Here is a 72,089-nt window from a genome sequence, read left to right as displayed (position 1 = left end):
CTGATGAATGGGTGTAGGATTTATATGCAATGTATATTTGTAAAAATGTGCTTCATTTTTAAAGGTTTTAGCCATCACCTAAGGGTCTAAAATTTCAAAAGCTTGTAGGGGCCATGTGTTGAGCCACAATAAGAGAGGATTTTTATTCAAAGGGGTGTCTGCTGTAGGTGAAGGTGATCTACACTGAGCCCCGAGTTTAGTGCATTAGCTACTGGGCCATCAACTAAAATTCAAAAGAAGCAGAATGTGGATGTATGGGAATAACAGCTCTGAGCACAGAAATGACACACAAGTTTCCCCCCTTCCCCCTTAGAAGAAGCCCTGAGAATAGAACATAGACCACCTGTGTTTTGGACACTTGGCCATTTTCCCTCTTTCACTGTTATTAATAATTATTACTACTAATTTATTCAGTTCTTAAAATGTGTTTGGTGTGGAACATTTATATAACAAGGCAAAGTTCCTGCCTGAAATCTCAATCTAATTTAGATGCAAACAATACATCTAAGATACTGTCTGCTGATGCTAGTAGAGACGGGGTAACATTTTTTTAAAGCACCTAAGCATTTCAAGAGCCTAGGGATGGAAATTTCTGAAATGCTTAAATGAGTTAGGCAGGTAGCAAAGTCCTGCTGATTTTCAATTTTTAAAAGCCTCTAGGTGATTTCGAAAAAGCCTTTTTCGAAAAAGAGCGTCTAGACTACAACCAGTACTTTTGAAAGAGCAAGCTGCTTTTTCAAAAGAGGGCACCCAGGCAGTCTGAATGCTCTCTTTCGAAAAAGCACAGTTTGCATTACATAGCGCCTTTTTTTGAAAGAGCACTTTCGAAAAAAGGCATTATTCCTTGTAAAATGAGGCTTTCCGTGGTCAAAAAAACCTGTCCCCTTCTTTTGATTTGCTTTCAAAAGAAGGCAGCAGCAATCTAAACGCTGGGGAAGTTTTTTTGAAAAAAGGCCACTTTTTTCAAAAAAAACCCTGTAATCTAGACACACCCATAGGGTACAAGTCCCATTGAAAGTCCACCCAGTTACAGAACATCTTTGTGGTCAACTGTGATGCTAGGGAAGGCATCACTGGTGAGTATGCAATTCCAATTAATACTTTGGGGGTCGTATGTGCTTGTACTCTATGTTTAGTTTGGTTTTTTTAAACAGAAGGATGAGTAACAGTGGCTGCTTCCCAGTGGTCGTACCAGCTTGGTAGAGGATGCCCCATGAAAAATACTGATCATGTGTAGAGGGGTGGCCCAGGAATCCTCAATAGAGACCTACAGGAAAGTTTCTTGGAGGTAGTCTGCAATTCTTTGCCAAAAGAGGGCTGCCTTATTTCTAGAGCCCTGTGTGGATACAAAAGTTGTATCTGCATCTATAGCTATAAAATGAGCTGTGGATGTCCATATCCATATCTTTCATTGCAGATACCTGTGGCTATAAAACGGATATCCACAAATTGGTAGGGTTCTAGAAACAAAATTTGTGTCCACACCTGCATCTATATATACAAAAAATGAGCTGTAGATATACAGTGGATATCCATGGATTTGCAAGGCTCTATTTATTTCTTCCAGCCTGACTTCTCCCCTGTCAGCACAACTCTCATTTTAGTGTCGCTATGAGGCAGGGCAGGGGACACAGTTCCTGGAAAATGGCCTTGAGCATTTGAAAGTTCGGCAGCAACTGCATAATGATGTGATGCCGCCAGTCATTGCTTGTTTCTTGGAACCAAAAATGGTGCTCCACAGTGTTCAGCTGCTACATGGCTACCAGCAGCAACCGAGAATTGTTTCATTCTATGGCTTCCAGCAGGGATGTTTGAAGGACACTAACATGTTATGCATGGCATCTCCTCTCAGGGCTCTGGAAATACTGCAGCGTGAGACACATGATGTTTGTAGTGCTCACAACAACAGTGCATAACTGAGCAGCGTCCATACATCTCAGGTGATGGCATACTTGTGGCTAAGCCAGTGTTTTGAAAAAAGGGAGCAAAATATTATGGATTGCAATTAAGATCAGGGAAAAGAGGGAGAAAACTGCAGTATGGGGCATCGAAGCCATTTTCCCATGGTTAGGGAGCTGCTCCAGCCCAGCTAGCCAGGCCCTACTAGCTGTTCTGCCTGGGCTAAGTGCCAACTAATTGGTTACCCCAGTAAGTATTCCAGTAAAGTTACCCCTTTATATCCCTAACTCTATCTAAATAGGTAGCTTCAAAAACTACCTATTTATCCACAGTGGAATAGTTCCACAGGAGAAATTGAGAGAATGTCCCATAACTCTGTGGTTTGAGCACTCACCTGAGAGGTGACAGAATCCTTTTCAAATCTCTTTCTACTCCTCAGGCAGAATGGGAAATTGGACCTGTGTTTCCTACTATCTGCATGAATGCACTAGTCACTGGGCTAAATGTTGTAAGGTGGGCCCTACCACCAGCCCAGATATTGAATGGGATTTCATCTGGTAGGTGGTTTCTGAACACACCTAATGGATCAAGCCCCACAAACAAAATAGGCAAAAAAAAAATCTTCCTTCTCCGTGTTAATCTTATCTGAAGAGCCCAGTTCCAGAGTAGTGTATTGTTAGCTCCTTATTCACTCCCTGTTGATGGGAGTCTAGATGCCTCACTTGAGTTTGATTGTTCCACTGATTTTCTAGATGCCTAAAAGTGAGGCATTATGTAACACAGTGCTTAAGTTTGTTTGTGTATCTGCACCTCTATGATCATGTTCCCACCCATAGTCTTCTACTGTGCCAGAATAGGTGGATGTTTTTGCTAAGATGCTGAGCAGTGAAACAGTTCATTAGATCTTATCATCATTAGATCTCAGTTTTAAAGTTCTAGTGAGATGAATAATAGCAGGTCACGCTTCTTAGATGAATTGTTTCTATCCATCTTTCAAAGACTCACTCATGCAGCTTTGCACTGGTTCATACTGAGAATGTTTTCTCAGCAGCTCTAAAGCTAGAAAACACCATAACTTTTAAAATGAAAGTCTGATTCTGCCAAAATTGACTGTGCCAACTGCAAAATGCAAGTATCCAATCTAGCCCCTGGGTACATTAGTGGGATCTCCAGGCATAAATAAAATGTAAGAATATTAAATTACAACTCTGAAAGCTCTGCTAATCTTAGTAGTACATCAGAAATCTTACTAACTTGGTGGAATAGTGTTGTGTTTCAGAGCAGACACATACTTTCTAACTAATTGAATTGGCTGCCATACGAGGAGAAAGTAATAAAACTGGAATTTTTCAGCTTAGAAAAGAGGAGACTAAGGGGGGATATGATAGAGATCTATAAAATCATGAGTGGAGTGGAGAAAATAAATAAGAAAAAGTTATTTACTTGCTCCAATAACACAAGAACTAGAGGACCTCCAAATGAAATTAATAAGTAGTAGATATAAAACAAACAAAAGGAAGTATGTCTTCATCATCCACAATCAACCAGGAGAACTTCTTGCCAGAGGATGTTGTGAAGACCAGGACTTTAACAAATTTAAAAAAAAACAACCTAGATAAATTCATGGAGAGCCAGGATGGGTAATAATGGTGTCTCTAGCCTCTGTTTCTCAGAAGCTGGAATGGGTGATAGGAGAGGGATCACTTGATGATTACCTGTTATGTTCATTCCTTTTGGGGCACCTGGCATTGGCCACTGTCAGAAGACAGGATTCTGGAATGGATGGACCTTGGTCTGACTCAGTATGGTGTTTTTTATGTTCTTATGTTCTTAATCCTAATCTAAAAGAAATAATCATTTTTTATGCTATTCTCCCTAACAGTCTGAAATTGAGTGAGTCATTAGTATACTGTGCAGTTTACTCCTCCTTCCATTTATACCACTGATCTGCTCTTCGGTCTAGAATCCACAATGCTCCTGAGTTTATTTTGTGTATTCTCCCAAGACTCCTGAATTCAGTTATCTAAATACGTGCCACATATGCCATCTAGAATTGGAAAGTCACTGATCCATATTTCTCAAATCTGCATTTGCTTCAACCACTGCTGCTAGATCATAGCTTATATTCATGAACACATATTCCCTAAGGCAGACCTGTTCTCTTAGTTGCATCATATTAGTATTTTAATTTGTGTTGCTGTCTGTGAACATCAGCAGAAAAATATCTGCTTTTCAAAATTCACATTGCTCTCCAGGCTAATGGTAGGTCCCATCCTGTACTAAAGAAAATTGTATGGTAAAGTCTGCTATATGCTATGACAGTATAAAATAAGCAGAAGATTTTAGAAAGCCTATATTGTGCCAATATCCCAAAAGGGTAAACAGAATAACCAGGGTAATTATAGGACTGTCAGTCTGACATTGATTATGGGCAAGATAATAGAGTGGCTGACACAGGACTTGATTAAAAAAGAATTAAACGAGTGCAATGTAATTAATGCCTATCACCATAGGTTTATAGAAAGTAGATCCTGTCAAACTAACTTGATATCTTTTTGGGGGTGAGATTACAAGTTTGGTTGATAAAGATAATAGTGCTGATGAAATAGATTTACAGTTCTGTAAAGCATTTGACATTTTGATTGAAGGACAAGAATGATATAAAATTAATATGCACACATTAAATGGATTAAAACTTTAAAAGCTAACTGACTGGTCAGAAAATATAACTATAAATGGAGAATCATCATCAAATGGGTGTGATTCTAAAGGGGTCCCACAGAGATTAGTTCTTAGCCCTATGCTATTCAGTGTTTTATTGCTGACCTGGAGGAAAATATAAATTATACATTGGAGATGTTTTGTTAGAAGAGCCACGAAAGTGATGAAGGTATTAGAAACAGGCTTTACAGGGACAGATTCAAGCAGTGTTTTATTTGTAATGACAGAGGTGCTGAGGCTCAAGCAATTTTTTTTACCTTTATAACTCATGTGGGATACCCAAAGGTATGGGGATTATGAACTGCCAACCCTACAAATACTGGCAAGCCCTGGTACAATTTAGGCACTGCACTCAATGAGCTGAATGTAGTTAGCTAACAAAGAGACTGTTATGGTGACTTGATCACAGTCTGTAAGTACCAACATAGGGAATAAATATTTGTTAATGGCCTCTTCAGTCTAGCAGAGAAAGATATAACATGATGCAGTAGCTCAGAGTTAAAGCTACTGAAATTCAGACTGGAAATTGAGTGCAAACTTTTAAGAATACTATTTAGCCTTTGGAACAATTTACCTAGGGTGGCAATTTTTAAAGCGAGGACAGATGTTTTTTCTAAAGGATATGCTCTGGGAATTATTTCAGATAAGCTGAATGGCCTATATCATGCATATGGGGTAATCACAATGGTGTCTTCTGGCTTTGGAATCTATTAATCGTGTAGATATCAATCAAAATACAGACTTTGTATCAAGTGTGCTTGAAATCTCTTAAATGACATAAAATCATAGAACATAGGGAAGGAATGTCAAGAGGACATCAAGTCCATTACCCTCTACCATGGAGGCCATCCCTAACAGGTGTTTCTCTAACCTGCTTTTAAAAAATCTCCAATGATGAAGATTCTACAGCCTCCCTAGACAATTTATTCCACTGCTTAACCAGTTTCTAACAGATTTTTTTTCTCATGTCCAATCTAAGCATTCCTTGCTGCAATGTAACCCCATTGCTTCTTGCCCTGTCCTAAGAGGTTAAAGAGAACAATTTTTCTACTTCCTCCCTGTAACAATTGAAGATACTTGAAAGCTGTTGACATGTCCCCACTCATTCTTCTCTTTTCCAGACTAAACAAACCCAATTCATTCAATCTTCCCCCCTAGAGCATGTTTTCTAGACCTTTCATCATTTTTGTTGCTCTTCTGTAGATTTTTTTTCCAATGTGTCCACATCTTTCCTGAAATGTGGTGCCAAAAACTGAACACAATACTCCAGTTGAGGCCTAGGCTATGTCTACACTACAGGCTTCCTGCACAAGAAGCTTTTTGTGATAGTGATCTTCTGCAAAAACTTCTTGAGGAAGAGCACGTCCACACAGCAAAAGCACAGCAAAAAAGTGATGCGCTTTTGCGCAAGAGAGCATTTTTTTTATTGCATCTTTCTGTGCAAAATCTCCTGTTCTCCATTCACACACACCTTTTTATGCGAGAGCTTTTGCGCAAAGAGTTATTCCTAGTAGGAGGATGAATACCTACACCAGAAAAACCCCTCTCTTCTTTTGTTTTACTCGCATTTGAGGTGTGAACACTGTGTGAGTTTTTGCTGAGAAACGGCTGTTTTTGCACAAAAACTCTGTAGTGTAGACCTAGCCCTAATCAGCACAGAGTAGAATCAAATAATTTCTTCTTGTGTCTTACATATAACACTCCAGCTAATACATCCCAGAGTAATGTTTACTTTCTTTGCAGGTGTTACACTGTTCATTTCCTTTGTGATCCACTATGACACCCAGATCCCCTCCTGCAGTTCTCCTTTCTAGGCAGTCATTTCCTACTTTGTGTGTATGCAATTGATTGCTCTTTCCTAAGTAGAGTGTTTTGTCCTTATTGAATTTCATCCTGTTTACCTCAGACCATTTTTCCAGCTTGTCCTCATCGTTTTGAATGATAATCCTATCCTCTAAAGCACTTACAACTCCTCCCAGCTTGGTATCATATGCAAACTTTACATGTGTATCTCTATGCCACTATCTAAATCGATGAAGTTATTGAACAGAACTTTTCCCAGAACTTATTGCTGCAGAATCCCATTCATTATGGCCTTCCATCATGACTATGAACCTTTAATAACTACTCTCTGGGAATGGATATCCATCTAGATATGCACCCACCACATGGTAGCTCCAACTAAGTTGTATTTCTCTAGTTGTTTAATAGAAGGTCATAAGAGAGTGTACCAAAAGCCTTCTGTAACAGGGCGAATGCCCTGAACTGGCCCTTTAAGGTCAAAACCCTGTCCTGAGCGAGGGCTACGAGTGAAGCCCCAGCTGAGGCGGTTATTGCTAATTAGGGCCCAGCTGGGGGCTATATGAAGGGCTCCTGGCCATAGCGGGGAGGACTTACCTTTGCTCTGGGTGGAGAGCAGGAGGGACCTGGCAACCTAGGAAGCAGGCGGCTTCCTGGAGATAGAGCAATGCTGGGGAAAGCAAGCAGAGCAGTGGAAGCTCTGGCCAGGCAAGTTCCCAGGCTACAGAGACTGAGGCCAGACCTGATTGCAGGAAGGCTACAGAGAGCCAGCCAGGGTAGGCAAAGGCAGCAGGTCCACACACCGTTGCCAATGAAGAGTGGCCATTATATACTGCAGTCTGTCCTGAGGCAGTGGCTAGATGAAGACTGGCAGCAGGTCACTGAGGCAAGGAGGGTACAGGAGAACTGGGTGTTTCCTGGAGGGGAACTGGGTGTTCCCTGGGAGGGAAGCACCCTAGAGTGCAGAGAATGATAAACACCCCCCCCCCACACCCGACATAAGGGAGTCGATAGACACGGGAGTGGGCAATGCCAGAGGGCAGCATCTTGAAGAGGACACTGCGGTCCAAGAGTGACATGGTTCCAGAATGGAGAGTGAAGTGAGGACACAGGGAGACACCATCCAGAGGGAGGCGGTGCCCAGAGAGCAGACAAGAGCTAATTTCCAGTGCTATGAACAGAAGGCGCCATGGTGCTGCCCTGTGACACCTTACTAAACTTCAAGTATTTACGCTTGTCCCTCTCCCCATCCACCAAGCTGTCAAAGAAAGCAATCAGGCTGATTTGATATGATTTGTTATTGATAAATCCATGCTATTACTTATCACCTTATTATTTTCCAGATGTTTGCAAATGGATTCCATAATTATCTGATACATTATCTCTCCTGGTACAGAAGTTAAGCTGACTGGTCTGTAATTCCTTAAGTTGTCCTTATTTCCCTTTTTATAGATGAGTAATATGTTTTCATTTTTCCAGTCTTCTGGAATCTCTCCCAACTTCCATGACTTTTAGAAATAATAGCTAATGGCTTAAATGTCTTGTCAGTAAACTCCTTAGCTACGTCTAGACTGGCATGATTTTCCGCAAATGCTTTTAACGGAAAAGTTTTCTGTTAAAAGCATTTGCAGAAAAGAGCGTCTAGATTGGCACGGACGCTTTTCCACAAAAGCACTTTTTGCGGAAAAGAGTCCATGCCAATCTAGACGTGCTTTTGCGCAAAAAAGCCCCGATCGCCATTTTCGCGATCGGGGCTTTTTTGCGCAAAACAATACCACATTGTCTACACTGGCCCTCTTGCGCAAAAGCATTTGCGCAAGAGGGCTTTTGCCTGAACAGGAGCAGCATAGCATTTCCGCAAGAAGCACTGATTACAGACAGTAGGAAAGTCAGTGTACTTGCGGAAATTCAAGAGGCCAGTGTAGACAGCTGGCAAGTTTTTCTGGAAAAGTGGCTGCTTTTGTGGAAAAACTTGCCAGTCTAGACTCAGCTCTTGAGTATTCCAGGATTCATTTCATCAGGTCCTGGTGACTTGAAGACATCTGACTTGTCTAAGTAATTTTTAGCTTGTTTTTTTTTTTATTAAGCTTCTGATACTACTCCATTTTCACTGGCATTCAGTCACCACCAACATCCTTGGTGAAACCCGAAACAAAAAAGCCATTAAGAGGCTATGCAATCTCCATAGTTTCTGTGACATTTTCCTTCTCTTTATTAAGTAATGGCTCTACCCTGCCCTTGGTCTTCCTATTGCTTCCAATGTATTTGTAGAATGTTTTCTTGTTAACCTTTTATATCTCCAGCTAGTTTGATCTCGTTTTGTGCCTTGGCCTTTCTCACTCTACCCCTACATATCTATATTGTCTGAATATATTCCTCTTTCATAATTTGACTTAGTTTTCACTTTTTGTAGGACTCTTTATATATAAAGTTTGAAGCTCTCCTAGTTAAGCCCAGGTGGTGTCTTGCCATGCTTCCTATCTTTCCTATGCAGTAGAATATTTTGCTTTTGTGCCTTTAATAATGTTTGAAAAACTGTCACTTGTGTTCAGCTGTTTATAATCTTACACTTGTTTCCTATGTGATCTTGCATACCAACTCCCTGAGTCTGCTAAAATCCGCCTTCTTGAACTCCATTACTTTTATTTTGCTCTTCTCCTTCCTATCATTCTTTAGAATCATGAACTCTCCCATTTCACGATCACTTTCACCCAAACTCCACTTTCAAATTCTCAATGGCTTTCTCCCTATTTGTCAAAATCAAATCTAGAATTATCTCCCCTCTAGTAGCTTTTTCCACCTTCTGAAATAAAATATTGTCTCCAATACATTCCAAGATCTTGTTAGAAAATCCGCGCTCCGCTGTGCTATTTTCCCAAGCGATGGCTGGGTAGTTAAAGTTCCTCGTCACCATCAACTCCCAAACTTGGAGTTATTTTGTTACTTTTAAATACCTCATCCACCATTTCTTCTGGTTAGGTGGCCTGTAGTAGATCCCTACCTTGAGAACACCTCTGTTTCTTATCCCTTTTATCTTTACCCAGAGACTTCTGTCACCAACTTCCATCTCAACCTCAGTCCAAGTGTACCCTGCTGATATCTACTTTACATCCACAGCTCATTTTTGCAAATATGGATATAATTTTTTTATCCATGCAGGGCACTACAGCTGAATACATTTTTAATATATAAGGCAACAGCTCTTCCCTTTTTTCCCTGCCTGCTCTTCCAGAGCAAGCTGTACCTGTCTATACCAAAAATTCCAGTCATGTACATTATCCCACCAAGTCTGTGATGCCAACTATCATTGCTGTGTTTTTTACTAACACTTTGAGATTTTTCTGATTATTCCTTATGCTTCTGACATTAGTATATAGACATCCAAGATACTGTTTATACTGTTTTGATTCCCCCCTGCTGTTCTATCTTGTCTCTCCTTTATCCCTGCTGTTACTGCCCATGCTCTCCCCAAATTCCAAACCTTCTCTGAGGTTCCCATGAATTGACTTACCTGTGGGCTTTGGTCACCTGTCCTCTATGAACTTAGTTTGAAGTCCTGTTCCTCCATTCAGCCAATTGTGCAAAAGGACTGAGGTCATGTCTACACCATAGATAAGATTGAAGCAGCTGCAGTCGATCTTCCAGGGTTTGAATTAGTGGGTCTAATAAAGACACACTAATTTGAACGGAGAGGGTGCTCCCGTTGATACTGGTAGTCCTGCTTCTGCAATGAGTAAGGGAAGTCAAAGGGAGAGTGTGCCCCCTTCAACTTCCTGCAGTTGCCAAAATTCAAGTTAAAATACTTCAGCTTAAGTTATGCAATTAACATAGCTGAAGTTGCATATTCAAACTTATCCCATAGTGTAGACCAGGCCTGAGTGACCCCCGCTGGCTAAAAGAGGTTAATATTTTAGCTGTGCCTCTAAATTCTGTTGGTGTTCCCAAGCCAACAGGAATACAGTTCTTGTGGATATTGATGAACATCACGGCAATCATCTTAGTCAGGGAAGCAGGTTTATTATAGTACTACTTTTCAATTATGCCCTGATTCTCATTAACATTGAGGCCACTTTAAAACACTCTCAAAGTATCTACATTAAGGCTACTTTGAACTGACAAAATTCTCTCCAGTGGCTTTTGTTTAAATGAGAATCAGATCAAGTCAGATCTGAGCTTTTTGAATGGTATCTACCTTTGAACATAAAGTAATTTAAACAGCAGCTATCTGAACTAGTTTTATTCTATTATTCATTATTAAATGTTTATTTTTATGCATGTTCAGTACAAACTTCAAAAGAATATATTGTCAATATGCAAGAAGCTTAATATCCAAAGAGCTGATTCTTTACTGCTTTACTCATGCATTACTCAAGCAAGTTTTCCTACTGGTTTCAATTAACGAATGATACTCAGTGTGAAGAAGAGTTGCAGAGCCAGGAAGTGAACAGATAGACAATAACTGAACATATAAAAAATTCAGAAGGTGAAACAAATGATGGCATTACTTTTAGGTAGGCTTTTAGGATCTTGTTTTTGTTGATGCTCAGTTTTGTTTTAATAGTGGATTGCTAACTACGACTGTTTGGCAGAGTTTTTCGGTAATCAAGAACTTTCAAGTTCTTCAAAAAAATGTTCTGTCCCAAATCTGAACTCTCAAAAAAGAAATTTTAAAAAGGTTTTGCAAACTGACCAGCCACCAAAAAAAAAACCCACCTCAATTAAACAGTTTTGTGTCAATAATTCTGAAATATTTCCTTTCAATTTCACCTTTCTTTAAAAATCTTTGTCTACATGTACTAAAAAATCAGTAGTCATTTCCTCTCAAATCCCTAGAACTTTTTTTTTCATTTTGGCAACGTTGAAACTTTTTTTTTTTTCAAAACTATTTGTGGTGGGAGATTAATCAAAACTGAGCCTGTTTCACAAACTCTTTCATTTCAATTGATAAGATTTTTTAAGCGAAAACAGTTAAAAAATACCAGCCAACTGCACAGCTAAATGTTCTTCTATTACTCTGTATTTCTTCTGTACCAGTAGTTCACTGTACTTCCACTTTTTCTCATTTAAAAAACTCTTCATATAACTTTATGGAAAGCCAGTCTAAGTGCCCCTCATTAAATTCACTAAGAACCTCTCATGTGGCATGTGGACTTAATGTTCCAGGACCATTCCAACAATCTAATTTTTCTTTGTCCATCAAACAAATTAAATATAATTTGCTACGGTTAGCCATCCTTTTTGTTTGTCCTCTTGATGAAGCACCAGTTCACCTAGGATGTAGTTCTGCTACATCAAGCTAATTCTCTACACCATATTGCAAGTATTCTGCTATACAATGACAATAAATGTTACGTAAGGCCAACTTGTCAGTCAGTTGAGATCATAAATATAGTTGAGTGCCATTAAAAACTTTGGCTCAATTATAAATGAAAGAACCACTATATAAAAATGCATAGCATTTCTTGTCTGAGTAATGGCATGCTAGAGCCCCCAAATATCTCACTGAGTAATGCTGTACATTGGTATGAGGCCATAGGACACAAAGATACTTGATCATTTTTATTTTATTTCATTATGAATCTGTAATTGATTCCTGGACTAGAAAAGAAGCATCAAGCACTATCAGAATATTCTGCTAAAATGAATGAAAATTGTAGTTGAGGTAAAATAATTCTTTTAGGCGTGTATGCAGAAAAGATTCCATAACCTTGGCATCTCCGTGGCCAGTAATAATGAGACTGGTTCCAAATTATTTGTTGTGGGATGAAAGTTCACTAAGAATTTTTACCCAAGGATAGGAGGCAAGAGGGACAATCATCTGTTCTATATTAAATGTCAAACCAAAACCATGTTTTCCTTAACACAATCAAAGGTTAAAAGCTGTAGAGCCAAGTGGGAAAGGACATTATAAACTTACTTTGTTGAATCAGCTATTATTGAAAGGGATAATTCATTGATCACTGTACAGAAATAACATCATGAACATAGTTTCATTTCCACATCCTGAGCACCTCCCAGGTTGACTAGTTTGACCATTACACTAAACTAATATATAATGCATTAACTAGATCCAGGTGAAGAAAAGTAGCATCTTTCCATTCACAACCAATGAAAACATAGCATTTCCTATCCATATCTGATCGATTCTGTTCCCTTAATGGAACCTATGGCCATGGACCGTGAGATCTGAACTTTGGAATAAAACCTTTTGGATATCTAAAGAGGTGCACTATGTGCAGACTCTACCAATTGTCAATCATTACAGTAACGATACTACCATCTTGACTCTGAGAGCTGATAGTTTGGATTGATGATAGTCTAATATCACAGGAATCATCAGCTGGGTCTGTAGGGTAAACTGAGGCAGTCCATGGTATTTCGCTAAGAACCCCTACTCAATCCTAAATTTGAGATAGGCCTGTAATGTAACAGCACAGGCAGTTAACATACTAAACTGTTCAAGATAGTCAAGACCAAAGCAGACTGAAGAACTTCAAAAAGGTCTCACCAAACTGAGTGATTGGGCAACAAAATGACAAATGATATTTAATGTGGATAAGTGTAAAGTAATGCACATTGGAAAAAATAACCCCAACTATACATACAATATGATGGGGGCTAATTTAGCTACAACTAATCAGGAACGAGATCTTGGAGTTATCGCGGATAGTTCTCTGAAAATGTCCACACAGTGTGCAGCAGCAGTCAAAAGAGCAAATAGGATGCTAGTAATTATTAAAAAAGAGATAGAAAATAAGATAAATATCTTACTGCCTCTATATAAAACTATAGTACGCACACATCTTGAATACTGCATACAGATGTGGTCTCATCTCAAAAAAGATATTTTGGCATTAGAAAAAGTTCAGAAAAGAGCAACTAAAATGATTAGGGGTTTGGAATGGGTCCCATATGAGGAGAGGCTAAAGAGACTGTGACTTTTCAGTTTAGAAAAGAGGAGACTGAGGGGGGATATGATAGAGGTATATAAAATCATGAGTGGTATGCAGAGGTGAATAAAGAAAAGTTATTTATTGTTCCCATAATATAAGAACTAGAGGACACCAAATGAAATTAATAGGTAGCAGGTTTAAAACTAATAAAAGGAAGTTCTTCACCCAGCGCACAGTCAACCGATGGAACTCCTTGCCAGAGGAGGCTGTGAAGGCTAGAACTGTAGCAGAGTTTAAAAAAGATCTAGATAAATTCCTGGAAGTTAGGTCCATAAAAGGCTATTAGCCAGGCGGTAAGGAATGGTGCCCCTGGCTTCTGTTTGTCAAGGGCTGGAGAAGGATGACAGGAGACAAACTGCTTGATCATTGTCTTCGATCCACCCCCTCTGGGGCACCTGGTTCTGGCCACTGTCAGCAGACAGGCTACTGGGCTAGATGGACCTTTGGTCTGACTCAGTATAGCCATTCTTATGTTCTGGTTGCCCTGGCAACCACATTCCAAGGGGTCTCACCAGATAAGACCGTCTGGTACCAAAGCAACCTTGTTAATGTTAAGTGTGATCTGTTCTTACTGTTTTCCTTTAATCCTAGATAATGGGCCCAGGACCCAAGGATCACGCCAGTTCGAGGCGGCATCATCCTCCTGTAGATGCATCATAACTTATATAAACAAAAGTTGCCATTTAATTGTCTGTTTGTTGATGTTGACTTATTAAGCTTGTTAAGAAAACTACTTTTATTAGCGATAAGGAGTTTGTTTGATGGGTGGAGATGCTATGTAATCTTCCTTAGGTTATTGGCATACATGCTCATTTCATCTTGCTGCTAGAAACTATCGAATTGCTTCCCCTCCGTCAACTCCCTATATAATCTATTGTAATGTTTTGTTTAACAGTGTTAACCAGCTTTGCCTCTGGTAGCACTCCACCAGCAGATGTGTGTAATAAATCCTCTTGCCTGTTTTCACCACATCCAGAGTGTTCAGACTTATTCCCAACAGGGTCAAACTCAGTTGCCATCAGTAGTTGTATGATCTTTTTTAACATGCACGCAATGGCAACCTGCAAGATTCTTCGGCATTAGACACAAAGCTGAGCCCTGCCTTTTGTGTGAGGAAGGGCTGCTCTTGCCAAAATGCCTTCTGTTTGGCTGTTAACTGTTTGGGGCACTTCATCTGTACTTGTTAAACATCTGTGGCAAATCCCAGTTCTGAGAGAGAGGCCAGTATGTAGGCCATCTAAAGAGCAGCTTCTATCTGGCTGCCTTACCCCATATGTGTTGTGTATCAGGGCTTTTGGTCTCAGTAAAATCTGGTTCTGATTATATGACTCCTGCACGTTCTCATTTAATGGAGCCTGCATGAGTTCACTGTGTGGAAAGCCCGTGGATAAAATGCTGACCCCGTTGAAGTCAATGGCAAAACTATAAGTTCATTCATAGCTGCAGTTTCCAACTTTTCAGATACCCTCTGGCCCTGCGCAAATTATTCATACATAAGAAAAAATGACAATATCAGGAAAGGCATTAGTGGTTGTAGCATTGAGTTCAACAGCTGTAACTACCAATATTATGGTCTGGTAGCACTTTATAGACTAAGAAAACATGTAGATGGTATCATGAGCTTTCGTGGGCACAGCCCACTTCTTCAGATGACCAGAATTATGATTAGAGGATACGGAAACTTGAAATAAATAGGAGAAGGGAAAGCAGGGGGAGGGAGAATGAAAGATGTTCTGCCGCCCACTCCCCTACCTCTATGCATAAAGTATCAGGAGAAAGGGTGCTAAACCTGAGTAGATAAAGATCAAAGTCAGTGGATGGATCTGAAGAAGTGGGCTGTGCCCACGAAAGCTCATGATACCATCTACATGTTTTCTTAGTCTATAAAGTGCTACTAGACCATTTGCTTGCTGTTTTTTTTCTGTAACAGACTAACTCGGCTACCCCCTGAAGCTACCAATATTATGTCAAAAATCACATGACCACAGAGTGGTATGTTTGATTTCAGCAAACATAGACTACCAGATGTGTATGTCTGCTCTCTCATTCCATTCCCTCAAGCTGGATCAGTCCAAACACTGATAACTAATGCAACCTTTTACTCATAGGTGATCTTAAATTGGTAAATAAACTTCAAAACAGCCTTCCTGCTCCAACCAACAAACTTACTATGTACAACTGAAAAATAAAGAGTATAGTTTTCAAAATAATTGTTGAAATCCAGGCAAAAAAACCACATGATAAACCAGACTTAACCCTTGAAATGCTGCTGACTTGAAAGTGGTGAGGAGTCCTATGGCACCTTATAGACTAACTGAAATGTTGGAGGATAAGTTTTCGTGGGCAAAGACCCACTTCGTCAGATGCATGTAGTGGAAATTTCCAGAGGCAGGTATAAATATGCAGGCCAGAATCAGGCTAGAGATGACGAGGTGGAGCCAATCAGGGAGGATGAGGCCCACTTCTAGTAGCTGATCTGGAGGTGTGAATTCCAAGAGAGGAGAAGCTGCTTTTGTAGTTAGCTAGCCATTCACAGTCTTTGTTTAATCCTGAGTTGATTGTGTCAAACATGAAGATGAACTGTAGCTCAGCAGTTTCTCTTTGAAGTATGGTCCTGAAGTGTTTTGCTGCAGGATGGCTACCTTTAGATCTGCAACTGTGTGTCCAGGGAGATTGAAGTGTTCCCCTACAGGTTTTTGTATGTTGCCATTCCTAATATCTGATTTGTGTCTATTTATTTTTTTATGTAGGGACTGTCCAGTTTGGCCGATGTATATGGCAGAGAGGCATTGTTGGCACATGATGGCATATATTACATTTGTAGATGTGCAGGAGAATGAACCAGTGATGGTGTGGCTGATCTGGTTAGGTCCTGTGATGATGTTGCTGGTGTATATATGTGGGCAGAGTTGGCACCGAGGTTTGTTGCAAGGATTGGTTCCTGAGTTAGAGTTATTGTGGTGCGGAGTATAGTTGCTGGTGAGATTATGCTTCAGGTTGGCAGGTTGTCTGTGAGCGAGGACTGGTCTGCCTCCCAAGGCCTGTGAAAGTGAGGGATTATTGTCTAGGATGGGTTGTAGATCACTAATGATGCATTGGAGAGGTTTTAGCTGAGGACTGTAGGTGATGGCCAGTGGTGTTCTGTTGATTTGTTTCTTAGGCTTGTCCTGTAGCAGGAGGCTTCTGGGTACACGTCTGGCTCTGTTAATGTGTCTCCTCACTTCCTCATGTGGGTATCGTAGTTTAAAGAATGCTTGTTGAAGATCTTGTAGGTGTAGGTGTCTGTCTGAGGGGCTGGAGCATATGCGGTTGTAACTCAGTGCTTGGCTGTAGACAATGGATCAGGTGGTATGTCCGGGATGGAAGCTGGAGGCATAAAGGTAAGCATAGCAGTCGGTAGGCTTTCGGTATAGGGTGGTGTTTATGTGACCGTCACTTATTTGTACCATGGTGTCCAGGAAACAGACCTCCCGTGTAGACTGGTCCATGCTGAGGTTGATGGTGGGGTGGAAGCTGTTGAAATCGTGGTGAAATTCTTCCAGAGTTTCCTTCCCATGGGTCCAGATGATGAAGATGTCATCAATGTAGCGTAGGTAGAGAAGGGGTGTAAGTGGACGAGAGCTGAGGAAGCGTTCCAGGTCAGCCATAAAAATGTTGGCGTATTGTGGGGCCATCCGGGTGCCCAAAGCAGTGCCACTGGTCTGGAGGTATATATTGTCACCAAATCTGAAATAGTTGTGTGTGAGGATAAAGTTGCAGCGCTCAGCCACCAGTTGTGCTGTGGCATCATCAGGGATACTGTTCCGGACAGCTTGTATTCCATCTACACGTGGGATGTTTGTGTAAAGAGCCTCTACATCCATGGTGGCTAGGATGGTGTTTTCTGGAAGATCACCAATGCATTGTAGTTTTCTCAGGAAATCAGTAGTGTCACGGAGGTAACTGGGAGTGCTGGTGGCATAGGGTCTGAGTATAGAGTCCACATATCGAGACAGTCCTTCAGTGAGAGTGCCAATGCCTGAGATGATGGGGTGTCCGGGATTTCCAGGTTTGTGGATCTTGGGTAATAGATAGAACATTGAAAGTGACATTGAAAGGTTGGGCATAATTTGGTTCAAAAGGTTTTAAGGGGACTTTTCATGTGTTTTGTCTTCAGTTTTTGCTTTACATTTGCTCTGGTCCAGATTATAATCCCCTTCGTATTACTTACTTGGAGCAGTCAGACTGAAGTCAGCAGAGTTAAAGACTCCCTTGCACAGCTCTGGCAATGCTAGACCATCTGCATTATACGTATGCTGACTTTCAGGCCCCTTTACAGTGCCAAAGAAGCAACCTTAAGGTAACCTTAAGGTAAATGAAAATCAGGGCCAATAGGATGGCTTGTAGAGTAAGGTACGACTCAGAGTGGTGAGGGTATCAGAATCTGGTACTCTGTATAAAATCTAAACATGTTTTGGATGGAAGCCAATCAGTCTTTGTCGATGGAGTTCAGAAACAAACACTGATTTTGTTACTTATATTTTTCTTAAGGGTTAGGTTAACTAAATAAGAGGTTTACATCATGTGTGGTCATTAAAATGTTATTAAAAAGAAGCCTTAAAGTTTACACTTAGCCACGGGGAGATATTTAATTCACTTTAACCCATGTCGGAGCTGGTACCAACAGAGGGGTCCTGAGAGCTCGTCCTGAACACTAACTACCAGATATCTCTGGCTACCAGGATATGACTAAGATTTGGTAACACATAAGCAAGTATGTGTTGAAATATTCTAGTTTTATATCACCATTCAAATATCGCAAAAGATTGTGGTCTTGCCTCACACTAGCCATTGAAAGATAATGGATTTTATATTTATCTCTTCAAAATAATTTAATATTTTTATACAGTAATGGGTCTTTAATACAGCACAAGTTTATCTGTTTATTTGTTAATCCCTTGTCTGGCAAAGCAAATAGTTTGTTGTGTGACTGAAAGACTAAAATGGTGATAATGGGTTTCATTTTTCACTTAGTCTTGCCTTGGATTTGCTAAATCCTTGCGCCATGTTCCAAACATGTAACAATTTTTTGCTATTCATAGATACATGATGAAGTTAAAATAAAAACCGAGAAATTGGTTCTCTGGAATGAAATGCATACTATGAAAATAGCATGCATTAATGCCTGGTGTTATATAGCAGTAAATTGCATTGCTCCAAAAGTACCATGGCATTTGAAAATCCAGTAACTACTTGCCTTAAATATTCTTGCAAATTGTGGAAGTGGCATGTTGACCACATCCAGCCCCTGAAGAGTTCCCAACACTATCCCTAGTCAAGTGGAAGATCTGGAATTACTTTATGGACCAGTCTGGGCAGGAAAAGGAAAGATTCTTTTCTTATTTGAAGAAAAAGGCAAACAACGAACCTATAGAGAAATCTGCCTAATGAACAAGATGGGTTCCACCCTCCATGGAGTTGTGCTCTGCTATACACTATGGCTGTGTCTAGACTACATCCCTTTTACGGAAAAGGGATGCAAATTAGACACATTGCAATTGCAAATGAAGCGGGGATTTAAATCCCCCCCACTTCATTTGCAATTGCGATGTGTCTAATTTGCATCCCTATTCCGTAAAAGGAATGCAGTCTAGACACAGCCTATATGCCTTGATTACTGTCTGTGGAACAGCTTCAGGGGTTGGTAGATAGGCTATTCATATGCTGTCTTTCTACTCCGATCATTTTCTACCAAACCTGCCAATATGAGGAGGACAATTATTCCATGTGAAGAATAATTTCTGTGCAATGTGAAGGAATGAAAAACAGAAATGAAATCTTAAAAACTAATAATAGTTAATAATAAAGCAGATGCCCTATCCTTTGGAGTAAATCTCTTTAGTCAAAGTAAATTGAATTATGCAGACTTACACCAAATCAGAATCTGGCCCAATGTTTTTAATTCTTTTACGGAGCTTGACATTTCCTTCCCATTACATATTCCTTGTTAAACAGTTCAAAATAATGCTATCGTGTATTAACATTGTACCATTATTCTACAGCTGCATTTTTCCAGTTATAGTAACAAAACATTTTTGTTATCAAAATAAATGTCCTAGAGAGGTTGTGGAATCTCCATCGTTGTAAATATTTAAGAGCAGGTTGGTTAGATAAACATATATTAGGGATGATCTTGAAGGTGCTTGGTCCTGCCATGAGTGCAGGGGAGTGAACTTGCTGACCTCTGGAGGTCCCTTCCAGTTCTACTATTCTATGATTCTATAAAAAAGATGCTAAACCCAAAACACAAGCTAACAGCATCACCCATCACCTCTTTGAATCCAACATGGGCACACAGTTTGATACATAGTAGAGCTGTACATTATTTCTGTCTTCTAAAATTAGACTTTTTAAAAACTCCTTGGAGCATTTTTGACAGAAGAAAATATAGGCTACACTATAATCAGCTCTTAAATACCACATTTCAATAATTGTATCCTCAGCAAGATGTTTTGCAATCCACCTAAAACAATTCAAAATGCAATAAATATATATCTGGAGAGAGGGAGAAGATGCAAGAAAGATAATTAAACCCAAGGTGAAATGTGGTGGATATGATGCTGAAAAACTAATAACCATAAGACAGAGGCAGATTGGCTCCATCTAGGGAAATCAAACATACCTTGTGTCTCTTTATAATGAAATGATAGGCATCAACAATAGCCAAGTTTAGCAACGTGTCTCATATTTTAATAAAAACCCATATGGCATGATGCACTGTTGTTTAAGTTACTTGCAGTCATGCTTTATAGAGATGGTTTATGTATTGGCTGAAATGACTTGTATTTACAGCATCTGACAAATTACTTCCAAGTCTAGAGAGTGTTTTCAACCATCCTCTGTTGGGCAGTGTTTTAGTCTTGTATTATTTGATTCTGTAAAGCTTAAACAATATAGTTTAACAAGCCTAGTTAGTTATTGTTTTTCCTTAGATGTGTACCTGTTTGCCTGTTAAACATGGAAAATTCTCATATTTAAGTATTTTGGAAAACTGGCTGTTTAAACCAAGGTCATGCCCTGAGTCATCACTCCAAGGTTGTATAAAAAAAATGAGACTAGCAACATATATTTATAGTAAATGAATATGCAATGCCATGAGAATACTTACCTCCCTTTTGTCTAGCAAGTTCACAGCATTCTGAGTATGAAGCCAATCAGAATTCACAGTTCAGCAACCTGTCAGCTACAACTTCAAACTGAGATTAAACTAAAATAAAACAAATAGGCTTTTAAAAGGAAATAGAAATACCAAGCAATGAAATTATGTGGTTGTGTACAGCTGGATTCATTTCAAACACCATGCACATGGCTACAAAAATTGAGATCATGTTCCCAATAGGGAAATTCTGGATAGGGGAGAGAATACAAAATTATATTCCCTGTTCATGACCACTCTGGCCCCATGACCACTCTGGCTTAGGGACTTGTGTAAGCAGCCCTGAAGAGTTGAATGCAATTACTCACATGCCTGGTTACTCATGTGCATAAGGACTTTCGGGATTGAGGCCTTAGATTTGGTCTTTGAATATGAATTCTGTGGCCTTCTCACAGTCCTCTTACCAGTAATGCTGCATAGCTTCTCTCCTTCATTCTGAAAACAAGTATTGGACATTACTAGTTATCAAAACCAGATGTACTGCTCTCTGTAATGCTTATTTGAACACTGATACGCCCTGTAACTCTCAACTCTGCACTGATTAGGCCTCAGCTGGAGTATAGTGTACAGTTCTGGTCACCATATTTCAAGAAAGATGTGGAGAAATTGGAAAAAGTCCAGAGAAGAGCAACAAAAATGATTAAATGTCTAGAAAACATGACTTATGGGGGAAGACTGAAAGAAATGGACTTGTTTAGTATAGAAAAGAGGAGAGTGAGAGGGGACATGATAGCAGTTTTCAAGTATCTCCAAAGGTATGTCTACACTACAGCACTAATTCGAACTAACTTAGTTCAAATTAGTTAATTAGAACTAAGCTAATTCGAATTAGCACATCTAGACTTAAAAACTAGCTCGAATTAGCTTTTTTCTAATTCGAACTAGCATGTCCACACTGAGTGGACCCTGAACTGAGGTTAAGGATGGCCAGAAGCAGTGCCGGCAGAGCATCGGATTAGGACTTAGAGCATGGAGCTGCTACCTCAGACTAGCCGAGGGCTGTGCTTAAAGGGACCCGACCCCCACCCCGGACAGACAGTTCTCAGGGGTTCCCCGCTTGCAAAGCAGTCCTGGCTTGGAGTGCCCTGAATGCCCACACTCAGCACATCACAGCACTTGGCCATCAGCCCGGCTGCACTTGCCGCAGGCTGCCATCCGGAGGGGGGGGGTCAATCAAGGGGCTTCAGGAGAGTTTCCACCCTGAGGAGCCCGCAGAGCCAGCCAAGTCCTCCCCATCAGGGGCTCGTACCCCATTCCTTCCTCACCTCCTTCCACTTACTCTTCCCTAGCCCCCCTTCCTGATGTACAAAATAAAGGACATGTGTGTTCAAAAATAGAAACTCTCTTTATTGAACAAAACTCGGGGAGACTGGGAAAAGGAGGTGGGAGAGGGAAAGAGAGAGGGTGAGAGAGGGGAGGGCAACTAAAATGATCAGGGGTTTGGAACAGGTCCCATATGAAGAGAGGCTAAAGAGACTGGGACTTCTCAGCTTAGAAAAGAGGAGACTAAAGAGGGATATGATAGAGGTCTATAAAAGCATGAGTGGTGTGGAGAGGGTGCATAAAGAAAAGTTCTTCATTAGTTCCCATAATAGAAGGACTAAAGGACACCAAATGAAATGAATGGGTAGCAGACTTCAAACCAACGACAGAAAGTTCTTCTTCACAAAGCAAATAGTCAACCTGTGGAACTCCTTGCTGCAGGAGACTGTGAAGGCTAGAACTAGAACAGAGTTTAAAGAGAAATGAGATCAAGTCATGGAGGTTGGGTCCATGGAGTGGTATTAGCCAGGGGGTAGGAATGGTGTCCCTGGCCTCTGTTTGTGGAAGGCTGGAGATGGATGGCACGAGACAAATGGCTTGGTCATTGTTTCGGTCCATCCCCTCCAGGGTACCTAGTGTTGGCTGCTGTCGGCAGACAGGCTACTGGGCTAGATGGACCTTTGGTCTGACCCAGTATGGCCATTCTAAGCTCAGCGCTCAGGATTGGGGATCTCAGTGGACCACCTTGATTTTCATGCCAACCTGCTCTTGAGTGGCCAGGCTGGCAGCTATCCTGCCCTAGATGGCCACTTTCCTGTGCCTAGTGCGGAGGTCATGGATGAGGTCCACGATGTCTGCACTAGACCAGGAGGGTGCCCGCCTCTTGCGGACCTGGGCAGGCTCCCGTGAGCCGCCAGCCTGGTCCTGCGAAGAGGCGGAGGGCTGGGTGGCAGCAGGTGGCTGGCTCAAGCTGTGCCAGGTGCAGGGTCTGCTGGCTGGGTGCTGGCAGGCTTGCACCTGGCACGGGCACCGTAGCCAGCCTGTGCCCCTTTAAGGGGTCCGGGGCCGGGAGGGGGGCAGAAGAGTTTCCCTGGTGGTGCCCAGATTGGCCACCAGGGAAAGCTGGGGAGGGCTAGCCTCCCACTAGTTCAAATTAAGTGGCTACACAGCCCTTAATTCGAACTACTTAATTCGAACTAGGCGTTAGTCCTCGTAGAATGAGGTTTACCTAGTTCGAATAAAGCGCATGTGTAGTGCCTATCAAAGTTAATTTGAACTAATGTCTGTATTGTAGACATACCCCAAGAGTGTTACAAGAAGGAGGGAGAAAAATTGTTATCCTTGGCCTCTGATAATAGGTCAAGAACATAGGCGTGCGCAGCACATTTCATTAGGGTGTGCACCCAAATAATTTTTTTAAAATGTACTTTGACCTCCATTAGCCACACCCCTGATCCTTGTTAACCATGCCCCTGGCCCCTATTGGCCTCACCCCGACTCCCATTGGCCACTCCTCTGGAGGTAACACTCTCGGGGCAAGATGGACACATGACCAGAAGTAAAAGGTGTCATGTGACCCCCCCCAAGGACTTTTCCCACCATCCTCCTACCACTAGGCATTAGTTTGGCCCCCACCAAATGCCCCTTATGCAACTATCCTGCAATTTCATTATCCCAATGTGTGTGACATTAACTCAGGGGCAGAGTTCCCTCTAAGAGTTTCCTCCCATGCACTAGTGGACATTTAAAAATGGTGGCTCCCGGCTTTATGCAAATGAAGCCCGGGAAATTCAAATCCCGGGCTTCATTTGCAACTCCAGTTGCCTACATTACCACCCTAGTTCGAACTAGGGTGGTAGTGTAGACATACCCTAGGTTAGCCAGAGATGCTTAAGAGCAAGTTGCATAGACATTTATCAGGGATAATTTAGATGGTACTTGGTCCTGCCATGAGGGCAGGAGATTGGACTTGGTGACCTTTCAAGGTCCCTTCTTGTTCTAGTAGTCTATGAATCTATAATTCTATAACAGTTGGTAGGTTTCTGGTATAAGGTGGTGGAAATGTTGCCATCATTTAATTGTACTGCAGTGTCAAGTGTGTGCACTGATCCAGTCTAAGGTTGATGTTGGGGTGGAAGTTGTAGAAATCCCTGTGGAATTCTTCAAGGGTCTCCTTTCCATGGGTCCATATGATGAAGATGTCATCAATGCAGCTTAAGTAAAGTAAGGGTGCTAGGAGGTGAGAGCTGAAGAAAAGTGAGCCTATGCGGATTACCATAGCTGTGCCACTGACTTGAAGATATAAATTGTTCCCAAACTGGAAATAGTTGTAGGTGAGAACAGAATCACAGAGCTCAGACACCAGGTGTGCAGTGTTTCAAGGATAGTGTTTCTGACAATCAGTAATCCATCATTGTGTGGAATATCGGTATAAAGAGCTTCTACATCCATGGATGGTGTTTTCAGGAATATGACTGATGTTCTGTAGTTTCAAAGTCAATGGTGTCTTGAAGGTAGCTAGGAGTACTGGTAGCACTTGGTCTGAGGAGAGAGTCAACATAATCAGATAATCCTGCTGTGAGTGTGCCAATGCCTGAGAAGATGATAGGACATCTGAGATTTCCAGGTTTGTGAATCTTGGGTAACAGATTGAAACTTCTGGTCAGGGATTTGGGAGGGTGTTAGTACGGATTTGGTCCCAAGTAGTAGCAGGGAGTTTCATGAGCAGATGGTCTAGGGGTTTTTTGGTATTTCTTTAGTGGGATAAGAGGAAAGGTGCCTGTAGAATCTGGTGTTGGTATGTTGACTGGAAGCCTCCTGTTCGTAACCTGTTCTGTTCATGATGACTATAGCACCTCCTTTTCAGCGTCTTTGATTACAATGTTAGAATTGTTTTTGAGGCTGTGTATAGCATTGTGTTCAGCATGGCTGAGGTTATATGTTGTTTGTTAACAATGTCAGCCCCTGTGCATTTGCAGAAGCAATTGATGTAGAAATCAAGACTCTCATTATGATTATCAGCAGGGGCCACGTAGAGGCTTTCCTCTTGTGGGGTTGGCGGGGAGGAGCCTAAAGGTCAGTGCATTGTTCAGTGGTGTGTTGGAAATATTCTTTTAGACAAAATAGTTTTCCACATCTCCTTGAAACTGTATCATATTTGTGGAAGTGATGGGGCAGAAAGAGAGTCCCTGAAATAGGACAGATTCTTCTGCTGGGCTGAGAGTGTGGTTGGACAGGTTGACAATGTGTGAGATGAGTTGAGGGTCTCGGAGTTGAAATATCCTGAGGCATGTAGGAGTTTAGACCATTTTTTGTAAAGTACAGCTAAGAAGTTTGTGTGGAAGCTTAGTTTTTTTAAGGGAGACTCTAGTGTTAAGAGTGCCTCCTTGATTTTGTTCTGTTTGTTGCATTGCATTCTGAGTAGGTGGTTCCTCAGTTTCTTTGAGAGTGTGTGGCATAATCTCTTACTGTGGGGTATGTAGATTGCAGTGGGTTTTTCATCTTTAGTCCATTGGGTATAAAGGATTGACAAAGGATTAATGAACACAAATCAGATATCCGTAATGGTAACACACAAAAACTTGTTGGAGAACATTTTAACTTGCCTGGGTACTCATTAATGAATTGAAAGGTGGCTATTCTCTTGCATAACAATTTCAGGAATCAACTAGAGAGAGAAAATCTGTGGAACTTGCCTTCATATGCAAATTTGATATTATCTCACAGGGCCTGAACAAAGACATGAACTGGATGGGCCATTATATTTAAAACCCAAATGACATCAAAAGCTAAGTTTCAGGCACTTACAGCTTACTCTATTAGCCTCATTTAGCATAGACACTGTAGTTAACAGGGGTTCCCCCCCCCTTTTTTTTTCTTTCTCCTTTTCTGTTTCTCCCTTCCTCTTTTTCTGTTTCATATTTCATATTTCATATTTGTGGGTTGTGCCCACAAAACCTCATGATACTATTTATATCATGTTAGTCTATAGGACCACTGTTGTTGGGTTTTTTTTTTAGTTACAGACTAACACAGCTATCCCTCTGAGACTTAAAAATAATTGATTAGTGAAAATGGTTAAAGGCTTGTCTACACTACCACTTAAGTTGATGTAAGTTACATCTCACTGAGGGGTATGAAAAAAACCACCCTAGAGCAAGGTAAGTTACATCAACTTATAATACACATACACTCTCCACATGAGATGCTCTCCCACTGACATAGCTTCAACCTCTCACTGAGATGGAGTAATTATGTGGACGGGAAAGTGCTCTCTTATCAACATGGTGCAATTTCACCATCAATGCAGTATGCAGGGTAGTGAAGACAAGCCCTAAGACTAGCTCTCTTGTTATTGAATGAAATTGAACTTGGAACAATAGGCAACACTGAAAGTTAAGGATCCCCAGTACTTTGTTATAAAACTATGTTTTCAGTTGCTTATAACTTTCCTAAGCTTTAACCATTTGAGTTTTAAACCACTGTGTCTGCCTCAGGCACAATTCTTGGGGAAGTTTCAGCTAAAATAGTTCATCTACTTTTCAGAACAAGATTAGGGGAAAATATATAGTTTTGTCTCTGTTAAAAAAATGTCCTGCAGGCATTTCACTGAGAAGCTGTTCTCTAACACCCCCGAGCTTTGGATCACAGACTACATTTTGCAAAGAGATCACATGGGCATCAGAGATGCGCTTTTTGCAATCCCTGTGAGAATTAACCCCAAAACGGCTAATTCAGAATCTTCTAAAAATCTCAGTGAAGACTTCTTGAAGTTTGTTAGCTAGAGCATCTGAAGAGACCATAATTACTGGACATGCCACAGGAAAGAGCTGCAGCAATGAAGTGATATTTTAATGCAATTGCTCCTCCAGGAACTGGAGGCCACTATGGCATCATGCATAGGAACTGAAAGCAGGAAAACTGTCTCCCCTTACCTCTCAATGCTCCCTTTATAGGTGCTCAGGCAGTGTGGACAGGAAGAAACAAGCTTCCCGATTGCAATGCAAAGGGGTATGAAGTGGCTGTTGGCAGCGGGGAAGAGACATATGGCCAGAGGGCTGGGTGGACAGGAGCAAAAGAGTACAAGTATAGGCTGGTGGTGGCAGTGAGGGTGGGAGACAGAATGTTAGGATTAGAATGGACCACAAATTAAATATGAATCAATAATGTGTTGCGATTACAAAGAAGACTAATAATTCAGAGTGTGTGAAGGAGTCCTGAGTCTAAGGCTATATCTAGACTGCAGGCTTCTTTCGGAAGAAGCTTTTCCAGAAGAGAACTTCCAAAAAACTTCTTCCAAAAGAGAGCGTCCACACTGCTAAAGCACATCGAAAAAGATCTGCTTTTTCGAAAGTTAGCGTCCATTCAGTGTGGACACTATCTCGCATTTCAGCTATAATTACTATGGACAGAGTGGCCACCAGGGCACCTGTGCATTTTCCTCTTTCCGCCTCTTTCAAAAGAACTCCCTCTTACTTGTCTACACATGCCTTTCTCCTGAAAGAACTGTTTCAGAAAAAGGCTTCTTCCTTGTAGAAAGAAGTTTACCAATGTCAGAAAACCCCCCTGCTCTTTCAGGTTTTTTTTCGAAAGAACATGATTGCAGTGTGGACATAAGTGAAGTTTTTTTTCGAAAAAACATCTGTTTTTCCGAAAAAACCTCTGTAGTTTAGACATTGCCTAAAGCACAGGAGGGATTGCCCCACTCACTTTGGCAAGACCTCAGCTGCAATATTGTGTCCAATTCTGGGCATCTCTTGTCTCCCATCTCTACACAAGGAAACAGGATCAACTGGAAAGTAAAGAGATCTCCACTGACAATTTGGAAGGAGCTGGACCTAACCACAAGGTGTTCTACTTAGCATGAGATGCTGTGAAGTTCAGAATGCCTTGTTTTTAGAATTATTAGCCTGGCAAAATTTACGCTTTAGATTCTGGTTTTGCTATTTTATTTCCATTTGTGACCAATTCTAATCTTCCAGGCCACTGCCAGTTACTCACTTAAAAACACATTTATTTGATGTTTAATTTAACCAGTGAGGTATACCTAATATGCTTGGAAGGTATGCTCAGATTACAGAGGCTGGGCCATGTCCACCATGCTTTGAAGGAGTGACAAATTAATTCATGAGCTTACATTGATCAAAAAGAACTTGAGTAGAGTAAGATGCACATTTCTGAGGTGCAGGGCAGGGGCTGGAGAAATTTTCTGAGGGCTCCCTGGGTGCAGTTCACAAGTGGCATGGGAGAGTATTCATGTAACTCTGCCTCTGTATGCTGATGGCTAAGTGAACAGAGCCTGGAAGGGTTTGCTGTTTACTAACACAGCAGTGCCAGAGACAGCTTGTGCTTCATTGCTCTATGTAATTTTTTAGTAGTGATAGAACAATCCTCATTTTTGACAGTCCCCCATCTCATCCAGTACAGCAGTAACAGCCCATGGATGGAATGGTTTCATTTCCATTCGTCCTGACATTCCTTGGTTTCTTGTAGTTGAGATCAAACAATCCATTCAGAAACCCATTTGGAATTTTAATAAGATTTCAGAGAGAGGTAGATAAAAATTGCAGGCAAGCTAATCCTTGAACTTTTCTGACAACAGTAAATGGAGAGAACCTCTAAGATAGAAAATAATGACCAGTTATTTATTGAAGAAAAGTGCATTATGCAGTCCCATTTCAAACACATTTTACTGTAAACTGAATGTCCAGCTGGGAGGAGGGAAAAAAATCTTCTTTTCACACAGCTTTAAAGAAAATCTGGCCTATTATTTTACAAAGCCATAGACTGTAGTGTAGTAATCATATAACAGCTGCATACATAATATACAGTATAAGGGGACATCACTAATAAAATACAAAGTGATTACTTTTTTAATATCACAATACAATACTATTTTTGCTGCAATATGTGAATGTGCCAGTGAAAAAAGTGAAAAGAAAAAAAAATTATCTGGCACTGGTTGCCATGGCAGCAAGCAGAAGTTCAAGGAGAAGTGGAGAGTCTGAATTCTGTGGCAGGGTAATGAATTTAGCATCTACAGGAACAGAAATGAATTTTCAGTCACAGTCTATAAATCAACTACAAGGAACTAACATACTGCAGATATTTTGGAATGTTATCAATCCACTTCTGATGTATGAAAAGTGTATCAAAAATTATATCTTGGAGCCCTGTCCTCCATCTCTCCCTCTTCAAACCAGCACACTTTAAAAGATACTAATGAAGCAGGTACATGCTGCTGATAGAAAAGTCTTTGCCAAATCCAAACAGATTTCAAGAGACACTGCCCTAGTCCTGAGTTTCTCAACCTTTTTTTATAAAGTACCCCTTTAAAAATATATATAAGTACCCCCAGTATCTACAGTTTTCAGACACATAATTTTTTTTCTACCATTGCAACACATTTGTTTAAACAACTTAATTGTAGCCGAGCAGGCAATGACATTTTTGGGTGTAAAAAGTACAAAAATAATAAAGCACTGTAAAACCTAAAACAAAAAATCAGTTTTCTCCAAATTTCAGTTGTGTTGACGTACCAACCCTACCCCCCGTCTTCTCTCGAGCACCCCTAAGGGTACTCATACCACTGGTTGAGAAACACTGTCCTAGTCTAAGGAGAATGAAAAAAAATATATACGACCTTTTGACTGTTCATAATGTGCCACTTTCAATTTGGTTATTTATGTCATTGCATGCATATTTGCATGTATCTTATTTTTTTACGCAGGTACTTGATATGTGTAAACAAATTAAGTAGCTATGAATGCATGTGCTGGTCAAGCACCCAACTCACTGCAAGAGCAAGAAAAGACCCTTCTGATATGAGCATCTTGGTTATGTGCACATACAATACAGATGCATTCAAATGTAAGGACTCGTTTGCAGGCAATTGATCATGATTATCTGGGCCAACAGAGTCTATTTTATAAGAAAGTTGTTTTGTGGGATCGTTTATCTTATCTATTCATCAAAAGAATGAAAGTATATCTCTGAAACATCTGACCAGGATCACTGGATGCCAGGATATAGTGTGAGTGGATTCCATCTCTTCAGGATGTTTCAAAGACCAATCAGCTGCCAAAAATTTCCTGTTCTAGACTAGAGTCTAGAGAATCCATGTCAAATTTCATCGATAGTCCTATGTGTCTGTGTTCTCTTTTTTCCAGGCTATCAACCTCTGGCATTACAGGGGTTCCATAGTTTTCCTCAGTACTATGCCCATGCCACAGAGTTCCAGGTACTATCAATGAGCAAAGGAAACTCAGATGAATAGGAAACATAATGAAAAACATCTCAGAACAGGTTGATCATGCTGATGCCCCACATAATCTATGTGCTATAAAAATTGCTTCCTCTGTCTCTCATTTGCTGGAGCAGAAAGGGCACAGTTTGGGTATTCACATTTTAAGGAGGAAAGAAAAAAACTTCACTTGATACTTATCTGAATATATAGTACCTGATTCTCCTTTCCTTTACACTCATGTAAAACAGACATAACTCTCTAGAAGTAGGTGGAGTTAACAACAGTATAAAACCAGTGTGAGTGGAGAATGAGGCCCATGTGTGATATAAGACGTAAAATAAGAAGAGAAGAAACAATTACGTGATTGGAAAATAGTTGCTTAACAATACTCATCTTTTAAAGGAACACCCTCAAAAATTCACATGAGACTGCAATATAAGGCTTTGTCTATACTGCAGGGTTTTTGCACAAGAAGTCTTTTGCGGAAGAATTCTTATGCAAAAACTTCTTGCGCAAAAGCGCGTCCAGACCTCAAAGCACATTGCAAAATCAACATGCTTTTGTACAAGAGAGCATCCACACTGCATGGCTATCAGAGCACCTCTGCTTGTTCCGATAGGGGTTTCTTGCACAAAACCCCCTCCGGAGCGGCCACACCTGTCCTTTTGCACAAGAGCTATAGCACAAAAAGGAGTTATTCCTCGTGGGGAGAGACATAAGTCTACCAGCAAAAACCCTCTGTTCTGTCAATTTTCTTGTGCAAAAACATGCTTGAGGTGTGGACACTTCACCGGGTTTTGCGCAAAAACAAGTGTTTTTGCGCAAAAACCTTGTAGTGTAGACATAGCCCAATTGTGCATGTGTGTGAGAGATAATTGTAAATAAAGGCACTGGCAGTTTGCTATTTCTTGCGCTATCAGGTGAGTAGATACCTGTTTCTGTATCACCAAGATGTCTGTGCCTGTGCATTCAGAACATTAGACCATATTTTAACCATTGCTTCTAATCTGTTCTCTATAAATTATTACCCATAATTCATTTGAGCTGGAAAGCAGATAATTTGCTAGAACTCCAAGAATTCCTGCATCTTCCTGGCAACATTGTCAATATGAATAGGTATTAAACAGAGACTTTGTTATAGTGAGGGTGATATCAATGAAGTATAATTGTACAGCAACACCAATAAACACCAACTGGGAAACCCTGTGCTGAGAATGAAGCATTGGCATTATGGACCTTCTGAAAGAAACAAAGCAAGTCATGTCGTAAGTGGATTGTTTACATCTAATGATTGGACCATTACATTAGGTGAGAAAAAAAGGTAGTAGAATGCACTGTCTTGACCTTCCCCACACCGTATCCTCAGCCTGAAAGGCAAAAGAACACAGATGCAAGAGTAGAAATTCACTGAGTCGCTATATAGGAGCTCTGCTTGCCTGATGCTTTATAAACTAATGGACTACAGATGTCACCATATTTTAGTAGAGTATTGTATGTAGATCAGAGAGTATGTACACTTCCAGCAAGACAGATGTTTTGTGCAGTCAGTGGAAAATTCTGTCAAGTTGCAATTGCAAAAGTAATTAAAGTTCATTAGTTACAGCAAAAACACCAAGTTAGAACACTTAAAGGAGAAAATGGCATTTCTTTTTTATTCAAACTGAAGTCAAAATAATCTTGGAAGGATTAGATCATCAAACAACTACCCATGAACTGGGATTAGCAGGAAGAGGAGGAATTATCCCACAATGCATGTAGCCAACGGGAATTTTGGGTTGGTTTTGCAATGCCTTATGGGATCAAAACATTAGCACAGGTGGTTATGGGAATATGGCATTAACTTCCCATGATGCACTTATCTCCCTCCTTCTCACCCTCCCCTGTCACCTAGGTGACTCTATTTAATGCCATTCTCCTAAGGGTAATAGAGGCAGCAAGAAACAGATGCTGCAAGTGTTTGAGTATAGACCTGGTCCTTATGCTGTTATGCTGTGTGCTGCAATGATGCCAAGAGATTTAATACCTGAGTGGCATAGGAAAGTGTCCTACTATGGTGGACAAAATAAGACAGTCTTCCCCAGAAACCTTCTGCAAAGGATTGCAAAGTACCCCCCATGAAAGCTACCTAGGGTGAAGCTACACTGCACAATTATTTCGAGATAACTAGCGTTATTTTGAAATAACAATGTGAGCGTCTACACAGCCATTCCATTATTTTGAAATAATTTTGAAATAACAGATGGCTTATTCCGAAATCTGTAAACCCCATTCTATGAGGAACAATGCCTCTTCCAAAAAAGCTATTGCAAAATACGGTGTGTGTAGACGTTCCACTGCTGCTCTTTGGGAATGGGCTTTGGGGCACTGCAGGCCCCATGTTCCCCAGTTACCGCATGCTCTGGTGCTGGGGTCAAAGATGCTGTGGAGGTGATAGCGCCCACTCTGAGCTCTGGGGCTGGAATTAGCAGGGTGGTTCTGGGAGGTTTGGCGGGGGACAGTGGAAGTGGGGAAGCTCTGGGCTCCAGTAGGGAGTAGAAGAGGAGTGGACGGGATGGGGCCTCAGGTGGAAGAAGATGGGGAGGGCCAGGGTATTGGTGAGTGTCTAGCCTCTCCTAATCGCAAGTTCACCCCTGTCCATGCCCAACTGTAACATACTATCTTTGTGACTTAACCTGATCTGCTGAGCCTAGAACATTGTCACTGACCCATCTCTGTCACAGGTCAAAAAAAAAGTAATTCAAGGGAATTGATTCTAATATCATGGCACAAACTGATTATATGTTCTCAATCTGCAAGTATTATCAAAACATACTTTATTTTAGTAACAAAAGCACAAGAAAAAAGACAATATAATTTGTAGAGAAAAAATCCCTAAAATGATCAATAGCCTATAAAATAATATGATTAGGAGACACATTATGTGTCTGTGGACAATTTACAACTGGAAATGCTAATGTCAGCACTGGAATAGTTGTTGGAATATTGCCTGGGTTTTCCTCAAGGATCAGAGTCAAGAGTTCAGTGACACTTATGGATTAACAACAAGCGGATTAGTGTATGAGTCATTAAATTAGCAAAAGAGGGTGTTTATATTTACAGTATTTGTCAGCTCCGTTGCTTGATAGCCTTAAAGAAAACACTTGGGGATGAGCTAATTGGTTCAGAAAGAATCCAGCCCAGCCCCAAACCTGCTGTAAGGAGAGCTCTATTTCTGTGGAAAGAAAAAATATTGTTTTATGTTCCTATGTTCCAAACCAACTTTTCTCCAGATCCTGGAATTCCTTTAAACCCCAATATCTGCAAGCTCAGGGAATTTTTTGCTGTAAAAGAAAAAGGATATTCTTGATGTAGACAATTTGGTTAAAACACTGAACCTCGTGGATGACTGAATAGCCAAGAAAAGATGAAATAAAAACATGAGTCATATGTTATCTCTTTGTTTGGCAGATACTTCAGGTTTCTATAAAGGCGCACTCTCCTTACACTTCACGCTACATTATTTTTGGAGCTGATCCCTTTCTGTGTTTGGTAGTGCGGTGACCAATTAGTGGTCTTTTGAGCACAAAGGAAAAGGGAATGATAATATACTCAAGCTGGCTCATCTACATTTTTTCTAAGTAAAGAACTACTCAGAAATACATGTTTTAGTAATTGAAACCTGTGTTTCTAATGGTGACAGCTGCATGTTGGAAAATGTTCACAGTCAATGACATAGAGGAGCATGATGATAATGATGGAAGGGTAACACAAAACCTGTTTGCTCTGTGTGGAGAACAAAATGGTGCAGAGGGAGATTCTGGAGATCTCTTAGTACCCAAAGATTACCAGTGGTTTTGGCAGTGAGCTACCTAATACAAATAGAAATACATGTTGGCCACAACTCAGGACAGAACTAACACTATGTGAAAACATGTCCATTTACTATCAATCAGATCATTTCTGGCTATCTATTCAGAAATATATAGGTACTGTAATAACTCAGTAGAACTCACATGAGAAGGACACTGAATTCTAGAAGGAATCATTTACTTTAGTACTGAGTCTGCAGAATAAAATACAGAGGGCAGAGTGTAGTTCAGTCTCCCTAGTTAGTCAATCCTTGGTCTCTGTGCTGAAAATGCAACAAGCATGTCAGTTGTGGTGGTGTTTATTGTGACTATTTCTCAAATACCACTAATGAGCCCTCAGATACCAACAACATTCAAACACTACTGCCCTGGAATCAGCAATGAAGAGGTGAAAAGTTCCACTCCCTCAGACAATTCCTCTTTGTTTTTCAACACCCACGTAGAAGCCTGAAAATCAAAATGTCATCCTTTAGTGGTTTGAATCTAATGAATGTCCCCCACCCACGTCTTTGGATGGGGATGAGAACAACATACTGAGGTGAATTTTGTATGAAACCTACTTCAGCTCACACAATACCTCCTCCTGGCAAGCATATTTTGCACACCCAGTAATATTAGCATGTCCTAACCTGGAGAAAGGTGTTGTGCAATTGAAAGCTGCTCTGGAGTTCGCAAAATGTGTGCAGGGCTGCCAGCAGGGCTGAAACAATGTTTATCATGTGGGTGCTCAAAGCCATTGAACCAAACTGTAAACCCTGCATATAACGGAAACCACTCCAAGCCAGGGGGAGTAACAGCACCTCCACATCCCAAGTTACCACACCTTTGAGGGCTTCAAAGGAGGCAGGAATGCGGATGCTCTGAGGGGAACACTAAGTCCTAGAGTCACTACTGTAGAAAAAGGAAGGAGAGATAGCAAAGGCAACACTTCTTTTAACTTTTCTCCACCAATTTTGTTAATAATAATAATAATAATAATAATAATGTGCAGTTCACTTATAAAGAATTTCATGGATAGATCTCCACTTTATGAATTAGGCAAATATGACTATTCTAGTCTCCACATAAGGTGAAACTAAGGCATGTAGAGTAGAAGTGGCTTCCCCAGTTCGGAGTAGTTGAGCTAGGATCCAGGTGATTTGCACTTCAGTGGCCTACCCACTGGCACTCATCTCTGAAGTGGTCATTAAATCCAGTAAAGACCTCTCTCTGGGTATGTCTACACTACAAAGTTAATTTGAACTAACAGACGTTAGTTCGAATTAACATTGATAGGCGCTACACATACAAACCGCTAGTTCGAATTTAATTCGAACTAGCGGAGCGCTTAATTCGAACTAGGTAAACATCATTCTACAAGGACTAACGCCTAGTTCAAATTAAGTAGTTCGAATTAAGGACTGTGTAGCCACTTAATTCGAACTAGTGGGAGGCTAGCCCTCCCCAGCTTTCCCTGGTGGCCACTCTGGGCACCACCAGGGAAACTCTTCTGCCCTCCTCCCGGCCCCGGAGCCCTTAAAGGGGCACGGTCTGACTACGGTGCCCATGCCAGGTGCAAGCCTGCCAGCACCCAGCCAGCAGACCCTGCATCTGGCACGGCACGAACCAGCCAGCCGCTGCCACCCAGCTCTCCGCCTCTTTCCGGGACCTGGCTGGCGGCTCCCAGGAGCCTGCCCGGGGCCGCAAGAGGCGGGCGCCCGCCTGGTCTAGTGCGGAGATTGTGGACCTCATCCATGACCTCCACACTAGGCACAGGAAAGTGGCTGTCTAGGGCAGGATAGCTGCCAGCCTGGCCACCCGGGAGCAGATTTGCATGAAAATCAAGGTGGTCCAGTGAGACCCCCAACCCTGAGCCTAGAACGGCCATACTGGGTCAGACCAAAGGTCCATCTAGACCAGTAGCCTGTCTGCCGACAGCGGCCAACACCAGCTACCCCGGAGGGGATGGACCGAAGACAATGACCAAGCCATTTGTCTCATGCCATCCATCTCGAGCCTTCCAAAACAGAGGCCAGGGACACCATTTCTATACCCTGGCTAATACCACTCCATGGGCCCAACCTCCATGACTTGATCTCATTTCTCTTTAAACTCTGTTCTTGTTCTAGCCTTCACAGCCTCCTGCAGCAAGGAGTTCCACAGGTTGACTATTTGCTTTGTGAAGAACAACTTTCTGTTATTAGTTTGAAGCCTGCTACCCATTCATTTCATTTGGTGTCCTCTAGTCCTTCTATTATGGGAACTAATGAAGAACTTTTCTTTATGCACCCTCTCCACACTACTCATGCTTTTATAGACCGCTATCATATCCCCCCTCAGTCTCCTCTTTTCTAAGCTGAGAAGTCCCAGTCTCTTTAGCCTCGCTTCATATGGGACCTGTCCCAAACCCCTGATCATTTTAGTTGCCCTCCCCTCTCCCACCTCCTTTTCCCAGTCTCCCCGAGTTTTGTTCAATAGAGTTTCTATTTTTGAACACACGTGACCATTATTTTGTACATCAGGAAGAGGGGATAGGGAGGGGTAAGTGGAAGGAGGTGAGAAAGGAATGGGGTACGAGCCCCAGATGGGGAGGACTGGGGTGGCTCTGCAGGCTCCTCGGGGTGGAAGCTCTCCTGCAGCCCCCCGATTGACCCTCCCCCGGATGGCAGCCTGCGGCAAGTGCAGCCGGGCTGATGGCCGAGTGCTGTGATGTGCCCAGTGTGGGCATTCAGGGCACTCCAAGCCAAGACTGCTTTGCTGTCCCTCATCAAGTTAGACAAGCGAGCAGGGCACCCCTGAGAACTGTCTGTCCGGGGTGGGGGTCGGGTCCCTTTAAGCACAGCCCTCGGCTAGCCTGAGACAGCATCTCCACGCTCTAAGTCCTAATCTGATGTCCTGCCGGCACTGCTTCCGGCCAGCCTTAACCTCGGTTCAGGGTCCACTCAGTGTGGACATGCTAGTTCGAATTAGCAAAAAGCTCATTCGAACTAGTTTTTAGGTCTAGATGCACTAGTTCGAATTAGCTTACTTCGAATTAACTAATTCGAATTAAGTTAGTTCAAATTAGTGCTGTAGTGTAGACATTCCCTCTGATCATTATCAGGCCTTTGGGACTGTCATAGAGGAGATCACTCCCAAAATCTAACCTTATTCATGCTGGCACAAGTCTTGGAGAATTTTAGTTCAGTACAGATATTCAGCCACACTGTGTTTTACTGGATTAAAACCAGGCTCTCAGGGATCTGGGACACACAAGAAGCCTGGAAGACTTGGATGCTCTTCTTTATTTAGAAAGGAATACATCAAGCTGCTTGCCAGATGCATATTTCACAGTCCTGTCCAGCTCAAACAAGAATCAGTTAGATGAGGAGGTTTTTTTTTTGGAGAGCAGAGGTCCCAGAAAAGACACAATGTGATATGAGTACTGCCACCTTGTGTAGATTTTGACCATAGCAATTTTGTTCAAGGATGTCTTCCTTTTAGGCAACATCATTGAATAACATAACAGTTATTAACTGATTGTGTATCTCACATGGCCATGTTTTGATATGATAGAAAGGAAGCTGTTGTGCTGGTTCTCTTCCAGAGCCTCTTCAATCAAAATTTTTACAGGATCTGAAATATTTTAAAATCTAAACTACCTGTGGATTTTGATATCATACAATCACCATTCCAGCTATCACCATAATCAGTTATGGAAAGTGAGTAAATGGTAAACACCACAGAAAGAAGAAGATAGAAGGGACTTAAAGAAGTGAAGTGTTGCACAGGGGGAAAACAAGTAAATCAGAAAGCAACAGGTAACTGGGCTTGGGTGTTTACTCCATACTTGCACTGAAAGCATTACTGTGGATTGAGAAGGGGCTAATTAGCCTGACAGGCCATAGCTGAGAGGAATCAGGTAGCTAAGGAATCTCCTAAATCAAGGAGGGAGTCCAGCTGGGAGGAAGGAGGTAGGCTAGATGGAAATTGGGAGCTGATGGGAAAGTTTGCAGTCACTTCCTGAAAGAGGAAGAGGTAAAACTAGAGGAGTACCAGATGATAAGGAAAGGTGGTAAGGCCCAGAAGAGATCAGATATCAACTGCTGGCTAACAGGTCCCTGAGTGGGAACCCCTGACACCTACTGATGAGGTGGTGCTAGGGGGGAGTGAATAATAGGACTTCCTAAAACTGAAGAGGAAAGACTTTGATAGCCTGAAAGAGGAAAATGTGGATCATCATCTGGGTGGAGGCTGAGTCATAAAGCGGCATCAGCAGCTTGTTCAGACAGAGAGTGAAGGCTTCTGTATCTCATGTTCCTTCACTTTGGTGTCTACTTTCAAAAATATTTTCTGCAATTTAGCATTTCCTAGTCATTCTTTCAACAGTCAATCCTTTTAAAGTTAGAGATGATAGAAACACAAAACAGTCACTCTTCCAAACTTATATTATAAAGAGTTATGCCCATTTTGCAGACTTGCCCAGCTCAGACAAGAATCAGATGTACAGAGGTTTTTTGTTTTTAGAGCAAAGAGCCTAGAAAAAAAGCAAAATGATATGAGTACTGCCACCTTGTGCAGATTCTGACCATAGCAAGTTTGTTCTAGGATGTATTATTTTTATGTAATGCTTATTGGGTTACCTTTTACCCTGTGTCTCCCCTTACACCTACCTGAAGCTATAGCTAAAAGTGGAGCCATGGCTCTGGAAGAGAGGGACTCAGACAAGGGTAAGGCAGTCAAAGGTGGAGCTACAGCTGGGGACGGGACCAGCAATCAGGGTCTAGGGCAAGACATCAGAAGTCAAAGCCAAGAGCAAAAGCCTGGGTGTGGTGCTGGCAACCTGGGCCCTGGGACTCAGGCTGAGGTTAGAAATGGAACTGGGGTCCCTGTCCCTCATGGGGGGCTGGCCATGCCCACCCTGAATGTTCCCTAACATCCGCTAGAGCTGCACACCACACCATTGGGGGATCTCTGACATATAGACAGCTGAGCTTTCATGTTCCTTTTTGTGGAGCAGAACTGACATCCAATGAAGGAAGCAACACATCTTGCACATAACTCACAAGGTATAGCTGTTATCTAACACTGCTCATTTTCAGAAAAGACCTTCAAAAACACAAGTGGGTGTAGATGTACACTCAAAGTTCAACCCTGCATAAGCAGATATAAATATAGGAATTTACATATCATAACATTCTGGAAGTCCAGCATCCTCTCTCTGACTGCAGCCAGTAGTAAATACTGCAGAGCAAGAAACCCTGCAGTGGGCAGATGTGGGATAATCTGACTTCCATTAAACTCTCATTCCAATCCCTGGTCATTAGTGTTTGATTTAAGACTCATTGATTAACAGGATTGTCTCTCTCTCTACAGTGCCTGAATCTGGGCCATAAAGTTCAAGATAACTCCAGTCTAATAGTGGAGACTAGAAATGTTTGTTTTTAGAGATATTTGCTAAAATGGCAAATACTCTCTGTGGAAAAAAAACATGATACTACAGCTGTTCTGTTGATTGAATGAATGAACCAGTATATTCCAATTCTACAAAACCTGATTTGGCTATGGACTCATTAGTATTCATGCCAGTTGGGATAGGACCCATCACAGAAGTAATGTTCTCAGCCTCCAGGGAAAGTTATTCATCTACAGCTGTGTTTCCTAGCCCTGTCTCCAACAGCTGATCAAAGTCAGGTACAGCAGTTTTGGCAGAAGTTGCCTAGTCTTCCACTTGTAATCTAAGTGCAACATTCACAGAGACCATGAGAGAAGAGAAGCCACAGAAAAACAGAATGAGTGAAATCTTAAGGTACACCCACCCACCCACATGAGAGAAGAGAGACACATACACCATGAGAGGAGAGAGACCTATACACACCCCATGAGAGAAGAGACACACACCATGAGAGAAAAGAGGCCACAGAAAGACAGAATGAGTGAAAACTTAAGGTACACACACAAACACATACTCTCTTTAATTCTAAATCTTTATTATCTTGGATGTAATTTTTAAAAACTCATTTAGATTTATAACTTCAAACTTCTGGTGTTTCTTCATTGAATTGAGTCCTTTCCCATTTGTTTTTTTTTTCTTTTAGTGCATTCAATTGTAATAACTGTCCATGTTATTTCAGTTTTGATGGGTTCATATTTTGGGGGTCAAAGTTCACAATTTCATTTAGATAAAGTTGTCAGTTTAAGTTTGTCAGTGTAATGTACGCAGTTCAGTAAGCTACTGGATAGTATAAAATAGGGTCTTGCAAAAACTTACTTTTTCTATAGCTACAGAAAAGTAGGGGAAATGCTTCATCAGATAGCAATTGGAAAGTAAAGACTTGGGTGTCTAGCAAAACAGAGAGACCTGTTAAACCTAGATAAGGAAGAGGCTTTGGCAGTACTCAGACAATCTCTCTTGTCTGTCCTCTTCCTCTACCCCCTTGTCATATTTGTGGCTTAGCAGACTGATAGCATTAAAAAAATGCAGTGCTGAATTTATATGAACTCGTGCTTCAAACATAGGCAGAAGCAAATTTGCTGGGTGTAATATAAAAATAGAATTACACTATAAAGGATCTGGAGTGTCTGAATAATAACTCTGTAAAATGAAATTGTGGAAACATATATTCCATGTATTTCCTTTTTATAGAGTGTTATTAAACATGCAGGTTTAGAGTTCATAATTGATTTTTCTGGCCCTAGTCAGTGTGCTTTGCATGTAAATTCTCCATGGAAATCCCACTTACAGATAACACGGTTGCATCAATACTGTGGATTAAGTAAAAGATGGTAATTCCAAGTGTCTAAAAAGTGACTTCAACTTCAAAACATCAACTAAAATTTGGGCCTCACAACCAAGCCAAATCATATCACACTAAAGCATCTGGCAGGCTTTTTATTGTTGGCTATAATAAGAAATGGATGAATATAGTAATGTAATGTCAAAACTGCTGAACATCTTTCATTTTTAAAAAATTAAGGAGTTAGTTTTCTCAGTGTCCTACCTTTCCTTTTCATCTGAAAAAAACACAAGCACATGGTGAGAAACATCACCATGTGCCTCCACAGTGGAAATCAGAAGCATCTTTTCTTTGTATTAAATGGTATCTATCATGCCACTTGAGTGCCATATGTATTGTAGACCAGTGTGAGTGTCACAGACTTCCTTCCATGCCTCAATGCCATATATTAATCCATGTAACAAAAACTGCTTCAGAGAAGTAAAATTCATCTGTTAATTTTTCAGTGCAGCATTTATATTACTCCTTCATCTCCACAGTCCCGACAGATATACACCTTCAGTGCTTTCTAGTTAACTTAAAATCCCATTAAGATTAACACTTGCCATGGCTATATCCTTGGACAATTCCATTACATTGTAGTTTATACCAGTCTAAGGATCTTACATAGTCTTCGGACTACTGATTACAGTGACATAATGAGCTGCTCTGAAAATAGAGTTCTAAAGGAAACATCCTTAGTGTAGTTGCATTGAATTACAGTCTACAACTTCCATAAAAAATAACTAGAACTCTAGGCCTAATTCCTAGGCAGTGTGTGCTGTAAATATTGTCCTGCAATGAAAGAGTTATCAACTTTTATGATGAGTGATAAATCTAGAGTCCGGAATGGAGAATCCAAACTCCATAGTTGATAACATAGTGTCTTCTGTGGAGTTACGTGGTAAGTAGTGGCAACTGTGGAACTCACTGCTTTGACATCTTAGTTCCAACCCAAGCAGCACAGTAATTTGGTGGAACTACTATTGAGTGGATGTATAATTGGTTAGATGACTACAAACAAAGAACAACTATTAATGGAATGATGTCAGAATGGAGGAAGGTCTCAAATGGGGTTCCACAGGGATCTGTGCTGCATCTGGTGCTATTTAACATCTTTATAACTGATGTGGATGTAGGTATAGAGAGCATACTGATCAAATTTGCAAATGATACAAAGCTGGGGGGGCTTACAGTTAAAATTCAGAGTGATCTTGATAAATTGGAGAAAAAAGCTACGGTCAACAAAATGAAATTCAACAAAGCAAATGTCAAGTGCTACATTGAGGGAAGAAAAATAAAATACACAAATATAGAATGAGGGAAACCTTGGTTGGCAACTACACTGCTAAGAAGGATCTAGAACTTGTGATGGGTTACAACCTCAAAGTCAGACAGCAATGCTATGCTGCTGCAAAAAAAATCAAATGCACTTTTAGGGTGCATTAACAGAGGCATACCATGCAAGTCATGGGAAGTGATAGTCTTACTCTGCTCAGTGCTGGTTAGGCCTCAGTTGGAGTTTTATGTCCAGTTTTTGTCACTAATATGTAGAAGGGATGTAGAGAAATAGGTAAGGATCCAGAGGCAAGCAATGAAGTTGATCAAAGGGATGGCATGCAAGCCATATGAGCAAAGTTTGAAGGAACTGGGTATGTTTGACTTGGAAAGAGAGGAGGGACATTCTGGTGGTCTTCAAATATTTGAAAGGCTGCCATAAAAATGGAGAAAAGTTGTTCTCTCTTGCTACAGAGGGCAAGCCAGAGCCAATGGGTTCAAACTACAGCACAACAGATTTAGATTAAATCTTAGCAAAAACTCCCTAACTGTAAGAACAGTAGGACTGCCTATGTAGGTTGTAGAAGCTCCTTCCCTGATGGTTTTCAGGAGGAGACTGGATAGCCATCTGGTTTGTATGGTTTAGATACAAAAAATCCTGCATTTGGCAGGGGAGAGGATTAGATAACCCTTTCAGTCCTCTTTAACCATATAATTCTATGATTCTATGAAGTGCTGGGCAAAGGTTGGGTCACCTGGGCAAGTCACTAGGTAATGTCCCTGTATGTCTCAGGGGTTGATAGTAGGGTTAGAACATGTGACATACAGAACTAAAAGTCTGAACTACTATAGTTTGAGCTAAAGCACTTGGTCCTTTTGTTGATAGCTGTCGCAAACTCATTGACCTGTGAGGAGGACAACAACTCAATCTCTAAGACTGCACACATTGTGCAGTTTTCTACTATATAATACCCCCCCAAAAAAGGTTTCAGTGGTCACATGGATCATATAACAGCTCTACCTAACTTCTATTGTGCATGTTTTCCAGTTTCCCAGCATTTTCATGGGAATTTTAAAGCTGGCCACTTCATTTTCCACTCAATTTTCCACTTGTGGTAAATGCATATATATGGGGAAATTTCCATATAGTTGTGCATCATGGCATGATGCCCACTATCCTGGTGAGCACAGCCACCTTCATTTGTTTTTCCTTCTGTCTGTAATTCACACACATGACTGGTGATGCCTGCACTCAGAGAGATTGGTACCTACGAATGTGTGCATTTTACTGCTTTTGGAGGGGGTGAAAGGATGATGGCACATCTATACATACATTAAATCTTTTGCAGCTGGAGCATACCATGTAAACTAGAGGACAATGAGGCCAGCAATGTGAATGACTTGTAAATTACCCTGGGCACAAGAAAACAGCAGTAATATCCTAACAGGCCCACTGTACTCACAACATGGGCATTGTTAATCCAAAATTAGTTCATATTGAAGAGCCTACGTTCCTTGGTCTGGAAATGTTTTCGTTTGTGGCCATTGTAGTTTAAAGCTATGAAACAAATTATAAAGGTAGTGATATGGCTCCCCTCCTCATGTTTTTGTTGTATATGTGTTGTATAATGCAGTACAAGAGAGGAGAACTGACAAATCTAAATTAGAAAATCATCAGGCAGACACATTACACACATCTGGTGAGGAGATAGACTGATTCCCCTTAAGGCAGTGCTAATGAAGTTGAAGATCTACCATTCACATTTTGTTGCCGGCTATCGTTAGTAGCACAATTTCTCTGGATAGAATTACAATTTTTAACTTCTTTTGTCTTTTTACCCTGATCTTTGTCTTTTCCATCTTACGTTGAGCTAGTCAGTATAACTGCCAGAGATAAGCAAGCGAGGAGAAAGGAAGACCTGAAAGTTGTTTCCATGCTGGCAGCAGACAAGACTATGCTAGTTGTGAGATTGGCAAGCATAGTTTTGGTGGGATTGTGACAAACAATAATTTCTGACCAATGTTTAGAAAAACTTTTGCCCAGTTTTGGTGCCCTGAATGGACAGCAAATAAAATAAATTTCCCTAGCAGGTTAAAACACAGTTTCTGAATGTGGTTTATAACCATATTCAGGTGGATATAACTTCTTGTGGACATTTCTTAAATTACAGTTACACAAGTCTAATATGGGCAGCATGAGCAGGGAAGCAAGAGATAAACAAAACTTTGTATGGTTGTGCCACAGTTTGTTTTCTTCCCAATACTTACATGAATTTTTAGTGCAATTAACCAGTAGTACACAACCTATTTTGACCACCTTTTAAATATGTTATCTCGCTTATTTACCACTATGTGAGCAGAAGGATATTTTTCAGTATAATCCCTGAAATGTTTATATTGCATTTGTGAAGAACTGTATCTTCAGACACAGAGGTGTAAAATGTCATTAGCTGGGACCAAATGTGGATGTTTATCACCAAAAAAAAAAAACCCCAAAACAACAAAACCAGCCCTGCTACTTCAGTTTAACAAGTAACTGCATTATCTCCATAAAAGGCATCTATTCACAGTGAATATATTCAGAATATCTTCTGCTCGTTGTTTGAATATCACCAATTTAGTGGCTACCCAGGCATGTGTTTAAGTATTGGCTTAATTCTAAGAGGAATATATACTGACTGTAGATGTGAACTGATAAGTGCCTTTCCCAACTGACCTCAAAGAAAGTCCACACATATAAGCCAGAATCAAAAATTCACTCCCTAAAAAGAGTTTGGCTTTCTTAATCCATGAAATTTAGTGCAAATATTCTTCCCAGGCTTCATGGGGAACTGTTGTAGAACTGCTTAGCCCACACCCTAGATCCCCAAACCTCTTGAACTCTATTTTAGCAGAGCCTATATCTGCTATAAACATTTGAAAAATCACTTCTCTTCTTCAGTCAAAACTTCCCAGTGAGACCACAATATGACTGTCAATGTTTTGAGAGGAAATTTCAATTTGCAATATGGAGAGACTTGCCATCACTTCTTTTATTTTAAATTGGGAGAGACTTTTGTATGTACCTTAATTATATTCTCTGTGGCAAGGAGTAATCTTAGGTGCTGGACACGAGGTAGAATTAGTTATTTCTAGAGGATATTTTAGTATACATAAAAATGTATGTATAGAATAGAGGCAGAGTTTGAGGGTGTTACAGGGGATTTCTTCAGGGTCTAGCAACACACAAGTAAACATAAAATGAATTTCAGCCTTGTCAGACAGTATAGTTTGCATTGGACAAGTAGGCATGGCTGATTTCTTAACTGAAAAAAACTGTTTTCAAATGGCCTCAGACCTCAAGATTGCAAAGTACAGGTCTGTATTTATGCATAATTACATTCTCCAAGCAAGTGCATCATACTGATTCCCAATCAGTTTTGTACAGCTAACCAAGGCTATGGGCAATTCAGTCAAGAAGAAATTCAGGGCTATCAAACAGCGATAGTAGATTTTACAAGAAATAAGTGAAGGCTTTTTTGACCTATATGCTAATAGTATTTCTCAAGTTCTTGTTATGATGGGAATATATTGTCCATACTATAAGGACCTGGGGATTAGAGTGCATGAGAAGCTAGATCTGAGTCAACAGTGTGCCCTTGTAACAAAGAAGGCTAACAGCATATTGGGGTACATTAGCAGGAGCATTGCCAGTAGATCTAGGGGAGTGATTATTGCCCTTTATTCAACACCATATTGTCTATACTATGAGTTTTGGAAGGGTTATTAAACTTTATACTTCAGGGCTTAAGCCAGTCTTTTTAACAATAAGGGTATGTCTAGACTACATGGCTCCATCAACGGAGCCATGTAAACTAATTTACCTGACACGGTCAATGAAGCGGGGATTTAAATAATCCCCACTTCATTAAAATAAAAATGGCCACCACGCTGTGCCAACAATCAGCTGATCTGGTACAGCGTGGCAGTCTAGATGTGGATCAGTCGACAAGGGAAGCCTTTGTCGACCGCTCCTTTATGCTTCATGAAATTAGGTTTATAGGAGCAGACGACAAAGGCCTCCCTTGTCGACTGATCTGCATCTAGACTGCCGCCCTGTGCCGGATCAGCTGATTGTCGGCACAGAGTGGCGGCCATTTTTATTTTAATGAAGCGGGGATTATTTAAATTGCTGCTTCATTGACTATGTCGGGTAAACTAGTTTACATGGCTCCATCAATGGAGCCATGTAATCTAGACATACCCTTAGAGACCAATGTGGGAGGTAGAATATCCCTCATCTACTTACTACAAGATTCTTACACCTTGCACTGGCTTCTCTGAGACAGGAGACGGAGTGAAATGGACTTAGGGGTCTGAATCCAGGACAGCTATTCCTGTGTTCCTAAGAATAGCAATGAAACAAATTCAGGTCCTTTATTTATTAATGTATTTCTGATTTTTTTCCCCTTATAAAACCAGTTCTAATGACAATCCAGACGTCAGAAATGTAACCCTTCTGCCTGGTAGTGCTGGCAGCAGCCAGGGCCGGGTTCACTATCTAGGGGTCCCTTTTCATCCATCTCACACAGAACCAGCTCAAGACCCCACCCACTAGTCTGGGAAATTCACACGCCCCTGGGTGCCTCTGAGAGACAGTGCTTCCCTACTCACAAGCACAGAGTCTGAGTGTAGAAAATAAACTTTTAATGAAAGAGGGATAGAGGTCACATGAAATTAGCTTTGGAAAATACCACAAACAGAGTTCATAACGCCCCATGAGTAACTGTTCCAGCTCAAATGGATTGAGCAATGTCCTTTGCCTCTCAGACTCACTAGTCCAACCATGTAAGAGTTCCATTCACTTACCCAAACTTTCTCCTACCCCACTTACAGCTCTGTCCAGTCAGTGCAGACCCTGACACAACACCCTGATGACTCCACTCGTTGAACCTGAGGCTTTGCCACCTTTGTGCTGCTCCTGTGGTACACTTGCTCTGCCAGCCACTTCTTCTGCTTATCACCTGCCACTGCTCCTACCAGCCGCCCGCCAGCCACTGCTCCTACCGGCCACCCAATGGTCACAATGGGCTGGCTCCAGGCCAAACCAGTTACTTCAGCTCTTAGCGATTTCAACTCTTAGCCACCACCTAGGCTGCCCAAAAGATTCCAGCTTCCGCTGGAATAACAAAAAGACTCCTGATGGAGTCTGCTGTAGGTCTATCCTTAGAACACGGGGGAAAAGAAACAGGTTGAATACAGTTCACACCTGGCAGGCATGAAGCAGGCTGGCTCAAGCCCTTTCCCCCCCAACTCAGTTCACGCAACTCGGGAAGGGGGAGGCTTGTTTATCTGAGACCTCTTACAATGACGGAGTCTCTTCTACAAGCATTGGTGTCATATTTTACAGTTCCTACCTATGGGGTAGCATTGTTTGTGACCCCACAACAGCCCAAATTAGTTACAATACATCACATTCCATTCTAACAACCGATCCTCCATCAGCCCTGGCTGAATTGGATTTACATAACCCCAGATTCCTTTCCCATCCCAGCATGAGCTGTATTTACATATCAACAGATAATTATTTTGCAGGGCTAAACAACTTCAGCTGGCTGCATTGCAAGGAGTCCTTCAGACCCCTGGCTTAAAGAAAACTAATAAAACAAGAGACCATAATGTTTCATACTTGATTCCTCTAGGAATAATACTACAAGATAAACATGGACAATAGGTACATTTCACTCTGCTATTAGGGCATCTTTTTTGTTAGTGAAACTTCTTGACAAAAGAATAGATATGGCATAGTCACTAGGCAAGCTTTCAGGAAAGGTTACATAAGTGTATGGATATAGTATTAAAAAGCCCTTCTGAGTTAATGTAGAGGCTGGTTTAGATGATCCAAGAGGTACCTTGCTCCTTCCACTTGTGTCATCAGTAATTTTATTATTAAAAATATTTTCTTTCAAAGAAACTTGGAGAGTTGAAAATAGAGAAAAAGGAAGATCAGCTTTACAAACAGTGGCTGTGACCAAGCCATTATTGTTCTGCTATTGTTGAAGAAGCTTCCAGGAGAGAGGAGATATTTATAATCTGGTACATTTTAGGATAAGCATGTTATCTCACAGAAAACAGCGTGTTTGATAGAATTCTAGTGAGACATATGAAACAGACGTTTCATCTGAATGGCTGAAATGCCAGGGGAGGTTTGTGACAAGCTGCAGTTGATATGCTCAAGCTGCTCAGGAATCCACAAGGGAAAAAGACCAAACCTCTATCTTGATTCGATCATTTCCTACAATCAAATTAAACAAACAAAAAAGAGGAGAACATTAACGCCATGAATTATATGAGCTGGAGTTTGTGTGTGTTTGCCATAGCACAATCAAATGAGTTACTGCATGGCAGTGCAGCTACTCAGTTTAAGTTTAATTTGGTTAGGATCACAGAACAAGTCGTCTTTTGGAAGGATGTAAAGGGTTCTTAGAGAGAGTTTTTTTTCTCCCTCTGTAATACACAAACTTCTCTTTGGGTTTTGCACATACCAGATCACAACCCAGCTATGGGTAAAATGTCATACTGTGCACAGCAGAAAGGAATCTGATAATTTCCAATGCAGTAGATAGAAATATAGCCATTTTGTAGCAAAGGGAATATTTTCTCTCTCTATCATTCTGTTTTCCCCTGGCTTTTCCATTACATTAGTTGTGTGGAGGGCTTTTGTTTTGAAAGTTATTTTTATATACCCTCCAAATAAACAAATGCGAAATCATTCCATGTTGCAGGAAACATAATAATTAGCTACACTGCAATATTGGAGCCTGAGGTGATGTAGTAATGGATAAGGGCACACTCTTCAGTACTTCCCAAGCACTTTCCAGCAATCAGCTGAGGAAATCATGAGGTTTGCAACCGGATCAGCTAGATGAATACAATATCCCTTCACAGATCTGTCATTGCAACTGGGACTCCAAATATTTCACTGCTGTAGTATTTCATTGCTGTTCCTGTAGAAATAAATTGATCTTTGATGCAGCATTTTAAATTTTCTGTTGTATATTTTTCTGTTTAGTTAAAGCATGTCAGCGCCCTCAGTTGGTTCAGCAGATGTTGAAATGCAGCCAAAGCAGTGAGCACAATTCTTATGAACCCTGGATACACCCCGGGGTCAAAAGAATAGACCTAAATCAATAAATGTTTCTCTATTGGTCAACAAGGAAGAGATGAAGTCAGTAAAGCAACAGACTCCAATGGCATAATGAAAGCAACCTTGAAGCACTAAACACAGAATATAAAGCTCAATAATATTAGAGGTCTGATGCCAAAGGTGCTTCTTCATTTAGTTTGTATAATGAATAGGAGTAGCTTCTCTATGGTGATTTAATGGTCTGTTAACAATCGGTCTACTGGAAACAGGATAATGCTTTTTTTCCCCCTTTTCTGGTCTAAACAGTTTTCTCTTCTGACAAATCACCAGTTGCTGTGACAGAATCCCCAGTACCGGTACATGCTCAGCTTTGCCAGGGAGGCCATGGATGTTGGGTAGACGTTTGTCTAACAAAATTGTTGGGAACATTCCACAGGCTGGAGTAGTGAATTCCTTTGGTTCAAGACCACAGCATTGTTATAATAGTTTTATCCTTGCCACTAAAGGCCACTGAGTAGCTGTTTTCCTATTAAGCTTACTTGTACATGCACAAAACTTCCTTAAATGAAAGCTGAGCCTGATATTGACAATCACAACAGTCAATGTGGCGCAGTGTAGGAGAAACACAAGCTGCTGTTAATACAGAGGGGTAAGAGGTTCCCGTTGTGGATTTTGCAGTATGTTGAAAGGATGAAGTTCAACAAGTTATTCAGCTTCTAAAGCCAAATCCTGCCCCCTCCTCTATAGTTGCAGAGGGACCTAACCCAGTGGAACCAGTGCACTTATGCTAGAGCAGTGTTTCTCACAGTGATCCATGAAACCACTTTGAGCAAGCTGCTAACAGGCCACGCTGGTGTGTTTACTTACCGGCACTGTGGCCACAAAGCCTTAACTCCTCTTAGCTGCAAACGGCAAACCGAGCAGATGAGAGCGGCTGCAGCGGTCATGAAGAGGCACTTATCACCTGGCCCCAACCTGCTGAGTGAGAGAGGGCTGGAATAGTTCTCTCTCCCTTGGGGCAATCTCCTCATCCCCATCCCCACCCCAGAGCAATGATTTAAATGAAGAAAAAAAACATTAATTGAGTTAAGGACCCTGGCAACACCAGGTAAATCTTCTAGAATTTAAAAGTTGGCTCCTCAACTGAGCAGAGAAAAGCGTAACATGATCCAATGGCAAATTCAGACTGGAAACATAGTGTAACATTTTAATAGTGTTAATAATTAACCAATGAACTATTTACCCAGAATCATGGACAATTCTTCAGCACTGAATTTTAAAATTAAGGTTGGATTTTTTTTTAATAAAACATATGCGTTAGGAATTATTTGGGGGCCATTTTATGGCCTGTCTTAAATGCGAGGTAAGACTTAGATGATGATAATGGTTCCTTCTGGCTTGGAATCTATAAATATTTAAACACCCCTCTGCAGGAAGCTCTCTATCCTAATAAGAGGTGTGGTGGGTCCTACCAGCCATCTTCCTCCAATAAAAGGGAGCATGCTGGGTGGATATGGCAGTCTTGAAGCTATAAAACAGCTAAGGAAAGGCTTTGCTGCATATCTAGGGCCCAGGAAAGATTCCCATTGCACAGACCAGCTGCTTAGCTCTGTGTTTTTGTTCCAGAATCTGGCCATTTGAAATACAGACAATATAACTGGAACCTGGTCCCCGAAAACTAAAGAACAGAAAACAAATAAATACAATTCTTTTTAAAATGAATGAGCAAGAGTCAATAAGGACACAGAAAACCTATGGGACTTTCAGACACAGAGAGCTTGCAAGGAGGAAGAGGTTAAATTACTGGAACAGGAGTTAGGTCTGGTTTCAATTCCAAGATTAGCCACAGACTTCAGGCTTGATTTTCTGATCCAACTGAACTGCACTTGGTACGGAACCCATGGGGGAAGTAGGCCAAAGCTTTCTGCAGTTGCCCAATTCCTGGAAATAATAAAAATATGAGGTGACCATAGCACATTTTTTGCATTTTTTGAAATCTATTGGAAACAGATTTTTCCCCTCTTTGCCAGCAGTGAGAATATTTTTCATGTGTTTATATATGTCAAGAGTTCCATATTATAATTACTCTAGCAAATAATATTTCAGACTGAAAAGCTCTTGCTCCAAAGGTAAGCTACAAACTACATTACAGGTTGCACCTCCCTAAATCAGGACTCTCCGGTCCGGCCGGACCACGACTGTTCCTGTGCCAACAAGCCCACATACAGGGAGCTCTGGCAGCAGGGCAGGAGCACGACAGTGTGGGGCTGGTGACTCAGACAGGAGACCCATGTCGTGGAGGGCAATTGAGCATCAGCCAGGGAACTCCAGCTCTGGTCCTGGCTCTGGCCCCAGAGCTCCGGCCATGGTGCTCCAGTGGCAGCCAGGGAGCTCTGGTGGGAGCTAAAGAGCTCTGGCCCAGGGATCCCCAGCTGGACTGGCAGCAGCAAGGCTGGGCTGGAGCCCTATCCTGGGGGGAGTGGGGCAGCAGGGGAGGAACTTCCTCTGGTCCAGCAAATCCTTTTGTTCAGGACCAGTCAGGTCCTGAAGGTGCTGGACCAGGGAGGTCCAACCTGTAGTTATTTTGTTTCTTTTTTCTCTCAGTTGTTGATCAAATTTCATTTCACTGTACACATGATTTTTATTATAATACTGGACACTGCAAGTTCAAGAGAGGATTTCTATTCTTATGAGAATAAGCTGGGCTCATTGCAAAGATTACTCACTCAGAGCAAAATCATTTCCTTACCGAGAATGTATGTGTCAGGAGATGAGCAAATCTAGCCACACATTCAGCACAAAAGCCACCCTATAGGATGGTTCTGGAAAAGACAGTGTTATAGAATTGTAGGACTGTAAGCCCTGATCTACCCTAGGGAGTTATTTTGAAATAACAAGCAGAGCATCCACACTACCAAGCCTGTTGTTTCAAAATAAGGGGCTGGTTATTTTGAAATAACCCCTGCTTTCTATGAGGAATAACGGTTATTTTGAAATTGTGGCAGTGTGGACACTCCACTGCAGCTATTTCAAAATGACTACTCCCCAGAGTCATTCCAAGTAATTACTCCCCAGTGCTTCCTAGGGCTCCAAGTTGAGGTGGCACATACACATTAAGGGAGCCTGCCATGGACTAATTTTGCGACTTCCCTGTAATATGGACATGCTATTTTGAAATAGTTATTTCAGGAGTTATTTCAAAATAAGTTATTTTGAAATAATTTCCTAGTGTAGGCATTCCCTAAAGGACCTCGAAAGCTCATCTAGTCCAGTCCCCTGAACTCAAGGCATGACTAAATAATAACTAGACCATTCCTGGCACGTTTGTCTAACCTGCTCTTAAAAATCTCCACAACCTACCTATACAATTTGTACCAAAGATTAACTCCCCTGACAGGAAGTTTTTTCCCAATGGTAACCTATACCATCTTTGCTGCAATTTAAGCCCATGACTTTTTATCTTATCCTCAGAAGTTAACAAGAACAATTGTTACCCATTTCCTTGTAATAACCTTTTACTTGCTTGAAAATTATTATCATTTCCCCTGTCAGTCTTCTCTGCTGCAGATGAAATAAACCCATTTTTTCAGTCTTCTTTTGTGGGTCATGTTTTCTAGACCTTTAATAATTTTTGTTCCACTCCTCAGGACTTCTTCCACTTTATCCACCTCTTTCCTGAAATGTGGCACCCAGAATTGGACACCATACCCCAATAAAATTATGTTATGTTTTTGCAACAGAGTTACACTTCTGATTCATATTCAGCATGTGATCCACTATAACCACTATGTTTTTTTTCCACATTATTCTTTCCTAGGCAATCATTTCTGTTTTGCATATGTTTGCAACTGATTGTTCCTTTCTAGGTGGATTAATTTACATTTGCCCTTGTTGAATTGAGAAGCCTGTCAGATTTTGTGGCTATTCTAAAAAGAAGCCGTGTGACCTCCCCAATTAATACATGTTGCTGGCTGCAGCATATACTCTAGTTTCATTGGTGGTTAGATATGACCCTTAACCAGAAAATTATGCATCCTCTGGTATGTGATATGTAGGTCAGTAAAACAGCTGAGCCCTCTCCCGATCACTTCCACCGCTACTTGTATTTTAAGGAGGAAGTTCTCCAACACCACCTTCTCCTTCTTCTCCCCCATGTCACCTGTGCAGGCTAAGGCAGGATTTTACCCTCAGGCTCTAAAGTGATAAGAAAACCTGTTTCGGGTAATGGGATATTTCAGGGGTTCTCACCTTTTCATACATTGGAGGCTAGAGTGCTTCGTAATAGGGAATTTGTCTCATGGCCCACCTCCCCTCCCATTCTGTTTATTATCAGTCTCTTTACCTTCCCTTCTCAGTCACACACAACAATTTCCCTTCCATTTGCAGTTGACCATCTTCTTTCCTATGACTGAACAAATAACATCTCTCTAGTAACTACAGCAATTACTTAGCTAGAAAAGTAACATTAGGAAAATATTAACATCTTTTAACTTATAATTTAGCAGCTGGAAACAATGAAGAAAGCTTCAACGGTGCTTGCAGCCAACAGCAAGTGCTCCACAGAGTGCAGTTCAGGGACAGTTGCAATGTTTCTGCTGGCGAAGGGGCTTCCCTGGAAAAGCTTACACTCCCTAACTTTCCTAACATTCAACAGTATTGGTTGGTGCCAAAGAAAGAAGAAATATAAGTAATAAGCACATAGGAAGGAACTGACTACATTGCATAGATGGCCTAAAATCTGAGCCAAATATCAGGAAATCAGATTTGGAAAGGCTGAATAGTCTGATCATGTTTGGAATTCTTATCTGCTGTACTCAAGCACTTGCTTTATTTTGATATTTAGAAGTCTGATACAGAAATAACTTAGATAGGATCCCTTTAAACAATACAAAAACAGTGTTTGGGTTGGTAGATTTACAATTAGCAGAACTGAAACTAAAGTGTACTAAAGTCATTCTGTCAGAGATACCTTATAAATACCACCAATGTTAACAGCTGGAGGCACAAATGAAAGGAGAGACAATGCACCAGATGCTAAGTACTAGAAAAAGCAAAATACCATTCCTACCCAATTAAAAACCTAGCTTATATCTCTTTGGGGGCATATAAATATCTATGTTATAAAGTGTGATGGGTGTTAAAAGTAGAAAGGTTTTAGTTTTTATTCCTTTGTTTAGACTGACAACAAAATTGTACCCAAGAATGGTAAAGATGGTTTTGGTTAATGATAATGTTCTTCACCTTATCTTTTATTAAAAAAAGAGGATTGCAAGATATTCAGATCCCATAGTAGTAACTTTGCCAGATGTTTTTCACAGATCCCTCACTAAGACAAAAATGCTATTTAATGGAAGTATATGCCCCTATTGAGCAGCTTATGGTACTGAAAAATTAAATGTATTTTTGTGACATTTTAATATCAGCTAACCATCCAGGGATGATATCTACAGGCAGTCCCCGGGTTACGTACAAGATAGGGACTGTAGGTTTGTTCTTAAGTTGAATCTGTATGTAAGTCGGAACTGGCGTCCAGATTCAGCCGCTGCTCAAACTGACCGCCAGTTCTGACTTACATACAGATTCAACTTAAGAACCCCAAGCTTCCCCAAGTCAGCTGCTGCTGAAACTGATCAGCGCTGAGTCCAGGAAGCCTGGGACAGAGCAACTCTGCCTCGGGCTTCCTGTAGTCAGCGCTGGTCAGTTTCAGCAGCGGCTGACTTGGGGACGCCTGGGGCAGAGCAGCTGGGGTGCTGCTGGGTTGCTCCAGTAGCACCGCTCCTCGGCGCTACTGGACCAACCCAGCAGCACCCCAGCTGCTCTGCCCCAGGCGTCCTGATTCAGCCACTGCTGAAACTGACCAGCAGCGGCTGAATCAGGACCTGGGGCAGAGCAGCTGGGGTGCTGCCGGGTTGGTCCAGTAGTGCCCAGAGTGGCGCTGCAGGACCAATCGGCAGCGCCCCAGCTGCTCTGCTCCAGGGTCCAAAACAAAAGCCTGGTCTGCTGGGGGGGGGGGCCACAATAGCCGCGCCCTCCCCCCCCAGCAGACCAGGGACACCGGGAGCAGAGCCGCAGTGGCAGCGGGGTGCCGCGCCTCTGAGGCTTTGCTCTGGCAAAGTCTCAGAGGCGCGGGACCCCCCCGCGGCTGCGGCTTCAGTCCCGGTGCCTGTGGTCTGCCAGAGCAAAGCCTCAGAAGCGCGGGGAACCGCCGCTGCTGCCGCTTCAGTCCGGGTGCCTGTGGTCTGCTGGGGACCGTCCCCAGCAGACCACAGGCACCCGGACTGAAGCGGCAGCAGCGGCGGGTTCCCGCGCTTCTGAGGCTTTGCTCTGGCAAAGCCTCAGAAGCGCGGGAACCCGCCCGGTGCCCCTGGTCTGCTGGAGATGGTCTCCAGCAGACCAGGGGCACCAGAGCAGCTTACGAACGGGGCTTTCTCGCCCTGGAGCTCGCAGGTAGCAATCCGCTACCTCGACCTCCGGGGCGAGAAAGCCCCATTCGTAAGTGCGGATCCGACATAAGTCGGATCCGCGTAAGTCGGGGACTGCCTGTATAAATGTGTCATCACTTATAACTGATGATGCACTGCCCATGATGATGGGTAATATATGTAGGCAATACTTTTCTGTTGATTGTTGCAAGAAGCATAGAAGAAAATGATTTCCTGCAAGCCTGGGACCCTCATTTCCTCAATGACAGATTGTCTTCATTTCTTAGCAGTGTTTGTGTTTACAACCAGGAGTTGGCATCTTAAAAGTGAAGTTCAGAAAATGGATCTGAGGCATCACCTTAATTTTCTTTTAGTTCTTTTAAGAAGCACTGTTTGTCATCCATACAAAGACATATGAAATAGCGGAGACCACACACTGAAGTCCTTACTCGGACATTCACTTTGATGAGTTTTACCTAAGTATAAACTTCAAGATACTGTTTAGTTTCAACATTAGGGTACATATCCATATTGTGGGGAAAGCTGAACTGCCCACACTGGATTAATATGAAGCTTTTAAGATCATTATGGATGGGCCTCATCTACCTCAAACTAGCCACCAAATGTGCCTCCCAAATGGTTCTGCCCTTCCCACTCCTCCCTACCTTAAAAGCCACAGCCTCCCCATATAGACATGTCCCACTTCCCACAGACTGCACCCATCCTCTGTCTGACTATGTTTTACTACAAAGTCTACATTGGGGGACCCACCCCCACCAAGAATATTCCGTGTGCAGAGTCCTGCCTGATTTGTACAGAGCCATCTTGCCTCAGAGCTCTGAAGGGGGCAGAATGAAGGATGTATGGATTATCGTGTGTGAGGTATTGCCTGATTGAATACATTGCATTTCCTGTTTGTGTTCTCTTTTATTCTAGATATTTCCTGCTTTGTGGACAGTTCAGTTTTCGGCTGCCAATTTCCACATTCTGGAAAGGCAAGGGTCACTGATAAGGAAGCTTAACACTGCAGCAATGATGTTTTTGAGTAGCGAATTGAGTGACTTACAGTGAAGCACACAATGTAAAAAATAATCCAAATAAATAATAAGAGATTTTCTTTTCATTTGGGGTTATAATATTTTTGAAAATTGAAACACTACAGTAATTTCCAAAATGCCTGTACCTTTTCTTTACTAAGTAGGGTTTTTTCCTCAAATGTTGAGACTTGGTTCTACAATTGTATACACACAAAAATCAGAACATTTATTTTGGCCACTCATAAATGAAAAAGCAAACATACATGGATTGCTCATTTATCACACTGAGGTGGAACAAATATCTGATTGGATGCAGAATGAGTTGCAATAACTTATAAATATGTTCCATATTTTTACACTCCTGTGTAGTCTGTGTTTGTCAATTTACATTCGCTATGCTGGAAGTGGAATTTATTAAGGTAAATTAGAAGCAAGGCAGGGATTCATATTTCAGATTTTGATGCCTTTCTCCCCTGTGAACACAGAAAATAAATGTCTCCTTGATGCTGATTATTCCCACCTCCACTGTCTGCAGTTTTGCTGCTTTCCCAATCCAGCTGAGAAAATATTTTACTGTTAAACATCTGGTTAAGGAATGTTGGGAGTCCAGAAATGACTGGCGCATCCTCTGAAGTGGACTTGTTTAAGCACAGTAACATGGAGTTTTAAACCATTCCAAGAGACTGAAAAATATTTAGGAAAAACTCACCAGAGACTGTATCAGATCCTCTCAGTGTTGCCTGGGACATGTAGATGTAATGGAGACTATGAACATATCATGGGCATAAAAATGCATCTCCCGCAGAAAAGCTATGAGGCAAAAATACATCAGTGCTAAGAAAGCACTGGAAAAAAAAAAGCTGTGGAAAATGTCAACAGTAAACTACCTGGGTTTTGTCCAGTTTGCAGTTATATTTTTGTCAAGGTTCCACTGAGAAGCTAATGGGCAAACCATTTCTGCTGCTGGACACAAAAGAGAGAAGAGAAAACTGCCAGAGAAACATCAAATTTCCCCATCACTGTAACTTTAATTGTGCTCACTTGGGGGGAAAAAGCAATAGAAAGTAGCACTCTTCACATTGGCAAACTAGGCATATGCTTCAGAACCTTAGCTCTTCTGCATGCTGTCATATGGAACCCAACAAGCCTGCTCATGTGACAGGGGATTTTCAGTCTATCCTCAGACACAGTTCTCATTAAATATGCACTAAGGAAGGCTTGCAAGATTTGACTCTTCCAAAGCAAGGAGCCATCCCAAATTAAAGTAAAACTGGACATTACTGCAGACCCGGAAGATAAGCTCCTCAGACTAAAGCGACATCATTGCGGTATCTGTTTTCAATCAGTGCATATAAACCAAGTTTGATGCCTTGGCATCCACTTGATGCCTTTTTGGAGTGTTTGATTTTTGTGGCTCATTTATACATATTCATGAGACTGTTGAACACACTAGGAAATTTCCCATATTTTGGCAAGACAGGGCCAAATGCAACCCCAGGATGATAACAGTGGTAATAACCTTTTTGCATGAGGAGCTGTTAGATTGGGTTAGCTTATAAACTGTGTGGGGCAGTGTATTTGTTTTGTGTGGTCCATACAGTTCTCTATAGATGATATAATTTGAGATGATCCCATCCCCTGAAAAAAACAACCAAATTTTGCAGGTCAGAACCATCTACAGTGAAACCATTTTATCCGGCACTCTGTTAACCAGAAAACTTTATTAACCGGAATTTCCCCCAGCCATACTACTGTCACATCTTCACGTGCACAGGCCTGGCTTGGTTTACCATGATTGGCTTAACAATTTTTTATTTAAGAAGTACTAATCATCTTATGTGAGACCAATTGCCTCACACTACAGAACTACCAATATTAAAAAGTTGAGTTTTACTATTATTGTCCATTGGTTTTTCCTAGGTTGATGGGACCCTCAGATAACCGGAATTTTTAGATAATCAGAATGCCCTAATCCCCGAGCATGCTGGATAACACAGGTTTTACTGTATATCAAAGATAATTTCCATTTTTGTTGCCAAAACACACAGTATCACCTAAGATGTGTTGTCATTTAACCAGCGATATGACAAAGCATCATAGGAATGACCAGTAAGTCCATTTCCTTTTTTATTCCTTTTTTATGTTTAACTCCAACTCCTGAATCCAATTTTCCCTGGTGTACCCAAGCTCACAGCATGTGTGTATACAGTTTTTTCATTATGCATCATGTTCACTGAATGGACATTCTTCTAGCCCTATGAATTTACAGCAAGATAAATGATCTATTGATGACACGTTGCCAAAAGCAGCAAAACTCAACGACTTGACACGCAGAATTCCCAGCAAGAGACACACAGAACGTGTTAATACTATGAGGATGGGTTATCATCTACTTTTAACATATGTTTTCTTTCCTGAAGAAGGTCATTGCCTCAGCTAAATACCTTCTTTAGTGTTTATTACTCTTACATATCAGTTCGTAGTAGGGTGTATAAAACCCACACTGTGCTGGGGCAAGAAGAGGTTAATGGTCTAACTTAGAGGAAAGGACTCATATTGGCTCTTTCCCATAACACTTGCCAGGACTGACAAATCTGGCAAAAGGCCACTGCAAGTACAGCCTCTTACAGCAAACAGCAAGAAACAACTGGGACTAAAGGGCAAGAGGAGATATGCTTCAGAAGGAAAGCAGGGATTTTTTCAGTTTCTATTGGTTATATGGAAAATACTTCAAAGATCTACACAAAAGCTGTGTTACCTAATACACTTGTATTGTATTAAGTGGGCACATACAGTAATAATAACATTGATCTGCAGTCATTCATATAACTTACTCTTTGTTACGAGACCTTAGGAAAAAAATTGATCATTCCATAGAAGGTTTTTTAAATTGTCTGTAGGGAATTTTCTCTTCTGCAGAATATCAGGCACTGTGGATGGCAAATCTCTTCCTTCATCCAGTTTATTTCACTGGCAGACATTTATTAATATGGAGTCTGATTCCGCACCCATTTAAGTAACTGGACCTGCTGCTACTATCTCAATGAGCGCATACAAGTGTTTTGGCCCAAGCCCAGACAGTAAATGATATTTAGGTTCCTGATTCTCTTTGGGTCATATGTGCCTAAATTCCTTTGAGCACATGGGCCTTAATGTTTTGCTTAGCACCTTGCAAGATGGAGTCCTTAATGGGTCTGTTTATATATAATTATAGATATTTCACAGTGGAGTGGAGGGAGTTGCAGAAGGAACTACTTGCTTATTATTCCATTATTATTACCTTATCAGGAAAAGGATAAGGCAATAATCACACAGGATTCATACAATACATCTAATGAACCAGTTTTGATTTCCTTCAGACATACCATTGAACTTCAGTAAAGTTTAAGAAAACATTCTTAAAGGTTGCCAAAATGCATAAGACAAGAGTAACATCTAGTCCTTACAAACAGTTTGCTATACGGTGTTTTTTCAAAGACTAAAGGAAATGAAAGAAGGTCCTTTTTATTCCAGGAGATTATATTCCTGCTTCTCATGGTCAAATTTGAGATGCCTGTCTCTAAGAAAACATCTGAACCTCATCTGAGCTCACAATGAAAAAAAATCAGATGGATTCATTTATGCACTAAAGAGCAGGAAAACTACACTTTGAGTAATGGTTACAGGTTTGGATTAGAGTCTGAGCTTGAAACTATCAGTTTTCACACTGCAAATATTCCCTTTTGAAAATTAAGGGGTTTTTTTTCCCCAAATAATTCCTTCAAGACAATTTAGGTCTGGTGAAAAGCGTTAGATTGACATCAGTGGAAAATGAAATTCTATGCTTATAAACAGTGTGGAAAGCTGGATGTATCACAAGCAGCAGCAGTGCCTTAATAGCACAATGTAAAACTGAGTTGTAGTAACTGAGGGTATGTCTACACTACAAAGTTAGTTCGAACTAACGGATGTTAGTTCGAACTAACTTTCATAGGCGCTACACTAGCGCTCCGTTAGTTCGAATTTTAATTCAAACTAACGGAGCGCTTAGTTCGAACTAGGAAAACCTCATTTTACGAGGATTAAGCCTAGTTCGAACTAGCTAGTTCAAATTAAGGTGTGTGTAGCCCCTTAATTCGAACTAGTGGGAGGCTAGCCCTCCCCAGGTTTCCCTGGTGGCCACTCTGGCCAACACCAGGGAAACTCTTCTGCCCCCGTCCCGGCCCCGGACCCCTTAAAGGGGCACGGGCTGGCTACGGTGCCCGTGCCAGGTGCAAGCCTGCCAGCACCCAGCCAGCAGACCCTGCACCTGGCACGGATCGAGCCACCCACCCGATGCCTCCCAGCCCTCCTCCTCTTCCCGGGACCAGGCTGGCGGCTCCCGGGAGCTTGCCCGGGACCACAAGAGGCGGGCACCCGCCTGGGCTAGTGCAGACATCATGGACCTCGTCCACGATGTCCGCACTAGGCACAGGAAAGTGGCCGTCTACGGCAGGAGAGCTGCCAGCCTGGCCACCCAGGAGCAGGTGTGCAAGAGAATCAAGGGGGTCCAGTGAGACCCCCGACCCTGAGCCCTGAGCTTACAATGGCCGTACTGGGTCAGACCAAAGGTCCATCTAGCCCAGTAGCCTGTCTGCCGACAGCGGCCAACTCTAGGGACCCTGGAGGGGATGGACCGAAGATAGTGACCAAGCCATTTGTCTCGTGCCATCCCTCTCCAGCCTTCCACAAACCTTGGGTAGGGACACCACTCCTACCCCCTGGCTAATAGCACTCCATGGACCCAGCCTCCATGACTTGATCTCACTTCCATTTAAACTCTGTTCTAGTTCTAGCCTTCACAGCCTCCTGCAGCAAGGAGTTCCACAGGTTGACTCTTTGCTTTGTGAAGAACAACTTTCTGTTACTAGTTTGAAGCCTGCTACCCATTCCTTTCCTTTGGTGTCCTCTAGTCCTTCTTTATGGGAACTAATGAAGAACTTTTCTGAATGCACCCTCTCCGCCCAACTCCTGCTTTTAGAGACCTCTATCCTGTCCCCCCTCCGTCTCCTCTTTTCTAAGCTGAGAAGTCCCTGTCTCTTTAGCCTCTCTTCATATGGGACCTGTTCCCAACCCCTGATCATTTTAGTTGCCCTCCCCTCTCCCAGCCTCTCTCTTCCCCTCTCCCACCTCCTTTTCCCAGTCTCCCCCAGTTTTGTTCAATAAAGACAGATTCCATTTTTTAACACAATTGTCCTTTATTTTGTACATCAAGAAAAGGGGCTAGGGAAGGGTAAGTGGAAGGAGGTGAGGGAGGAATGGGGTACGCGCCCCCGATGGGGAGGACTGGGCTGGCTCTGCGGGCTTCTGGGGGTGGAAGCTCTCCTGCAGCCCCCCAATTGCCCCCACTCCTTAGATGGCAGCCTGCGGCAAGTGCAGCCGGGCTGATGGCCGAGTGGTGTGATGTGCCCAGTGTGGGCACTCCGGGCACACCAAGCCAGGACTGGTTTTCAAGCGGGGCACCCCTGAGAACTGTCTGTCCGGGGTGGGGGTCGGGACCCTTTAAGCACAGCCCTCGGCTAGCCTGAGACAGCATCTCCATGCTCTAAGTCCTCCTCTGATGCCCTGCCGGCACTGCTTCCGGCCATCCTTAACCCCAGTTCAGGGTCCACTTAATGTGGACATGCTAGTTCGAATTAGCAAAATGCTAATTCGAACTAGTTTTTTAGTCTGGATGCGTCCAGACAATTCTCAGGGGTGCCCCGCTTGCAAAGCAGTCCTGGCTTGGATTGCCCGGAGTACCCACACTGGGCACATCACACCACTCGGCCATCAGCCCGGCTGCACTTGCCGCAGGCTGCCATCTGGGGAGAAGGGGCAATTGGGGGGCTGCAGGAGAGCTTCCACCCCCAGAAGCCCGCAGAGCCAGCCCAGTCCTCCCCATCAGGGGCTCGTACCCCATTCCTCCCTCACCTCCTTCCACTTACTCCTCCCTAGCCCCCCTTCCTGATGTACAAAATAAAGGACAATTGTGTTCAAAAACAGAATCTCTCTTTATTGAACAAAACTGGAGGAACGGCTTCCTAGTTCGAACTATCTAGCCCATGCCGCGTGTAGCTGCGCGGCACGGGGTTCGAACAAGCCGGCATTTAAAAATGGCACCGGCCGGCTTATGCAAATGAAGCCCGGGAAATTCAAATCCCGGGCTTCATTTGCAAGTGCGGTATGCCTACATTACCACCCTAGTTCGAACTAGGGTGGTAGTGTAGACATACCCAGAAAGTTGTTCTTCACAAAGCAAATAGTCAACCTGTGGAACTCCTTGCTGCAGGAGGCTATGAAGGCTAGAACTAGAACAGAGTTTAAAGAGAAGTGAGATCAAGTCATGGAGGTTGGGTCCATGGAATGGTATTAGCCGGGGGTAGGAGTGGTGTCCCTGCCCAAAGTTTGTGGAAGGCTGGAGAGGGATGGCACAAGACAAATGGCTTGGTCACTGTCTTCGATTCATCCCCTCCAGGGTCCCTAGGGTTGGCCACTGTCAGCAGACAGGCTACTGGGCTAGATGGACCTTTGGTCTGACCCAGGACGGCCATTGTAAGCTCAGGGCTCAGGGTCGGGGGTCTCAGTGGACCACCTTGATTTTCATGCACACCTGCTCCTGGGTGGCCAGCCTGGCAGCTCTCCTGCCCTAGACGGCCAGTTTCCTGTGCCTAGTGCAGAGGTCGTGGACGAGGTCCACGATGTCCGCACTAGACCAGGTGGGTGCCCGCCTCTTGCGGTCCCGGGCAAGCTCCCGGGAGCTGCCAGCCCGGTCCTGGGAAGAGGGGGAGGGCTGGGGGGCATCGGGTGGCTGGCTCAAGCCGTGCCAGGTGCAGGGTCTGCTGGCTGGGTGCTGGCAGGCTTGCACCTGGCACTGGCACCGTAGCCAGCCCGTGCCCCTTTAGGGGGGCAGTAGAGTTTCCCTGGTGTTGGCCAGAGTGGCCACCAGGGAAAGCTGGGGAGGGCTAGCCTCCCACTAGTTCGAATTAAGGGGCTACACACCCCTTAATTTGAACTAGTAAGTTCGAACTAGGCTTAGTCCTCGTAGAATGAGGTTTACCTAGTTCGAACTAAGCGCTCCGCTAGTTCGAATTAAGTTCGAACTAGCTGAGCGCTTGTGCAGCGCCTATCAAAGTTAATTCGAACTAATGGCCGTTAATTCGAATTAACTTTGTACTGTAGACATACCTTATAGTACTTCTCCTTCTCTCATGTTCAGCCACCTCCCTCCCTCCCCTTAACTCCAGTGTATTTATAGGGTGAAATCATATCTCCTCTTAGGCTCCATTTTGCTAGACTAAGGGTGTGTCTAGACTACCTAGTTTTGTCGACAAAAGTGGACTTTTGTCGACAAAACTATACCAGAGTCTACACTACCGCTGAGTTCTGTCGACATAACGTCGACAGAACTCAGCAGTTTTGTCGACGCTGGTATACCTCATTTTACGAGGCATAACACCTTCTGTCGACAGAATTCTGTCGACAGAAGGTGTTATTGCCTGTAACACTGCGTCCAGACTACGGAGTTCTGTCGACAAAGCAGCTTGCTTTGTCGACAGAACTCAATGTGTCTGGACGCTCTTTGTCGACGGAAGTTTTGTCGACAGTATCTGTCGACAAAACTTCCGTCGACAAAACGTGGTAGTCTAGACGTACCCTAAGGAAGCCAAGCTTTTACAGGCTATGTCTAAACTATGAATAAGCAGTGGGATTACCTTGCTCATGTAGACATGCACTAGCTCTTATTAAGATAGTATGAATATAAATTATAGTGTAGCATGGAGAGTGGTAGCAGAGTCCTAACTGGACCATGATCAATACATACCCACAGTTTCCAGGCAGATGTATACTCATTAGGGCTCATCCTTGTCTCCACTACTGTGATTCATGATACTATAGCTACACTGCTGTTTATACTCCTGCTGGTTCCATGAGAGATAGATTGAGTATAATGTACACAAGCAAGGGAATCATGCCTAGCTCATAGCGACCAGTTCCTCACACTGTTGTAATGACATTTATTTAAAAGGTGGCATGTAATACATGATTGGAAAACTAATAATTTTCTTATTGTTGCTATTCTTGCATGCTGATGCGTGGGTAAGCTACAAAGACTTATAAAGATCTGCTGTAATTGTGTCACTAAGGGTGTGTCTAGACTACAGGGTTTCTTAAAAAAAAAGTAGCCTTTTTTCGAAAAAACTTCACCTGCATCTAGACTACAGCTGCATTCTTTTGAAAGTAAATCAAAAAAAGTGGCATTTTTTTTTAATCACAGTAAACCTCATTTTATGAGGAATAATGCCTCTTTTGTGAAAGTACTCTTTCGAAAAAAGGTGCTATTGAATGCAAACTGTGCTTTTTCGAAAGAGAGTGTCTAGACTCTCTTTTGAAAAAGCAGCTCGCTTTTTCAAAAAATCTGCTTGACGTCTAGAGGCTCTCTTTCGAAAGAGGCTTGTAGTCTAGATGTACCCTAATATGGCTGCGTCTAGACTGGCAAGTTTTTTTGCAAAAGCATCTGCTTTTGCGGAAAAACTTGCCAGCTGTCTACACTGGCTGCTTGAATTTCCACAAGAACACTGACGATCTAATGTAAGATTGTCAGTGTTCTTGCGCAAATACTATGATGCTCCCATTCGGGGAAAAAGCCCTCTTGCACAAATGTATTTGTGCAAGAGGGCCAGAGAAGACAACTAAAAACTGTTTTGCACAAAAAAGCCCCGATGGCGAAAATGGCGATCAGGGCTTTCTTGCGCAAAATCGCATCTGGAGTGGCATGGATGCTTTTCCGCAAAAAGTACTTTTGCGGAAAAGCATTCGTGCCAATCTAGACGCTCTTTTCTGCAAATGCTTTTAACAGAAAATCTTTTCCGTTAATAGCATTTGAGGAAAATCATGCCAGTCTAGACGTAGCCATATGTGTTTAAGCCAAACATATCAGGGGAAGCTAATCATAGAATCATAAGGTTGAAAGAGACCTTGGGAGGTTATCAAGTCCCACCCCCTGACCAAAGGAGGACCAACCCCAACTAAATCATTCCAGCTAGGACTTTGTCAAGCCAAGACTTAAAAACCTCTAGGGATGGAGATTCCACCACTTCCCTAGGTAACACATTCCAGTGCTTCACCACCCTCCTAATAAAATAGTTTTTTCCCAATATCCAACCTAGACCTCCCCCAGTGCAACGTGAGACCATTGCTCCTCTTTCTGCCAACTGTCACTACTGAGAACAGCCTCTCTCCATCCTCTTTGGAACCTTCAGGTAGTTAAAGGCTGCTCTCAAATCCCCCCCTTAATCTTCTCTTCAGCAGACTAAACAAGCCCAAATCCCTCAGCCTGTCCTCGTAGGTCATGTGCTCCTTAATTATTTTTGTTGCCCTCCGCTGGACCCTCTCCAATGCATCCACATCCTTTCTGTAAGGGGTTTCCTTACAAGTGCACATTGTTGACTCATATCCAGCTTCTCATCCACTGTAATCCCCTGTCCTTTTCTGCCGAACTGCTATTCAGCCAGTCAGTCCCCAGCCTGTAACAATGTTTGGGATTCGTCCGTCCCAAGTGCAGGACTCTGCACTAGTCCTTGTTGAACAGGATGAACATGTTTTTTCAGACAAAAGAAAGGGGTAAGCCCCTTAAACTAAGTGAGTCCACAAACAGGGCATATCCATGTGTATTGGAGAGAGCAGGATGATAATTTGCATTGTAAAAATCATAAGCAGAGGAGAAGCCAACATCACATCTACATTAGACACCAGGGTGTCTACACCCAGCAGAGAAAAGGAACTAGTTCTGGGGATACGTTTCATAAGAATACATTTCAAAAGATTGCTGGCTTATAAGAGAGGGGGAGAAAATGTCTACATTATTCTTCACCTGAGGCAAGGAAACCCAGTGCTTAGGGCTCTGTGAGTTGGATCCTGGCTAAGGACGGGGCAGCCATGTTGGAAGAATGACTGTGATAAAAAAGCAACTTTGAACAAAATATACTAGTTTATTGAGTTAGGTGTAGTCTTAGAAGCATATTTTACATTTGTTGGTAAGCATTTCTATCCCTATCTTTCTAGTGGGTATCACTTAAACCCAGATAGGTGCATTTGCAGGATCTAATCCATACACTGTTATCTCTTCAGACCAGGAACCATCTTTTAGTGATTGTTTGTACATCACTGACTATAAGGGATGCCAATTCTGAATCTTGGCTCCAAACTAATACAAATAATTAATGACTATAAATAATAGAACCAAACCAAAAACATAATAAATTTTGTATTAAATAAATAAATATCTTGGGGTTATTTTTAACAATAGAAAAACACCAGACTTGTTCAAATGATTGACTTGACTATGTTTCCGTGTGCACTCTCATCACAAAAAATACTCCACTAGCAACAGTGGGCCTACTCCCTCCATTGTGGTGAACAGCATTGAGCCTCACAGTTGCAAAACATATTTAGAGTGACAGTCCATTTCTGTATTTGCTTTTGTTCTTAATGAAGGCAAAATGCAACTTTAATGAGATCACAGTGGGGCAGGTCCATTGGGACTGGTGTGCAGATCTCTAGTATTGCTTAGCTCTACGATTATTTGCCTTTAGACATCTAAGTTACCTACTCTACATGATACAGATCAACACTGAATAGGTGCTCTGCATGTATGCCCAGAATGGAAGAACTCTGGCATTTAAAATCAAGGCGGGGGGAGGTTGACACATATACATCCCTTCAGTAATCATTTCATACTGCTGTTATGCTGCCCTATGCCACTGCACCTGGAGGCTGAAATAAGCTAACTTGAGATGTTTGTTTTTCAGCTCTTAGGCATGGTATAATAGGTGAAATTAAGCCATTACCACTAAAGGTCAAGGCATTTTCATTGAAATATCAAGAGAGCAGAGGACTGCCACAAGAATGGGGCAATCTCTCTGAAAACTGTCAGAACAGAACATGAGAATAGATACAAAGCTGGCTTCTACACCGCAGTGCACTGATGCAGGGTAATTTGCTGTGGATCCCTTTTGAAAGGGTTCCTAAATAATACAATGTTTGAGCCTAACAAATGACCCAGTTATCAAAAACAAGGCTTTAGGAAACCATCTGGCTCAGTTTAGTGATGCTGTGGGGTGTGAGCCTGCATAAAGAGTTGTGTGTGTATCAAATTAACTGCCTTTTAATGAGCTGCGTGGCACTACCCCTCCATATTGCCATACTCCTAGCTAAGCTTCTATCTCACTTACAATCACATCAGACTTTAGGCTCACCTTGTATAAGTGGGTGTCGCCACCCTCAAGTTTGGCAATGGCACATTTCTCCCCTGTGTGTCGCAGTGGATCAGCACTGCATTTGCCATCCCCATCCTCTGATTTACACATCTGGACAAGATGTGGCCTATGACTGGACTGGAAAAAGGTTCAAAAGACCCTAATAAGTGAGTTCCAAGTCTGAAACACCCATTCACTGGTCTTGCTATTGTGTGTAGCTATTTGCCTGATGAAGTTATAGAGATGAAAGCTCTTCCCAGCTGATGTGGCAAATGCACAATTTAGAAATTCTGCTACAAAGAGGATGGGAGGGTCACAGGGTTTTCTCAATTCTGGATGAGACCCATTTCTAAACGGTAACTCCCTCCTCTCTCATTTCATGAATCATATCTCCCTCCAATCCATGCAAAGCACAGCTGCTAGCATCATCGTATGCCTCTATCTATATCTCCACTCATCTCTTTTGGCATCATGCATTCCATTCAGCAATGCTACCATCTCAAAGCTCTCATTTATCTCACAAGCATATCTGGGCTTGCTTTCTTCCTTTTTTTCCCCAGTGTGGAATACTTTTCCTGTAGCAGAGCTGGTCAAACATTTTCTCTGAAAACCTTTTTTGCCTTTTCAATCAGAGCAAACTATTTTCAAGCACAAACTCTTAATCTGGTTAATTTTTTTTCATTATTCAATGAAAATGTTTACAATATTTTTTCCAAAAAGGTTTTCATTTCAATGGGGCACAGAATGTTCACTTACTTTTTCCAAATCAAAAAAATAAAAATGTGTGGTGGAGAGGTAGAGGAGTTTAGGGGAAGAGACAAAAATAAAAAATGAGATCAAATCAGAGAAAAAACTCTCATTTTGTACACCCTTTCCCCTCCCATCTTTTTTTTCCAAATGGAAAATGTGTTAAGCAGCAAGAAAGTTTTTTTCCCCAACAAAGCAAAGCATATTTTTTATCTGCCTTTTTCAAAAAATATCCTTTTGGAATTTTTCACTGAAAATCCAAGAATAAATATTTCCTGAAAAAATGAAATAAAATAAGTTAATTTCTTTCAAATTGTTTCATGAAATGTATTTGTTCTCAACCAGCTCTACCTTGTGGTGATTTGTAAGACCACCACCGTTCGATTCAAATCTGTCCTGATGACTCACTGCTCTACAGGAAACCAATCCTCTTGGTTTGGTAAAGTTATGGGATATAAAAAAGTCTATATCTTTATAATAAAAATATGAATTTCTCAGGACATAGGCAATTGCCATCATACCATTTACTTGCATACTTTGCTCCTAGTTCCCTTGCCCTTCATTTCAGTCTGTATTGTCTTATGAATGTAAGCTTGTTAGAACAGGGTTATGTCTTATTTGCAAAGTGCTTAGCTCATTGTGCATAATACCATATAGTTACTAGAAACATGTAATTATACATTGTGCGTTTGCATACATTTGTAGCAGATAGTTGCTTAACTGCCAGTTTCTCCTTATGCAAATTTCACTTTCAAGAGTCACAGTAAACTTTGTAGCCTTTCAAAGGGTGTCTTTCATCCAAATCCCAAATCTCATTAGGCATGCACTAACATATGGTGAACCTTCTATTATGGCTGCACTCCTTTTCTCCCTAGTCCTTATTACTTTGAACACAGCATTCCCTATTAAATATCCTTTTTTTTTTCTAAAAATAGGGGACAGGCGGGTGGTTCTATGAACAACCTTCACATAAGATCAGAAACTATACTGATGGGACTCAAGAAGCACAGTGCATTCAGGTAACATATACAGGCACTGAAATACCACAGAGGGGCATGTGCAAACTTTTTGAGTTAGTTTTCCTTGAGGTCCTTGTCAAGGATTTGCAGAAGATGGTTTTAAGAATTCTTGCAATAGCCTCTGTTCACCTCACGCGTACTTGTCCAACTTCCCAAAATTCAAGGTTACATTTCCCCTTTCCCATGGGAAAAGTCTGTGGCTATTAATTAGCTCAAAAGGTCTGATTCTTCGCAGCTTCCATTGGGTATTTTTTGAAGAGGTGGACTTTCCTTGCAATAGCAACTGGAACCAAACTCAGCACTCTATTTGGAAATCTTTGATGACAGGGTCTATCCTGGAGTCACATAACATACAAGCCCACCCACCAGTAATTACCGTAGTATTGCTGTCGTCTTAGTCAACGTGTATTGCAATTTTATTATTTCATATCTGTCCCTTTTTAGTTTAAACAATGTCACTCAGACTACACCTGGGACAGTTCTTAGAGCACCTTGGACTATGAGTCACCCTGTTACAAGCTCCATGCAGCCTGAGAGAGTCTTATCTGTGTCTGTCTCCTTAACACCACCAGCCTTTCAGCTACTCAAACTGTCTCCTCTGGGCTATGACAAACCTGTATTTGCATTACAGGCCAAGAGTGGGTGCATCCACTCCCCAAATCCATTTTAATTCTTCACCTGTGGTACCTTGCCCCTGACACTGGCTACTCCTAGAAATCTCAGATCCTCTCTTCCCAAAAGTGCACTGTACTACAGCTTTCCAGTTTTATCCTACACCGCCTCTTCAGCACCTGTGAGCACTTATAATAAAGCAAATGTAGTTTGATTAAAGAAAGAAAAAACATTTAACTAGAAAAGACAGTGATGGAAACAACTGGTTACAACAAAAAACAAAAAATATATAATGCAAACCTGGGTCTACATTTATCACTACTTATCGATTCTACCTAACTGTGCTTTTTCCCCAAATTGCATTGCATTACAGAGCTGACTGATTTAACAAAAACTAGGATCCAACCATTCATAGACATACACCACTTTGTATGTAGTTTTCTCGGTGAATTGATCCAAAGTGCCTTCTCCTACATCTTATTATACTGAAATAGCTGTTTGTCTTTTTCATAGCCAGGGTAAACACCTGCCTGCTATAATGTTCATTTTTACCTCAAAGTGATTCTGATCATTTGCAATTGACTCTTATATTGACTATTCTGAGATATGGCAAAGGTAGACTATAAAACTTTGCATTGTCTGATCAACTGACTAGGCCAGGGTGACAATGCCTTCTTCTTTGAATGGGCCATTGCTGAGGTATGGTCAACACTTAAAGATTAGGTCAACTCAGTTTGTCACTCAAGGGTGTGAAAAATTCACACTCCTAAGAGATGTAGTTATTCCAGCCAGTTATGAGATTTCTGTAGATACCTTACATGTAACCCCTTATGTACAAATATCCTGTAAGATGTGTTTGCAAACATCTCTCAGCTAACTCCTCACAAACTCACCACAACAAAGAAGAGGGGACCATTTTCTAAGGAGACTTCTGTGTCAAAACAAGAGCTGGGTGCATGCTTCCCAGTGCAGGAAGACAGGCAAGAGCTAGGTCTGCTCACACTCACATTCTAAAAATAGCAGTGGGGCTATGGGCGGCAGCTTGGGCTAATACTGAGTTCTCCTTGGTACACATGCAGGTGACTAGCCTAAGCCACCACCCAGAACTAGCATGTGTCTATCAATGTTGGAAGCACACTCACAGATACCCTCAGTGTGGATTCCCCATCTCTTTCCTGGATGAGAGTATTCCCCTTACTCAACGTAGGTCTTGAGTCTGATGCTGAGTGAATCCCTTGGGCAGAGCAGAGGGGACAAGAGCTGCTGGAAGCAGGGTTTGGGAGGACTGCGTAGCAGAATCCAACTATACAGCAGCAACAAGGAGAAGCAGCACTGGGTGCCTCAATACCCAATTAAGTTTGACTTGTTGGATCCCCACCATGACAGGGTGGTGGCAGGGTGAAAATTGAGATAATATCATTGCAACCTGGTGCCCAGGGGTACCCCCTGTTATGGCAGCAAAAAAACAAACAAACAAAAACAAAACAAAAAAACACCAACCTTTAAAAGAGCTATCACTGGGCATGGCCATAGAAACTGCCACCATTTTACTTGTCCACATGGGTTTCTCTAATTAGCTTTGAATCTCTGTTTTAACTCAAGAACTCTGATCCAGGATCAACATGACCTTTGCCAGTCAATGATTAATTGCTCCCCCTCTCTTCCCTCCCCAAAAGACTTGTCTTTTTCAGCTTAACAGACAGAGTTCACTTTGTGAATCCACGAAGCCTGCATCTGTGGCCTCGGTCTAACATGAAACCAGCTACAGCTAGATAGCAGGGCAAAAGTTGAATTAAGCCATGCAGCTTAAGCTACGCAATTGAATTAGCTCAAGTCAAAATAACTTGGCTTTTGGTGCTGTCTACAAAGCAGGAAGTTGAATGAAGAACACTCTTCCTTCGACTTCCCTTACTCCTTGAAAATTAGGGGTACTAG

This window comes from Pelodiscus sinensis, chromosome 3 (genome assembly GCF_049634645.1).
Source record: "Pelodiscus sinensis isolate JC-2024 chromosome 3, ASM4963464v1, whole genome shotgun sequence".
Classification (NCBI taxonomy): Eukaryota; Metazoa; Chordata; order Testudines; family Trionychidae; genus Pelodiscus; species Pelodiscus sinensis.
The sequence above is the reverse complement of the archived record's forward strand: the minus strand, read 5'-3'. Positions refer to the sequence as shown.